Genomic DNA, 70,277 nt, shown 5'->3' with positions numbered 1-70,277 from the left:
TCTTCGTCCTGTCTCCTCCTGTTTATGTACCTGTAGAACTCCTTTTTATCTTTAACATCCCTCACCAAGTTCACCTCCATCTGCACCTTGGCTTTCCTTAGCCTAATCTCTACAAGCACAGAGAAGCAGCCCCGTATTCCTCCCAGGATGCACAGCCTTGCTGCCACTTTCTGTACATTTCATTTTTTCCTCAGTTTAAGGTGCAGGTCCTTGCTCAGTCATGCTTGTCTCCTGTTTCCCTTGCTCAGTTTCTTCTGCTGGGAGATGGGGAGCCGTTGCGCTCTCAGAAGGATGTCCTTAAAGAGTTGCCAGCTTTGTTCTGTGCCCATGCCCTTAAGGACAGTGTCCCAGGGGATCTCACTGAGCAGTTCCTTGAGCAGCTGGAAGTTTGCTCTCCTACAGGGTCCAGCTTGGGGCTATCTTCCTTGGGGATGCAGTCAGTAGCAGGGAGAACATGACAGCACTGGGGCAGGTATTGTCTCTAAGTTAGAACCGAGGGTGAATTCACAAACAGATACAGGCAGTGAATTGAAAGGCCCACCTGGAGACAGCAGATTTGCCATCAAAGACTCATTCCCATGGCAAGTTGTATGGTCTGGGCATCCAAGTAGATATAAACTGAAAAATACTTTGCTGTGTATTACAAGAGTGAACACATCCTGAAAGTAAGCAAAAATAGTGCTGGGAGAAAGGATTTCACAGCAGTACAGCAGGCTGGAGGGAGAGGAGCTGCAAAGGAAGAGGCTGAATTGGTCCTGTCCCAACCAGAGAAACAGCCAGGGCCGTGCAAAGAGGCAGAAGAGCACCGTGGTGCCCAACCCAACAGAAAGGGCTGAGAGAAGAGCCAGCATCACCCCACATTGCACAGAAGGGGAGAGGTGTGCAGCAATCAGCTGCATGGAAGCAGCTGACGCAACTCTCCACTCACACCCAACCCCAATGCACTGCGTATGTAAGAGGAATATTTCCACTGCTTTCAAGGGGCGACATTCTGGGGGAGGTGAGGCACACCACGTATGTGTGTGCTGTGTGCATTAGCAGGGCTCTGGTAGGTGGGCTTGGAGAAACAGGAGTGACCTCACACACAATGAGCTCTCCTGTAGGATGCAATGACCTCACTGCCATTTGGGTGGCAGGCAGCACCAGGGGTGAATAGTGAAATTTACAGTGGGGCTTGGGGCATTTCATTTTATACGGGTGATGTTTGGAGGTGGAAAGTAGCAGAAGAGCACGTTTCCGTGGGTCTGAGCCAGAACTACTGGGCTAAGGCTCTGTTAAATAGTGGAATAAGTAACCTACAATGGAAATAAGTGAGAGGTTATTACAAGATACAAAGGAGGAAATGGGATACAGAGAACCTTGGAGTGTGAGTGGTGCTGGGAGTTGCATTCCCATCCCAGTGGCTTGGATCACAGCTGTGCAACAGGCATGGGCTTCAGACAGACTGCCCCAAAGTGAGTAAACACATCTCATTCCTCAGGAGGTACGGGCATGAAACTGCAAAGGAGTGCAGACTGAAGAGAGAAGACCTCACTGCCGCAGTGCTGAGCAGCAGGAGCACACTGTGGGGCAGGAGACCCACGAGCAGAGGTCCCACCCGACAAGCAGGGACCCTACAACCTCCATGTGCAAGGAGCAGAAGAGCAACCTTTGGGAAGAATTCCCCTGCCAGCTCCACATTCAGGCTTTGGTTGTGAAACTCCTGACTTAAAGCAGGAATGACGGCGACATGGAGATGTCCAAGCACTTCCAGATTCCCCACAGGCCACTAATCCCAGCACGCTGATACCTATCGTGGTTGAACCGAGAGAGCCGTGCGCTGCTGGAGCACCAGAGAAGGAAAAACTGGCACAAATATTTCCCACCTTTATTTACAGGAAGCCGATATTAATTAATTAAACATTAATGAAACCTGCCCTGACAAACTGCCCCCACAAGACGGCAGAAATATCTTTTCCATCTGCAAATGGGCTGTCAACAGGAGAAGGTTGAATGGTTTCCAGTGCACCTCAAGAGCATCTGACAAAAATCTGTAGGAGAAAAGTCCAGAGCTTGAACTAATACTTCTCTGTGGGATCAAAAAGCCTTGTCTGGGCTCCAGCAGGACGTGGACTGTGTGCCAGAGCTGCTGCTGGATGTGGACAGCAGGGAGCCATGGCCGTATGGCCCTCGTGTTGAGCAGGGGCTCTTTGTACCCAGCAGGGTGTTGTTTAAAGGTTTGTGATTCATAAGACAAAAATAAATTTAAAGGATGTATGGTATCGTTTCCAGGCTGGAAAAGAGAAGATAAAGGGCTGAAACATTTTAAAATGGGCTCCATAGATAGGGGAAGATATGAAGGCTTCTTGCTTGTGCCAAAAATAGTGTGCATGAAGGAAAAGAGCCATTATCTCCGGGAGCAAAGTAGCACAGATTTATTTATGCTGCCTAGAAAAACAAACCAAAAAGATGACCTTGTCGTGGGTCTTTGTTCTCAGGTGTCTCATACAGACTCATACAGATCCACTGCAGCTGCTGAGGATGCAAATGGAAAGCATTGTGGAGGATGTGGCTCACCTGCCCTTCCAGGGGCACAGCCATGCTAATACATTTAAGCAAGGACAATGGCATCGACCTGGACGGGGCTGTAGGAGGCAGCCTGCCTTCCTGTGGGGGAATGAGGCAGAAAACTACTGAAAAATTCTGCACATCAGAAGAGAAGAGGCCACCAGGGGGATTTAAATCAGGAGAGTCTTTGGAAATGACTGGCAAAAGGCGCATATGTTTGGGTGGGATGGACAGAGAGCTGTTGGGCATGGCAGGATGAAGCAGAGTGAATGGATGGTTGGATTTATGGATGGATGGACAGGCATCTGCTGGTCTACAGGTGGCCCAGAGGTGGTAAGCAGGTCCCCGTGACAGGGCTGCCCTTGGGCATTGTGCAGTCGTCCAGAGTTGCTACAGCTGTGGATCTGCGACATGAGCACTGTTCACAAAGTGGGACATGGGGAACGTCAACTTCCACTGGCCAAGATGTGCCTCTTTTCATCACTCCAAATCTCAGCATGTGAACAGATGAGGAAGGAGCACCCAGGCACCAACCCAAGGGATGCTGCGATTCACCACTGCAACACCCACCCAGGCGGTGCTGGCTGCTGGTACCCAACGCCCTGAGCAGGATGGGCTCAGCAAAGTGAGGGATGTGCAAGAGCTGGATGGGCAGCGTGGGACTGGGGAGAGCATGGCTGGAGTTCACCTGAGACACTGCAGAATGACAGACATCAAAATTCCTTTCTTTCCATTACTCTAGCCCAGCAAGATGGCCCAGTGAATAAACTCCCCAGCTCTGCACCTGTGGATGGGCAAAGGTTTGGGCTGCTTGACAGAACCTGGGGACTTGGCCATGGGGACAGTAGGAGATGAGATGCCTGTGGGCTCCAGGATCTGCAGCACCCATCCCATCTTCTCCTCCTCTGGGCTGGGACGATGCTCAACCTGCTGCAACCAGGACACCACAAAAGCCCTGATGAGTGCAGTATCATGAGGATTATGCAAATATTTTGATTAGCTTCTCCTTGAATCTAGATGAAGGGGAGATTTTTATCACATTTAATGACAAAACAGTTCTTTTTTTTTGTTTGTTTGTTTTCCAGGAGGGAAGAGGAGGCTGCCTAATTGCTGAAGGAGGATTCCTGGAGTGATCTAATAGCAGATGAAAGCAGCCAGATAGGAGCTGCTGCTCCCCGTGAAAGAATGGACTCACTGCTGGGGCTGCAAATGTAGTGAGGTCTCAGGGACATTGTGTGCTACTGGGATGAGAGTAATGGCAGGACAAGTTAAAGAAAAAGGAAAAAAAAACAGCTCTGGGCATCTGGTTTCTCCACTGCAGTGTGGGTTTGCCCCAGTACAAACTGTCCCTACCTGCTGTGGGACCAAGGCACTACTGACAGCATCCTCTGCGTGCCAGATGTTGGGTTGGTACCAGCCCTCCAACCACCCCTGCTGGATGCTACGGGCTGAGGGTTTCTGCTGGGTCTCTGCAGACCTGGATCAGTTTCAGACTGTGACACCCTGTTCAAACACCATCCCTGCGGGTCCCTCCCAACTCCGGGTATTCTGTGATTTTAATCAACCACTGGTGAAGATCCTGGTCCTTGTCTTTATGGCTGCCCACGAAGCTGCTGCAGTGATGCTCCGAGATGGAGCCCACCCAGCTGTGTGACCAAGAAGTGTCAGCTCCAGTGGCCCATGATGACACCTGTCCCCCAGCCCTCTGCGTCCCACAGGTCTGGGAATGCGTGCGGAGCTGCCGCCCACCGCCCACAGGCAGCATGCAGAGCCCTGTCTCAGCCTCCCGATCTGAAGTCCTGATTTATGACACCAGCCCTGCCTGTCAACAGATTGGTTCTGATAGTGGGCAGCTAACAAGCTTCTCTGCACGCTGATTAGGCACGCTTGTCAGCCAGTGCCTGCGCAACGGCCATCATGACTACGCCGCGGTTGGGATCACACCTCTTGCTCCACAGCCCTCCCCACAAAACCAAGGAAATGCAGAGCTGTGGCACCAAAGCGCATCTCTTGGTGCCAGAGCAATCTGCAAAGCTATTGTTCACATCACAGTGACCCACGGCAGCCCCCACAAATGGGAACAACCCCAGCAGACAGTGCTCCTCCCACCACCTCCCGTGGCTGCCCCGGCCCCGCTCCCCCCCGCCAAGACAAGAATGCAGCTTTGCAAAACCAACGAGAGAACAAAGCAGAAAAGAGCAGTTTTGTATTATTTTTCTTTTTCCTGGGCCATTTTGAATTAATTAAGGAATGCGATCTAAACTATAAATACCCTCCTTCACATATGATTTATGGCCTGTTTGTTCTGGATTGGTATGTGCTTAATCTCTAATTGTAAGCCCACCATCTGTTTTTATTGATCTGCTTGCCAGGAGAGTTATTACTCTCCTTGGCCTTATATGGGAAAATTAGGTATGTGGTGAGCAAGCCAGCTCTGGGGCTGCTCTTACGTCAGCCTTGGAGCTGCTCGGGATCGCACTGCTGCATCTCCCCCTTTACCGTGTGAAACTGGAACTTCTGGGTCCACCCAAGCCCTGTTATTTTGCTTGTTATATATCTCCCTCTTTGCCAACCCCCCAAAATGGTTTTCCCTCGTAGAATTAAAAAAAAAAAAGCCAACACAAGGGAAGAAGCAGCGTCTGGCGTGGCCTTGGTGTTTTTGGCTGTAAATCAGGCTGCCGCCAACTCACTTTGGGTACTTTCAATGGTGGGAGTGTCTCTCTGAGAAAACATCCTGGATTTATTCATTAAACCTCAGGGATTTGGTTGCATTATGAACTGGCAAGATGATAGTGCCCGAGCCCAGCCCGTGCGCTCTGCACAATGGCAGGGAGGGCTGTAAATACATTCTCACTTTGTGGATCAGAGCAGGGAGGGAAGGAGAAAAACTTCCAGTGACATTTGCAGGCTTAAAGGAAGGCTGTGGGTAAGAAAAAAGAAATGTCATTTATTTGCAAAGTAGTAAAGGGGTGGAAGGCAGCAAAGGCATCCAAAGGGAAGGGATCCCATTCCTATCCACCAGCTGATCCCAGCAGCTCAAACCCAACTGGTCTGAGACTGGGAGCCCTGAGGAAGGGTGGGATAGGTTACCCCCATCTGGGAGTATTTTGGATTTAGGGATGGATGAAAAGGAAAGAGGAGGATGGAGAGAGCAATTGAGGATGAATGGCTGCTGGGTAAAGAAGGTCTTGTGCTTGGAGGTGGCTTGCTGGAAAATAAATGGGGCTTAGGCTGGGGGAAGCTATGGCATGGGGATGCAGGTCTGGGGAGAAGCTGGATTTCCCATTTTTACCACAGAGCTGGTCTCCCTTCCCCTTCCCCTTCCCCTTCCCCTTCCCCTTCCCCTTCCCCTTCCCCTTCCCCTTCCCCTTCCCCTTCCCCTTCCCCTTCCCCTTCCCCTTCCCCTTCCCCTTCCCCTTCTCCTTCTCCTTCTCCTTCTTCCCCTTCCCCTTCCCCTTCCCCTTCCCCTTCCCCTTCCCCTTCCATTACAGCCTGTGCTATTTGAAGTTCCAAAGATGAAATGGTAGAGAAAACCCTTGAAATGCTCTTCCCATCCCCATAGGTCTTTCACTGGCTATACTGTCTGGCCACAAAGGTCTCCGTGTGGCTTGGCAGCCATCACACTGCCCATCCATCTGGCCAGGTTGCCATATTGCAGAGGCTGTTCCTTGTTCTGTGGGCTAAACTGAGCATGGGATGCTCTGCGCCCAGTGAACATCTGTGCAGGGAGGTGGGATGTAGGGGACCACGTTGACCCCAGTACCCTCTAGGAGTGACGGGTTGTCTGTGTTTGTGTCTTGAACCCTGTTCTGCAGGGGTGTGCCCAGGGATGTGCAACCAAGGGCATCCCTGGGGAGGTTCCCACTTTGCTACTGGTGTCCAAAGTGGCATGGGGATAAAGTGCCCCCTAAATGTACTCACATTTTGGAAGGAACTCATAATATACTCACTCCCCTACCTCCCCCCATGGTTATTACTGTAAGCTGTTCCCCCAGTTTCAAGCCCAGGTCTGGAGATCCCCATTCCCAGACTGACTGATGTCCGCGATGACAGAATTTCTGCTGTTGAGCAAATTGACTTCCCATGAGATTGCAGCCTCATATATAAATATAAAACTGACACATTTTTACTCAGCTGAAAATAAAATAGCTCCAGCTCCAGTTTGCATGAGATAACGTTTCCAGAAGATAAGGCAGCAGCTGGAGCAGAAGTTGTGCTGCAGCTCCTATTTTTCCCACAGATCCCCAGCATTTTTTGCTGGCCAGGCTGTGTAACATCAGCTTTTGATTAGCACCAGTAGGCATCAGAGCTTGTTTGTGCTCTGCTTCACCTCACCCCACACCTGCTTCTCTTGTATGAGCTGAGGCACAGTAGGATGCAAGCAGGGCTGGCAGGGTGGCTTGTGCCTGCAGGGTCTGGGCTGTATTTGGAAGCTGATCTCAGGGCTCTGGAGCCCTAGAGCCCTTAACACATGCAGCAGAAATGAATGCATTTTGATCCAGAGATCCTGACCTCAGACCTTATAAATAACCCAACCAGGGCCATGCAGAGTGCCTAAAAGTACTTGGCTCCTCTGCTCCCAGAGAAGTCTTCTCCTCTCCTCTCCTCTCCTCTCCTCTCCTCTCCTCTCCTCTCCTCTCCTCTCCTCTCCTCTCCTCTCCTCTCCTCTCCTCTCCTCTCCTCTCCTCTCCTCTCCTCTCCTCTCCTCTCCTCTCCTCTCCTCTCCTCTCCTCTCCTCTCCTCTCCTCTCCTCTCCTCTCCTCTCCTCTCCTCTCCTCTCCTCTCCTCTCCTCTCCTCTCCTCTCCTCTCCTCTCCTCTCCTCTCCTCTCCTCTCCTCTCCTCTCCTCTCCTCTCCTCTCCTCTCCTCTCCTCTCTCCTCTCCTCTCCTCTCCCACAGCCAGAGCCCCTTGCTGATCTTACCACTTTGCTCCTGTGTCATCCACCCCACCCCATCCCACCCCATCCCATCCCACCCCATCCCATCCCATCCCACCCCATCCCACTCCCCACATCTCTGCTCTCTGTAGTGATACAAGCAGAGTAGAAACACACTCTGGAAAGTGGAACCTGGACTGGACAGACCAAGATGAGATCCTTGTGTCTTTGCACACTTGTACACATACTGGAGGATGTTCCCAGGTGAGGGCTACTCTAACCAGAACGTAGGTGGGAGAGCCTGGGGTGAAGCAAGAGGAATCTGCTTAGGAGGGAGCCACTCTGGAGGGCTGGAGCCAGCAGGTCTCCGGCTCAGTACAAACATGCTGAGGTGGGAGGAATTCACCTTTTGTCCTCTTGGTTGTACCGGTGGAGGTGTTGCAAGGCCCTCCATCCTGCTGCCAACAGACGCCCACCCTGTAGGGCTGCACCCACCCCAGCAGGATGCTCCTCATACCTCTGGCTGGGCTGGCCCCGATGAGAGCACACAGTGCCTTGCTAATGTGGAGCCCACAGAGGAGGCTTCGGTGCATGGCCTGTCCCCAGGCTGTGGGGCAGAGCTGAAGCCCTGGCAGATGCCCCAGGATGTAGGGTTTGGGGCCACAGCCACTCAGTGCCAGCTGGAGGAGGGGCAGATGCTCCATCCCAAAGGAGTAGTGGACCTAAACCAAAGGGGTTTCTTGGCTTTTCCTGATCCTAAACTCCCTGACTAGGAAAAACACTCCACCTCCAGGAGTTCATGAGCTAAATCCCCACTGCCATTCATGTCTGCTCTTTACTCATCACTGTACCAGGCTTTGCAGAATACTTTAAGGTCCTTCCAGCCTAAGCCATTCTATGACTGTATGAAAACAGAACAGCTATTTCCCTCAAGGGCTTGGAGGTAGAGGGGACCCCAGGAATGTGGGGGCTGCACAAATCTGCTGCAGGCAATCACACACCAACACCATCACAGATCCTTTGGGGTGCATGCAGGGCTGCAAACCTGGCCTTGAAAGCAGAGCCCACCTTTATTCTGCTTCCTGTATGACTTTTCTCACCACAGATACATCTCACTTCCATTTGGGTTTCATTATTCTGGTTTTGACAATGTGAGCAATTTCTAAATACTTCCTCCCCCAAATCACACAGGAAAGGCTGTTTCTGTCAACTTGCTGTTAATCATGTTTTCAGAGGAGGTGAGCTAAATTGGAAAAAATTCTGGATTTTTTAACATAGAAATTTTAAAAAAATAAATAGAAACAAGCCCAAAAGACTGTTATTTCCCTGCAATAAAACATATAATTCAGAAAAAGAACTTGAGCAAGAGAGAAATGCCTTGGGAATACTTGTAAAATCTCTTATCAAGAGGCTGAAGATAAGCCGTCCTGCTGCCTCTTTGCCTGCCTGTTTTCTGTCCTATCAGCTGGAATATCCTGTCCACTTCCTACTGGTCTTAACAGAGACATTAAAACATCAAAAATGTTTTATTCTTGCAAGAAAACCTGGGAAAGGAGAGAGCCCCACGCTTGGGCTGCCACCAGGAGAAAACCTGGCAGCCATGAAGCTGAGAAGGATGGGTCTGTGAGCAGCGATGGAGCTGGAGGTGTCCCTGCTCAGTGCATGAAATGGGACCAGGTGGCCTTCAGGGGTCCCTTCCAACTCCATCCATTCTACGAAGGCCTGGAGATCTGTGGGACTGCAGGAATGGTGGTGGTCCATGTGGGGATGGGACATGGGGTCCCAGGACGTGCTCAGCGGGTCTGAACAAACAGTGCCAAACTTGGAAGGATCTGCCCTTGTTCAGAGCACTCTGCTGCAAAGCACACGCATACTTAGACAGAACGTGGGGTGCACTGCAACATCCTCTGCGTTTGGAGTGAGTCCTGCACGCTCTCTGATGACACTGTCCAAGAAATGAGAAAGCTTTTGCAAAACCAGCACCTTGGATCCTGGCTTGCTGGACCTCGGGTTGTTGCACGGATTTGTTTCCTGCAGCACTGCTGAATCACAGCAAAACCCCACAACGTTCCAGCTCTTCTCACCTCTCCAATACTTCTGCCACTGCAGCAGATGCCAAGGCTCAGTAATACCCAGCTTTGCCCCACGCTGCATTTGATGCCACTGCTTCAGGTTTATGAAGTGACAGCCTGCTGGCTTTAGAAAGGAGCTGCTCCCAAAACTTGGTCCTTTTGCCCATGGGCTGCTGCCTGCTTCTTCTGCAGTGATTTCCGTGACGTAAAGCTTTCTTCTGCAGACAAACTCACACACTTCCCTTCTGCTTCTGAAGTCCTGGTAGGCAGAGATATCTGCTGCAAGGCTTTGGGGTGGGTTGCAGCTCTTTTTGTATCCACTGTCCTAAGTGCAAGCACTGAGCATAGGCTTCAGTGCACTGAGCAGGAAAAAGAAAATACTGGTGTTCTTCCAGCGGTCAGCGAGTAAATATTTATCTGCTGTGAATTTTTGGACAGAAGGTATTTTATGGGGTTAGAACTTTTGAAACAGAGAATTAGGAGGCTTAGTGCTAAATGGAGGGCAGGCACTGGGTGAGGTTACACTTAAAAGAGATTCGTATCAGATTTATTAGGATTTGTTTTACACCACATTCAAAGGAATCCCTGGAGATTGTTTCATTCTCACAGCTGTATCTGACAAAGTGCCATTCTGCTCTGTCCTTCCAGCACCTGCCTTTCCCATTCTCCCACAAAGCACCGGCACTCCAGCAACGCCCTCATCTCAGCGCTTGGGGTTGGAAAGCCGTGTGCAGTGCTGAGATGCAGGAATTCCTGGTGGGGAGGCAGGAGGGGCTGCCAGTTTCTATCAGCCACCCATCAGCAGGATGCGTGCAGCTGACGCTGATTTCCTCCAGGACCGCCGCGCATCAACCTGGGTGAAGCAGCTCATTAAAAGCAGCTAATTGCTGCAGTCAGCTGTGACATGAATTTTTCAAGGTTAATTCAGCGGCCTCACAAATCCTCCATTTGTGTCCAAAGGTGGTGAATTGCACACTCTGGGCAGTCACTCCTCTGCTGCATCTCCCCCGGGCTGTGGGGGCATCCGGAGCATCGTCAGGGAGCACTGAGAGGGATTTGCCATGGAGAAACCCAGCCCAGAGGATGCCAGGTGGTGGGACCAAAGCATTGCGCTTAATGCGTGCGGTGGCTTTGCTCTGCCCCCTCTGGAAGATGATTTCTGAGATCCCAAATGCTGGGCCTGAGTGTTGGGGCACTGGGGGCACCCTGAGCCCCAGCACTGCCAGACCTGAGCCCTGACCAAGGAGGAGGTGTGCAGTGCTGGAGGGGAGCTGGTGCTGGGGCTCATCGCACCTGAGCAAAGGCTGCCAGCACCCACCACAGGCAGGGAAGGGAAATGGGCTGTTTAATGAAGGGATCCTGTGTTTATGGAGAACCCGCCAGCCATGACAATCCAGATGTTTCCTGTCTCCCCGCATCTGCAAACAGCCATTTGCTGGTTAAAAGTGGTTCCCACCACGAAGCTGTGCATCTAGGCTTTGGTTCTGCAGCCCGAGGCAGTAGCGGACCTCCAGCATGTGGGACATGTGTGGGTCTTCATGGGCCCAGCCCTGTGGGGTTGGTGTCCATCTGCAGCCAGGTCCAGGGGCAAAACTGAGCCCAGTGCTGAGATGGGGCTGTGCAGGACGTGCTGCTCTGCAGGGAGGCAGGGAGAGCCCAGGTGTGGGAGCAGAATGGGAGGATGCAGATCTGCTCACTACCCACCCCTGTTGAGTCTCTGATTTTTCCTTCCTGCTGGACCCCTGGAGTCTGGTGTTGATGTCTCTTTTGGTTCGAAACTGGTTAGGAAGCAGACAGCAGCAAGGTTTGGCTCCTCTGCTGTCTGAGGACAACCTGCAAGCACAGCTGGGTGATAACTTCTTCTCTTTGTCTGAGCAAGCCCGGGTGCAGCAGACACCAGAGGACTGTACAGGCACAAAGCAATGCTATTGGGAAACTGAGGACAGGCCTGCATCACAGAGATTGTGCTAAATGGGGCTCCTGAGAGCTGCTCCTTTCCTCTGGGATGAGTCACATGAACAGACTCAACCAGTTCTCCAGCCTCAGGACAAGAACAATGACCTCCTCTCTTGCTGCTCTCCAGTCTTCCTCAGCAACATGTGGAGCCTTGTGGGGACCACGGGAGTGCAGGGCATAGGGATGGGACCATGGCACAGACCACTCAGAAGCCATCTCCTCTGAGGAAGGGTGCTGGGAGAGGTTTGCTTTTAAACAGTGCAATATCACCAATTTCCTCTGAGGGGAAATATTTGAGAAGTTTTGCAGCAAAAATATCCTATTTTCATCCCAGTTTGCAATGCCAAATGAGCAGGACTCCAAGTGGAGTGGAAACACTGACTCTGCTCTGCTTTGCTTTGCAGTTTAATAGCAAAAATCCAGAGTTCTCCCTTTGCCTGTTCCTTTCCCATCCTGCCAGCTTTCCAGGAGTATGAAGCAGTTTTGGAGCCTGTGATGGATTTTCCCCTCTCTGCTAAAGGTTCTCACCATCTCCTCCACCCAACTCACCACGTGGGCCCCTCACGTGTCTTCTTCCCAAGGCCTCTCATTTTCTTGGGCTGTTGCCACTTGGGCTCTATGCAAATTGCAGAGCTGCAGCAAAGCAGAGCCCTTTTGGGATGGCATGGGATAGGATGGCATGGGATGGGATGGGTTGGGATGAGGGGGGATGGGATGGGATCAAGTGGGATGGAAGGGGAGGGATTGTGATTGAATGCAGATGGAATGGGAAGGGATAGGTTGGGATGTATTGGGATGGGATGGGATGGCTATGGTTCCTCTCCCACTAATGAAGCCCTGCAGCAGGCAGTGTCTGGGCATGACCTCATGGCGCTGACCTGTGCATTTTCTACAACTCACTGTGCCAGGAGCAAATATTTCCCCTGGTGGCTCATGCACTGCAATGCTGGGGCAAGTTCTGGGTATGGAACCCAGGGAGGATTTCTACCCGAGCTTTTTCATGATGAACTCCCATCCTGCCAACACGGAAACGTGGAGGTAAATTCACTCCCTGCAGACTGAACAACTGAGTTGGCATCCTCTGAATGCCATCTTACCCTGTGCAGCACTGTTAGTCTCAGCTAACCACCCTGGTTTGTCCCTGATGGACATGGCTACCACACTGCTCCATGCCTGGACCCAGGAGGGTACAGGGATAGGTACTGAAAGCAGGGAAACCCTTCAGCAGTGCCACAGATGTGTTGGGTGTTTAGTGTTTCAAGCCATGGTTGAGCTCAGAGAATCTTGCCCTTCATTCTGTGCTCCAAATCCCAGTTCCTCTCTCTCTGCAGGGCACCCGGGGCCTGGGCAGAGATGCAGGTCTGTCCCTGTCCCTTCCTGTCCCAGGTGAAATCCCCACTATGGGCTCCTTCCCTCTGGGGTGACGCTACTGAATCTAGGACTGCTGTGGGGCTGTGATGGGCACCCAGAGCTGCAAACCCTGATCAGGTGCTCCCTTGCCTTCAGGACTGCACCTCAAGTCACTTCTACCACCCAAGATGTGGGACAGCCTCTACGATCCCCACCCCTCCCTGCTGTTTGTCTTTCCATCCATCTGTCCTTGCGGCAGGAGGAGGCCACGCTGGACACAGAGGATGCCCCAAATGCCTTAAATCCAAGGGAGGTGAAAAATTCAAGGGGACGGAAGCCAAAACTGGACAATTTAGCCACTGTTGCTGGAGCCTGCTCAGAGCCAGCTCTCCATGCCGGTGGGCACGGATTTGGCTCCCGCCTTCGTTTCCCTCCTGGGGCCGTGCAAACAAACACGCCACGATGGGTCAGAGCTCTGCCAGTGCACCCCTAACACAAAGGGGGGTCAACTCCAGAGTGAAGACAAAGTGAGCAGGAGGGAGGGGGTCGGGAGGGAGAAACAAAGGCACAAGCTGAGGTCTGGCAGCGAGAGTTCTGAGCTGGGAAAATCCTCTGATTTATTGCAAGAGATTTGGCAGCTCGAGGCAGGCGGGGGCACAGCCCTGAGCTGCATTTGAGGAAGTGGCCGCTCTGAGAGCTCCTTCCCCAGGCACATTTCTGTGGGGTGGGAGTGAGGGGATGGGTGGTGTGGGAACCTCAGGGCTGCCCTGCTCCATCCAGCTGTCCCACGAGGCACCAGTGATGGGCACGGGGTGCAATGCACGTGCCCATGGTTGCTCCAGCATGGGTATGGTTGGTAGGGGTTGCACTGATGCTGTTCCATCCCATGACAGCCAAGGGACATCTGCTGGAAGAAAGTCACCAAGCAGAGCACATCGTGTTCATGGTTGAGATGAGTGCTTTGAACAATTCTCTTCCTAAACAGAGGCTTCACAGCTCTTTGGGCTTCTGCTCTGAGGGTGACCCAAAGCAGACAGGGCTGCAGGATACAGGCACAGCTGTCTTTCCCCCCAGGACTCACAGCGACCCTTGCACTGGCTCTGGTCCTCCTGCCAGTCTGGGCCTCTTCCAAAAAAATCAGAGCACTTATTCATGCTTATAGACACATCCCCACTTAGAAACATACAATCCTTCTGGCTCCTTATGCTCTTACTGGCCCTCGGAGCAAGCTCCCTGCCCCAGCAGTGATGGCTCTATGGGTGTTTGGGCTCAGCAGCTTCTGAAGTGCAGGCAGTGAGCTCTGTGTCTCCACATGGCCTCCCAACATCGGTGCGAGTTTGCTGAAGGTGTGATCTGAGGAGCATGTGCTCCTGAGTGGCGCCTTGGGTAGGAATGGGTTCTGCTCCAGCTGGGGAAGCTGCTGCCCAGTTTGTGGGGTGCTGCTGGGACCTGCTGGGACCTCACACCCCGCAGCGTTGGGATCCAACCTGTCCCTGGAGCAACTTACTGCCCAGTTTGGAGAGATGAGCAGAAGGAGCATGGAGCTGCCTGTCCAAGAGAGACAAGTATTTTTCCCCTGCCTCCATCCATGGGTCACTCCCAGCTCTCACAACAGGCTCAGCACTTTGGAATCAGTTTTAAGCCACAGCCTAGAACATATTACCAAAAAAGCAAACAGCAAACACATTCTTCTCTTGAATTCTTGCCCTTCTTCTGCCCCTGACCTCCTGGACAGGCCCTGGCAGCATGGGCTGGAGTGCTCTCCTTCAGCCTCTCTGCTTGCACAGGTCCCACCCCCTGGTGTGTGCACAGCCTCCCAGGGTGGCCAAGGGTTGTTCTGCAGCATCAGGCAGGTCTTGCTTCTCCATTTAATGGCAGGGTGAAACACGAAATGTGCTCATCTGCACTTTGTTCCCAGGCAAGTTCCTTCCTGACCAGCTTTGCAGCTTGCTTTAAGGATTCAGAGGGCTTGGGGGATTGCCCACTGGGTTGCTGAGCCTTGGTACTCTGCTCCTCGGCTTGAAAACAGTGGTCTGCTAATTTCTTTGTGTCACCTCTTTCTCCTCCTGAGATCCTTTGCCAAGATCAGACTGTGCCAGGGATAAGTCCCCTATAGCCCCTCCGGCAACCCCATGGACTGGAAGGAAAAATGTCTCCTGGACAGTATCAGCCCAGGGCTCCACATCTGCCCTGCTGCTGGCAAAAGCTGGAAGGGAAATGCTGGCTGCACTTCTGTGTCTGGCTCCTCCAGAGCTCTGCAGAGCAGGGTCAGGCCCCTGCTCTTCCCTTGGCCTCAGCCCATCCCAGAGCGGTGCTGAGGAGCACACAGAGCTCCTCGTGCCTCATCTTGGCCAGACTTTTACGACTGGCTGGAGACTTGGGCTTGTTCTGAACTCTTCTACCCCGTGCATAGTTTGCATTTCCTTACTGTGAATCAGGATGTGCCGCACTCTGCAGGACAGCTCCTCTTTTCGCTCCCTGAGACTTTTCCAGGCAGCACAGAACCTCCAGTGCTGGTGCCCTTAGTGCTGCTCACAGCGATGGGCTGTGAGGATGTGCCTGTGGGATGGGGTGCTGGGCACGGGCTGGGTACCGGTGTGCTGAGCAGGATGGGTTCTCCCAGCCTTGCCCTTTCTATCAGGCTGAGGATCGGCGCTCAGCACTGGCTGTGTCATCTCTTCTGGCTCCCTAGCATGGGAAATGCTTTGTTTTCGGGCAGGATTTCAAGCGCTCGCACCTCCCAGGCACGTCCATCCCAGCAGAGCACGGCTGAGGAGGGCAGGAGCCGGGAGCTGTGGGGAGCCCCTGGCTGGAGGCCTGGCCATGGCTTCCAGCATGGCCCTTGATTTATTTATCGAGTGCAGCAATCTGAAACATAGAGGCAGCAGCCAGAGAGGGCTCCACATCCTCACAGCCCTGTGGAACCCCAGCCCTGAGGCTGCTGGAGCTCAGCAGAGGACAAAGCAATGAGCCTGGGGCAGCTCTGCAACATCAGCTCGTGCCCTGGAGCAATGGACGGGGCTACATGCCCACAACTTGCAGTTTCCCTCTCTGCCCCAGGGACAGGCATCCAAGGACCAGCGCTGCTGATGGAAGATTGGGATGCCAACCAAACCTCCACCCCAGGAGCTGGTGGTGTCCTCAGAGCTGCTGTGTGTAACAGGCAGTCCAGGAAGGCTGCTGTGCTGCCTCAGGCAAGAAATCCCACCAGGGCTGTGAGTGAACTGTTGCAAGGGAAGAGGTTCCCATTCCTCCCCAGAGGTGCTCTTCCCACAGATCTCACACTGTGCTCCAGCTCAAGGAGATCCTCCTGACCCCCCCGCATTGGGCTGCCCCCTCCCCCCCCCATCAGTTCATTTTCATGGAGCTGTGGCATTTGAGGGCAATCTTTTGGGGAAGGATGGGGTGATAAAGGAGAAGAAGGGGTGGAGAATTAATCTGCCATTGCAGCGTGTGGAACCAAGATAGAGGAGGGGAGAGAAGAGACACTGTACCTGGGGAGTACAGCCCTGTTTTAGGGGTTGGTCCCAGCCCCGTCATAGCATCCCCCAGATCCCAGGGGCAGCCCAGGTCCCTCTTTGCCAAGGTTCCTGGGGGGTGACAGTGAGCTCTGGGGACTTCAGGAGAAGAGGAGGAGGGGAAGGGACCAGAAGGCCAGAGGAGCTGCAGCCATATGTCACATCTGTGCCCTGCTTCACACCAGAGATCTTGCCCTCCCTTTGCACTTTGTCCCTGCAGGCCAGCACAGCTCTGCCTGCGCTCCCTGCAGCAGGGTGTGTGAGAGATGCTGGGGTTGGGGTGGAGGAGGCAGTCATGCAGCTGGCCCTCAGTGCCTCTATCCTCCCCTGTCCCTGGGTTTGCCCTCAGCTGCCCACCTCCCTGCTTCTCCAATGCTCTGCTATTTTTCCCAGAGCCTGGGGATGGCATCGCCTCCTCATTTTTCTGGCTCTGTGGTGAGCAGCTGGATGCACTCAGCTTTCCTGTGTCCTCTGCACAGCATGGAGAGGGAGGCAGGTTGGATGGATGGGGCTGGTCTGGGCAGAGAACAAAAAGGTGCCACGCTTCAGTCAGAGCTTTTCACTCATTGTTTTCAGCTTCAAGCAAAGGCTGAGAAAGGAAAAGTTAAAGGGTGAATTTCAGCTGAAATGTGAGGGCAGGAGGGCTGCATGAGCACTCAGAAGAATTGCACACGAGCAAATCTGACCCTGGAGGGATGGCACGAGGGAGTGGGATGGGAGTGGAAGAGCAGAGGCTGCTGCTTGCAGAGTCAGTGCAGGCAGAAGGAAGAACACCTGCAGGGAGGAAGATGAAGTAGAGCTTAAACTCATTCCTCAGTGGGGAAGAGGAACTACTAGGGGAGGATGCAGGGAATACAGAACAGTTTGGTGGTTCCTTTTTTTAGCTTAAGCTTCATAGACATCCAGACGTGACCAGATAGCTAATGAGAGGGGAGGAGAGAAAATAGACCAGAGGAGTAGTGGCTGGGTTAAAAAAGACACAGATGTGTGGGGAGTGTTCATCTGTGAGGTCTGGGGGTGTTTCAGGGGAGAGGACAAGGTGGAGAGCAGCAAACCTGGCCAGAAATAAAGAAAGGGGCTATGAACCCATCATTACAATAATGTCAGACCAAATCAAGGTGAATTATTAAATGGTTTCTACATGCTAATATGATCCATTCACACCAGATGAGCCTCACGTCCTCATTTTGCAGGACTTGTGGCGAGGAAGAAGGGAAACTGTGATGCTGTGCATCAGTGCACTGAGCTGCTATACTTGTCCAAAGCGCTTAAGGGGATCCCAGCATCAGCCCTGCTTGGGGAGATCTCCATGCTGGAGGCATCAGCATGGCCACCAATATGTGAGCCACCTCCTGCCCCTCTCCAAGCATTGCCCCAGTGCTGGACACAAGCTTCCACCCATGCATGTGCTAACAGGCTCCTGAGCTGCTCTGTCCTTCCTGCCACGATGTTTTCCAGGCAGATGGTTCCAGGTCAGGGCTACCCAACACTTCTGTCAGCGTGGGGGTGTGAAGGGCTGGGAATGAGCAGCTGAGGGCGAGGGGCCTTGCTGCATCACGGACGGATTATGGCAGCTTAACACATCCATCAGAACCCAGCCGGCCTGGCTGCAAGGACAGCTCAGGGAGGCTGCTGGGGATCAGCAAAATTGCACAGCCCTGCACGGCCTGATGGTGGGCACCAAACCCCCAGCATCCATTTCCCAGAGGGATTCCAGGCTGCAAGGAGCTCCCACATCACCCTTGCATCCCCTGGGTCTGTGTCTGGCGTGCTGGGATGGCATCAGACCATTGCTCTACAACCAAGGGTGAGGCAACACGATGGAAATGGCTTTGCTGACTGATCGTGTTGCTTGCTTTGTCAGCACTCAGAAAAATGCAGCACACAAAAATGTGCCCTCCTCAGCACTGGGAGCAGCGACGGAGGCTCGTGGTTCACAGAAATACCCTGCCCTACACATCCGTGTTTAGGTGGTGTGATTCAGCAGCCCTGCATGTCACCCATCCCATCAACCTCATTGCTCTGAGCATCCCCAGGGGCGCGTCACACAGCTCAGGTCTGCTCCTCTGCAGCAGTCGTGACCACAGCAGAGATACATGCATCCTTCCATGGCTGTTCCTGGGCTCTGCCTGCACTGGGATCCTCCTCCTCTGCCTTCTGGAAGGTGTTCAGTGATCCCTCCACAGCCCCATTTCTGCCCAGATCTTTTCTGATGAGCTCGGTGACACATCAACCGCTTGCCACCAGATAGACTTTCAACACCAATGGAAAGAACTGAGCCAGCACAGAGCTCTTGGGAAAGGGCTTTGGGTTTCTCTTGGTTACCAGAAAGCTGCAAGCTGCCCAAGAAACCCCAGAAGCTCCAGCTTTGCAGTGACTCTGCTGTGTGTTTCAGCTCCTGTGGAGCTGTGATCAAACCTTTGATGGGGAACGAAAGGAAGGAAGGGAAGGAAAGGAAGGAAGGGAAGGAAGGGAAGGAAGACCTTTCCAGCAGCTGTGACAGAAGTGACAGCTTTGTCTGATGCAAGGGAATGGGGAGTTTGTTATCCCTGAAACAACCTGACATGCTGGAAAACTGCTAAATGTGGGAGGAGGACCTTTGGGATCGGGTCAGTGTCAGCGGCCCTGTGCTGAACACCTCGAGGGTCTGTGCAGCCTGTGCTGCAGGCATGTCCAAGCACTGAGTCATGGTTTGCTCCTTGTGACGAGTCATCCTCATATTTTTGATTCACAAACCTCTCTGTGCACAAAAGAGCAAACTGTCCTTGCCTGCTATAAAGCAGACGAGGTCTTAAAATGGAAGCCTCCCCAGACATCTGCGTTGAATTGGACTTCTGCAATAGGAAAGCACATTCCCTTTTTGCCTTCTTCACCCGAACACCTGGGCTGCTGCTCTTTGGCAGCAAATCCTCCCCATCTCCAGGCGTCACTGCCATTTGCAGACACCCTTCTGCTGAACAGCAGGATGGGAAGGAGCAGCAGGGGCAGCAGGCACAGCAGGGAGGTGCGGGGCATCCCTCTCCAGTGAAGCCTACACACCCAGATGCAATTTCATTCCGGGGCAATTTTGGCAAGCCAGCTCAATGAGGATAGAGATAACACTGCAAGAGAGAGGCTGGGTAAGTCACCATAACCTGATGTGTGCAGAAACCCAACGTGGCAGCGCAGGGGTGTGACATGCAGGGAAGCCAAAAGCCCAGATGGACGGAGGTGGGTAAAGCAGGCAGAAACAACAGATAGAAACACACAGAAAGGTAACAGGGGGACAGGGAACCACCTCTCAGCTCTGCCTGCTCCTTGCAGCAGCCCCCAGGTACCTCCAGGTCGGGGTGCAGTAGAGGACTTGGGACAAACCAGTGCTGGGGAACCTTGGAGATGGAGAACCGCCCTGCAGAGTGGAAGAGGCACTGATGGGCACCTCCTATAGCCTCAGCTGCTGGGGTTAATGCAGTGCTGGGCAATGCAGAGCAGGCAGCAGAGAAGCACAGTGTGGAGTGGTGACTTGGGGTCCCCTCACCCCCTCCCCTCACGGATCAGCAGATTCCTCCCACATCTGCTGCATGCACAGGAACGCTTCGTGGAGTTCTGCTAAGGCGACGGTAAGGCAGGACGGGCTGCGCAGCGACTGCACACTTGTTTCCTAAGTGCTCCCTCTCCTGGGCTGTGGCCACACCATCCCAGGGAAAATCCAGTTTTTTTAGGCAAATCGGGGGTACTTCGGGCAGAGCAGCCTACAGAGCAGCGCTGGGACCTCCCCAGGGCTCCAGGCAAACCCAGATCTGCAGGAGACTCACCAGCAGTGTTTTATACCTGGTTATTCTGCAGGCCAGAAGGGAAAGGCTGCGTCAGCGTTCCGTCCGCCTTCAGCTCCAGGGACCTTGGGAGTACAGGGGATTTAAAAGGAAAAGAAGTAGCTTCCTTCAAAGAGTGGAAAGGTGGGGGATGAACCTGAGGGATGAGCAGAAAAGCTCTCTGCTGGGCTGCTGTGACTCAGATATGGCATTTTCTACATTCTAATAAGAGATGTCAAGTCATAGGTAATTTATTCATGGCAGGCTGATGCAGTTGCTATGGAGAGCACGATAGGAAGAAACTCTTTTAATGCATAGTCTATTGAGGAGGAAAGCATTTGTCAAAGATAAAACCTTGGTGAGAGGATAAAAGCAGCAAACAGTGATTAGGGACATTAAAAAAGAAAAAAAGGCATCTGAGGGCACTTCCACCACAGCTGTGATACTGTTCCAGGTTTGAGAGGACCTACCAGGACAGGGCACGGCGTTGGCCATCACAGCTCTTGGACCACAGGCATGGACCAGCATCTTCTGAATGGGATCTGCGTGCTTCCTCTGAAACAACAGTGCGTGGTGAGCAAAAACCCCATGGACTGCCCAATGGATGGGCGTTGCAGCCCCAAGGGAGCAATGAAATACTGTAGAGGCCAAGGCAGAGGGGCAGCCCTGGTGGCAGACGTGCCTTGGGAGCAGGAAGGCAGCTGATGGCACCGCCTGCTCCCCACAGCCTGCCTATCATTTGTATGGCCATGTCGTGTAGCGGGGAATTCTCAGCGAGACTGGGAAGCCAGCCAGTGTTTCCCCTTGGAAACGCCTGCCTCCAATTATTCATAGAGGTAAAGAACTTTAACTGCCTGAGCTGCTGATCCCAGCGCCCAGCAGCCACCTCAGGCTGCTCTGCTCTCCTCTAAAATGATTGCATTCCCCCAGAAGCCCAGCTGGAGTCTGCCTGACCTGTTGATATGGGAATAGCTCAGTGCTGTCCACAGGGAAGACACCTGTGGCTGATTTTAACCTCCATAATAAAAACCAAATGCATCCCTGGCTTTGCCTTGGTCATTTGTTTCTAAATGAAGCATCTCTCGCATAACTAATGGTCCCCACCTGCACCATATATCTTCCTGCTGCTTAAAGCAGACAGAGCTGGCAGCCTTTCCCCGGCTTGCTGGTTCATAATGAGCACAGGGTGATGTTTGCCTGAAAGTAGTTTCCCTGATACAGTTCAGGGTTGTAACCAAAATGAAGACTTCTCCCTGCAGAGAGTCTCACCACCAGGGCAGGGGCATTTCACATGCAGTAGCCTGCAGATGGATCTTGCACATTAGGGCTGAGGAAGGCAGAGGTTGCCCTTGGCAAACATAGAGGGTGAAATGTTTTGTGGAAGGAGCAGACATGGAGGTCAGTGCTATCCGTGAGTGGGGACCTCTGGGAGCAGTGTGTCATCACAAGGCACCGTCCCAAGCCCATGGGGCAGCAGAGCCCTTCTGGCAGCCCAGCACTGCAGGGAGCTGGGCACAGCACAGACTGCAGAGGGGGCAGGGCCCACATGCACTCTGCAGTCCCTTCCATGAGGATGTGGGGTATCACACTGCTTTGGTCTCTAGACAACTGCCTGAGCATCTTCTAACTGCCTTGGAACCTGTTCCATGCCAACCAACCAACAACAGCAGCAGTAGGCACAACCAGGGCATAGAATGCCCTAAGAAAGTAGAAGCAGGAGGCTCCCAGGACTACAGCCCTTCCTGAGCATTTCTCCTCTGCACTGCTGAGCCGTGGGCTGGAAGGGCAGCTCCTGGGGTGACGGGGCAGCAGCTGCACCAGGAAGACCTGTACCCTCTGGGCCACGCAATGGCTGAAGCAATGGCCACTGTGGACAGTGAGGACCTCTCAGGCTATTTCAGCATGCAATACAAGCAGAATCTGCTGCTCTTGCTCAAGTAGGGAGCTCCTCCACTCCCTCCATCCTCTTGTTTCCTCCACCCCTGCAAGCTCCCGTCCCTTATCTCCCCCACTCATCTCCTTACCTCCACCACTTCAGCCTCTCCTTGCACCTCCCTTCCCCAGCCCTGCAACCCCTCCTCACTGTCTCCATGGGATGCCCTCCGTAGAGCTTTCCACCCTGGTCCTGGGAGACTCGTGCTGTTGGACCAGCTCTGAGACAGGTCCTGGGCGGGGTGATGGGGCAGAGCAAGCCAGCATCCTGCCAAGGTGCTGAGCCCAGCCAGTCACCGCACTGAATGCTTCTGTGGCAGGAAACTCAAACTGACCGAGGAGGACTCTCTGTCTCCATTTATTCGCCTCCAGGAGAAGAAGAAAGAAGCCCAAGAGATGCAAAGGGTTCTGGAGGATAAGGAAGAGGTGAGAAAGGTGGAAGGGCTCTGGTCACAGCTGGGATGGCCCACGGCTTTTTGGAGGGTGGCAGTGAGCATGGACAGCCAAGCCTTGTCCCCTCTGTGCTTCCAGGCCTTCAGGGTGAGGATGGAGGACATCACCTGCAGGTGGAAGGAGCTCCGGGCCAAGGAGGCCGAGCTGAAGGCTCACATGAAGAAATCTGAGAGGACCCTAAAGGTACAGCTGCCCCTCCTCCGTCCATCCGACACAACGCTGAGATGCACGGCCAACTCCTCCCCTCCCCTGGGAAGAAGGACTGCAGAGCGAACTCCTCTCTGCATGGATCTCCCTTAAGCCCTGAGCTGCCTTCACAGCTTTGTACCAGACACAGAAGGCCCTGGGAGGGCCAGTGCAGCACCCAGCTCATCCTGCCCCACTGTGACCCCCAAGGGCTCCAGGCAGCCCCCAGAGGGGCTCATACTGTCCCCAGTGATTGAAAAGCAAAGTGCCATCCTAGAGGCTTGTCTCCAAGAGCAAAGTGCCGGTGCTAATGAGATGGCCTGATTAAGCAGAAAGGAAATGTGATCCAGGGGAAAGATGACTTCTCACAGCACTTCTGCATGACACAGTTCCTTCTTCTCTTGCTTTCCTTTCCCTGTGTGCATATATATGTGTGTGTCTTGATGGGGAAACACTGACAGGAAAATGATAAGATGCGAATCCAAGCTCTAAAGAAAGCTGGCAAAGAAAGGAAGATGAAGATGCAAAAGGAGAGTGAGCTCTTGAGAGCTAAGAAGGAACTGGAAGCCCTGAAAATTAAGCACCAGAAACTCAGTGACAGAGTGCAGAACTACTCTATCTTTGAAACCTATCTGGAGGATGTGGTGAAGGTCTCACAGGTGAGTGTGGAAGGCAGCTCATGGCCTCAGGGAGGGCCTTACTTGGGCATTAAACCTAGAGAAGATAAGGTACGTCCAGGAAAATCATAGCATTTGGTCAAGCCCAGAGGCCTCAGATGGGATGAGAAAAGGTTCCCTGTAACCAGGTGAGACAGGGGAATCAGAGTTAAAGGAAGAAAACCAGAAAAGGAGGGGAAGGCTTGGGAAAACTAAAGGAAAACTATTAAAAAGGGAAAAGGCACAGGGATGAGTGGAATGGGGAGCACTTTGAGTCACTGCTTCGTATCACACTGATGGTGTGAGAGGAGTAAAATGCTGTCTGGAGATGGGAACCCAGGCTGTATCCTTTCAAGGAAGCCTGGGAATTATTCCATGCATCACTCCTCCTGGGATGCCAGTGGCCCCCTCCCAGGTCCAGGTAGATCAGCACAGGCAGTTGCATTTGTGCTTTTATCAGCGCAATGCCTCACTTGCTTATGGCAGCTCTGGGAAGAGCACAAGAAGTTACCAGGGATGAGGCACTGCTCACAGCCCAACTTGGCTGGCAGTCCATAATAGAGGGAAGACATTCCAACTGGGGCAGGTGCTGCACCTCATGAACAGTGCAAGACTTACCATCATGATGGAGGGCTGGGATTACTAACCCCACTGTGCTGCAGTTTGAGGAGATCCAGGCAATCATTTGGCACTACAAGAGGTTAGTGAGGATGCGCAAGGCCCTGCTGCAAGCAGAACGTGGGCTCAGGGAAGCAAAGCAGAAAGCCAAGGAACTCAGCCAGCATGATGAAGATGAGAGCCTGCAGTACAACAGTGACCTGGATCAGCTTCAACTGCGTTCTCATCAGGCTCAAAGGGATGTTCTCACCAGGGTGAGGAAAGATGGGGCAGGCAGGGGAAGACCTCCCAGGCCTGGAATGAGTTGAGTCCCATCAGGCAGAACGGGAGAGTGGGAGGGTGGCAGCAGGATTCCCAGTTCACGGAGGTCACAAATGGGGTGAAACCCACCAGAGTGAGGGCCGCAGGAGCCAGAGGAGAGATGAGAAACTCCTGGGGCAAGGAACAACTATGGTGGTGTCTGGATAAGGTTAAAACACGCCAACCAGCAAGCACGTGATCTTCTCAGAAAACCAGTCAACTGTGGAAATTAATCTCTCCAAATCAGGGTCTCTAGTGCTAAGGCAGCATCTTTGCTGGGTCATGTCCACATGCTGCCTGTCTCCTTTCCTCTCAGGAGTGTCTCTGGGCTGACATGCAGAAAACAGCTGCCAAGAAAAGCCAGGAGCTGGGGACCATCAAGATGGCCATTCTTGGCCTCTTCCAGCACGTGAGCAAGCAGATGAAAAGAAGCCTGAATGTGCCAGTGGATGACAGCTACACACAGCTGAGCGTGGTAGGGCCAAGCCAGACCACTTCTCCCTGCCCAGAAAGAGGAGCAGTAATGACCCTCAGCTGCCCAAAGGGAGGGGAGAGCCCAGGGAAACCAAGATGCCCAGCAGATACCAACGTTTTCACCTGTGTCCTCTCTTGGACAGAAGACATCAGGAAAACCTGGGTGTGGGTCCCTGCTGCAGGGTGACAAGGGGTGGGAGACTGGCAGGTTAGGACAGGATGTGCGGGTCAGCCCATGGCCAAGGTCTGGATTAATTTACCCCTTGTCTTCCTAAAGGGCCAATAAGTTCCCCCCTGCCTCTTGCTCCCATCCCTACCATGAGACATATTCCCTAGCACTCTGAGCTCTACCATCTCTCTTCCCTACCCTAGATTCAACAGTTTATCCAAGACCTCATGGACATCTTAATGGAAGTGAAAAGAAAGGGCATACAGAGCCGTTAGCATGCAGCTATGCCTATGGGGCTGCAAGGAAGATGCCAACTTGACCTGGTCTGCCAGCAAAGGCCCAGCAGCATGGAAAGGGTGAGAAAAGGACAGAGAGCCCCACAGATGTTGTAGACTTTACTATAGGTTACGTCAGTGAAGTTTCATACCTTTCTTGCCCTTCTCTCCTGCACTGTCACTCGCACCTTCTCACACTATTAAAAACAATATGTTTTAAGATGGATCCATTTCTTGGGGTGGTTGGAACCACTGGAACAGCTCCATCCCACAGCTTCATCCAAGCGGTGCCTTCTCTGGCAGATGGGATGCTGGTTGCAGAGTACAGCATCCCAGGATATAGGCTCAGATAGGGGTTCACGTCCACACCTGGACGTACCACTCAGTTTAAGCTGAGGTATTCAACAGGAACATCACAAAGGAGGGAGGACTGTCCTTCCAGAGAGCTTCAGAGATTTTCCTGCATCACCACACCCAGTGCCTATGGGAACGTGGATTTCCCTACGCAGCCACTCACTGTGTACCCAAACCCATCCCTCTGCTGCTGTTAGGAGAAGTGTTGACAGGTAAAGGATGAACCAGCTGAATGAATCGCAGCAAGCATTTGCTTGTTCACTGTGAGTCCTAACATGATGAATACAGAAACAGAGGACTACTTTCACCTGGATTTCAGGTCTCAGCAGCAGAACATCGCCCTGCTCAGCATCTCGGTGCGATGCAAGCGCAGAAGGAAACACAACAGTGAAAAACTCAGTTGCAGAGGCAAGGGCAGTAATTGCTCCTCAGCTACTGTGTGTGAAAAGAGAGCTCATTTCTTTCTGAAACCTTGACGTGTTAATGCTGTGTGGGCCAAGACAGGCCCTGTGTTCTTCTGAATAGATCACCAGAGCAGTGGGAGGTGAGTGGCATTCCGCATTCCAGCTGGCAAGGAAAAGATGTTGCAACTTTATGCAGCCACCGTGTGCCCACACTTTAATGATTTCATTATGTTCCTTCTGTAGAATGGGGATTGTGACTGTCAAGGAGGAGCAGGGGTGGGCTGCTCCTTGAGGCGGCTGCCCCATGGTATGCCACCAAGGAGAGGTTCATGGCTGAGGTTCATGAGTAATGGCCAGGCTATGTGCAGCTCCAAGATCAAGGTAGAAAGTCCAGCTGGCAGGTCAAGATGAGAATCAGTTATAAGGCCATGCACTGGCTTTCCTGCAAGGCAAAGACCAAAACTCCCACGCTGAGTCTCATGCTGGAAACTCCTTGGGCAGCAGCTCTTCATGCCAGTGCAGGATCTGAGAGCCCTTCCCCCATTGCATCTTCCTATCTTGCACTGCCTTGCATCCTGGGCTCTGCTTTCCAGTGAGACCAAACAGCAGCAGCAGAAGGGAGAGAGAATTACAGGAGAGAGCACGTCTTGGTGAGGTCCTCAGGGGTACCAGAGGTTGGTAAATGTCTTGTAGAGGCACTGGTGACGATAGAAAAAGCTGCTGAAAAAGTCATCTCATGACTCATCCCAGCAGAGATGAGGTTGTGTGTTTGTGTCCTTGCGTCTCCTCTCTGCAGAGATGCACCCAAAAGGACCAGGAGCATTTATACCCACCCTGAGAAGTGACTCAGCTGTCGTCTCTTCTTCCACCCATGGCCACCCCCTCACCATCCTCAACATCAGTGGCAGCTGCTTGGGGCTGATGGGAACGGGGTGGTTGTGCCCAGGGAAATGGGGGCTGCAGCCCTGAGCCTGCTTGGGGTAATTATGGAAAGACCTTGGAGAGTCTCAGGGTCAGGCTGTCCACTGCAAACAGGCTACTGGAGGGAGAAACCAGCAGCTGTGCATCTCCAGAAGGGAAAAGAGTTATTCCCAGAGCCCTGCCGGATGGCTTTGGCATGAGCAGGGTGGGGGGACGGAGCTGAGCCTAATGCCAACCAAACTGTAAGGACAGGGGGGTGACACAGGAGGCGTCCAGGTGGGAAAGTGTGAGAGCAAGGTGTTTCCCTGAGCATCACAATGACTGCAGTGCTGCCTACCGACCCCGTCTGCCTTGTGGTGGTGGGTGAAGCAAAAGCAATGTGACTCACACTGCTGTAGGAAATGGAAGCAAAAACTAAAATTACCTGATCAGATGTCAGGGTTTAAGCTCAGTGATGCTGCATATAGCCAACTGTTTGTGTGTGTGTCTGTTAATAGCCTGTCTTTTCCTTGCAGAATTGCAGGGTTTTGGTTTGTTTGCACTGTGTTGCTTGATTTTGAGTGTTGGGGTGTTTGTTTTTTTGTTTTGTCTTGTGTTGTTTTTTTGGTTTTCTTTTTGTAAGATTTCTTTCTCTTGGCACAGAAATGACTTAAGCATTGACTAAATCCACAGACTGTTGACAGAAAATCCCCGTCACACTGAAATGTTGTCACTGGTTTAATCTGGACTCTGTTAACATTTCCTCTGGAGCAGCCTGCTGTTCAATCAGTGTGGGAGGAGCTGGAAATGCAGGTCCCCCTGCTCTGACCCCACCAGTGATAGTGGCATTTCCACTGTCCAGAGAAGCCAGGTGTGCCTGGTGCCATTGCACACTCAAGTGATGGGACAGGCTCTGACATAGAGGGTCACCCCATGATGCTGTCACCTGGAGACATGCTTCTCCCATCTTAGGTGCTCTGTGAGGACCTAGGACAACCCATGCTAGCACCAACTGCTGTCCTCCATAGTGACTTTAGAAAACATTGCTGGCTTGTTAACCCCATAATTAGCACTTACCCAGGACTTGGCATGCCAAGCATCACCAGATGCCAGATGGCGGACATGAGAGTCATTAGACCCAAATTAGAGCATTGTTTCTGCATATGCAGTTTCTATTCAAGAGAGAATGTGGGTGCCAGAGCTGCCTGGTCCCCCCTCAGCAGTCACTGGAGTAAAAACACATCGTGTCTGTGAGTGACTGTGAGCTCCTTGGTCCTACACATCTGCACAAAGCCTGTCCTGCTTCTCTGCCCCCAAACTGCCTCTCTCCCCTCCTCGTTATGGCCACCATGAGGTGTTTATGAACCAGAAAGGGAGTCTCCTGCCTTCCCAAAGATTTTTCAGCCTGATCCAGAAATGAAATGTTAGGTCACCAGCCAGAAAGAGAAGGGTCAGGCTTCTCAACCCTTTTGTTTCTACTCCTGCAACACTAGGGGATCCCAAATGCAGCCTGGCTTTAGGGGACTTGGTTCACGTTCTGCTCCAACCACCCTGCTGTGACACCACCTGATACACCTCTGCAAAGGTTCCAAGCAGGAAAAGACATTTACAAACGAAGCTTCCAACAGACATTTATTAGTTTGGGTTGAAATCAATGCACATGAAGGAGTGTCGCTCCCGTGTGCTGCACACCTTTGCCATCAGTTCAGTACAGGCCAACTGGGATCATACGGCCAGGACTGCAGCCTTTCTCCATGACCAGCCTTACAAACACAGCCATCAACAGAGCAAAGTGAGTCAGGATCCTTCCCACCTCCTTCCTGGCCATCCTCCCTGCCCTACCAGCACTGGGTCCTGGGGCCTCATAGGATGGAAGCAGGGATTAATTTGGGGGTCAAACTAAATCAAGAGCTCTTCCTTGCCTTTGGCTCCCTGTCAGCCCAAGCAAGCAATGTGGCTCTGCTATTCCCCCTTCCAAAGAAGGCCTGGGGAAGGCCAGCACAGGGAGGGCCTTTCTAGTTCTTCAGGTCTGTTGTCCACAGTCAATGCCCACATTGCACCATGTGTGTGGCTGCAGAGTGATGAAGCCAACCACCCACAGGGCGGGGAATGAAAGAGCAAGGAGTAAGAGAAGCCTCATCTGCCCCACCAGCTCCAGGCTGGATGCTATTGAAGATGGTCCGTCTTCTTGAGCAACAGGCACAGCACCTTATTGCAGTGTGGAGGCACCTCGTGCTGCTCCACAGGGCTGGCAGAGCAGAGGGAAGCACTCTGACCTGCAGTGCTTCCTCCAGGGTTCCACATCCCCAAAGCAAAGGGTACAGGGAACAGCAGTCAGGTACTGTGGGATGCAGGAGGTCACCAACAACAGCACAACACATAAGGAGGCTTCACACTGAGACCTCAGAAGATACCAAAAGCAGGGTCCCACCTGCACTGAGTATTATCGGGATGAATGTGCCATTAGGTGCAAGGAAAAGAGACTGATGGTTGTGATCTCACTGACCTGGGCATGCAGGACAGTGACCCAGGCAGGAACACCATCTCAGGACTGCAGCAAACAGCAGCAGCGCCTTCAGCAGCTTGGCTACAGGGCAACCAGAGCTCTTGGGCAGCCACCAAATGGCCCCCACATACCACCTAGTGGAGCCATCCCATCCTACAGGGCAGGCAGGTTTTGGAGATGTGAGAGCTCTTCACATCCTATAAAGAAGAACCCTTGTGCTGTCATGACAGCCATTAGCAGCTCCAGTTGTGCCATCTAAACATGGATCAAAATGTTGACGTGCTCAGAGGGGACACCAGCATCTGAGGCACTGGGAGACCTCGTGGTGCTGTGATCTTTCACGCAGGGATTACGTGCTGGTCATGGTGCCAAGCCTGGAGGCACTGGTGGGCACTGGTGGTCAGGGCTGAATGCCCTCCTGGCAGTGCAGGTGTCCCTCACCTGCTCTCTCCAACCATCCCTGCCATATTTCTCATCTCCTGTTTGGTTTCCATTTCCCATTGCATTTTCCCCTGATCTTCTGATTTTTTTCTCCTTTCCTGTTTTGCTCTGGTTTCCTTTTCCTTTGGAGCTGAAACTGAACCCAGTAACAGTGAGCTGGGAAGGGCAGCTCATCTGCCTGTAATTCAACACACTACATCTGTGCTCAGGTGACAACTTCACAAAAATCAGCCCTTCGTTCAGTTGCCTTTAGGGATGGCCCTTCCCTCCCCACAGCCCTACCCAGAGCCATAAAACCAATGCAAGCACAACAAAACCCTGACCAGAGACATTCCCCACAAAGAATCCTTTGGAATCAGCCCACAGAGACTCACAAGGTGGTACAAGGCCAAGGATGAGATCTGCAACGACGACATGTCCAGGGATGGTGGATGCTCCCCAAATATCAGCTCCAATGCTTGTTTAGTTGCCCTGTCCAGGTGAAGAATATCTCTGGATATTCTTGTTTGCTGCACACATCTCTTCCAAGCTGAGCTAAGGTGGAATTCAGTGTTTGTTGATGTTATGGAGGTTTGGCCATTGATGTGGCACCAAGGAAACATGCCATCATTCAAGCTTGCACCAGCCTGCATGGAAAGTCTCGTCGGTAGCAGTGCTGCAGTGGGAAGCGTGAATAATGACGGGAGGTTGGAACTCTCAGAGGAGAGCAGGTTGTGGACTCTGGCTGGAGACCTGGGCAGGAAAGGAAAGAAACAGGAGACCATGGGTCGCAAGTGTGTGATCCCCTTGGTGCTTCCTTCCATGTCCTCAGCATCCTCCCAGCAATGACCACTGCTCCCCTTCCAAACCCTCTCTCAGGACTCAGTGGGGCTCTGACACTTTTCTTCAGTGACCAACACACAGAGCAGGGCTGCAGCCTGGTGGTCCCTCACACCCTGCTTCTTTTGTGTGTCCCACACACCATGGCAACCAACCCTCCCCGCACTTGGCAGCTTCAGCACCCCCAGAAGTCCTTGTCACAAAGCCCAGCACACTACCGTGGTCACGTCCCATGCAGAGGAGCTGGGAGCCGGCTACATGATGGAGCAGGTGAAGCCACAGCACTCCTTGAGCAGGGTGAGGCCCGTTTTGGTCATGTACGGTGCGGAGGTTTGCTGCCCCCTGGAAGTCATTTTCTTCTCTCTGACAGGAGCTACAGAAAGAGGCACCGTAAGCTTCAGGTGTGTTCTTGGAGACAAGGACATAAGCCCGCTGCTTCTTCTGAAAGGTCCTCTCAGCACAGCACTGCTGCCCCAGAGGAAGGCTGAGTGGATGGCACGACTTGTCGCTTTAGTCAGTGCATGACGAAATGGAAGGAGCTGATTAGAAAGGGCCTGATGAAGTACACGAACCACAGGGTGACACCTGCTCATCCCAGATCTCCTAGGACATGCTGGCTGAGAAACGTATGGAAGCATTGCATCTCTACTGACTGGTGATGTTTCCAGCACCAGCACCTCCCCACACTGAGCTAGTTCTACACAGAGGGATGAAATCTTGGCACCAGACTGCTTAGGGAAGGGAAGAAACTGCCAGGGAGGTTCAGTGCAAGGAATACAACTCATTGACCACCTACTTGCTTTCTGGAGGTAGCTTTTGGAGAGCTTACTTTGCAGGAATTCTGCCATTTCTTTGTCTTCTTCTCTCTCCCTGCAACAAAGAGATTGTTTAGCACATGGAAAAGGAGCAACGAGGCATCCAGAAACATCTGTCAAAGCGTAATAGAGATCTGAGGAAAGCTTGCACTGTCCTCACTGCAAGGAATAACTTGTTCCCAGCTACCTGAGCCTCTCAAACTCCACATCGTCCACCAGGAAATCCCGTGTTTCCACCAGCTTGTGGATCTGCTGCACCAGTTCCTCCTCTTTCTGCTTCTCCTCATTGGACTTCTCAGTCTCTGCAGCACAAGAAGTGTATTTAGCTCCTCTGCATCCCTCCCATGCAAAGTTGAGCCAAGCCAAGCTTGCTGTGCTCTGCTCCACCTGGGAGTGGCTATGAGAGTGGGGGTAAAACCCAACCCAAAGTAGGCTCCAGGATCCAGATACAGGCTGCTAAATAAGCAAAAATCTCACCTCAACCCACCCAGGTCTGGTGTCATCAAACTCAGATTTTTGAGTTTTGCCCCTGAAATTTCCATGGGGATGAGCACTGTGAGAAGTAACTGTGAGCTTCACAAGGCAGAGGGGTCCCTAAGCAAGGTGAGATCCCACCAGTGAGGCTACCTTGCTTAGAGATCCCTCCTCTGCTTCCCTAGGGGTCTCTACCCTGCACTGGGCACCTGACCCCCAGGTGCTCAGAAAAGTCAGATTCAGGTGTCATCCTCCTGCCAAGATGTGCTGAACCCACGTTTCCCACACCAGCACACCCAGCCGCAGTGCCAGCATGGTGCTGACCCATGGAGAGCCCCAGAAACCCCACCTGGCTGCCTCTGAGCACCATGGGACCCATTTGTGTCACACATAGAGGAACCTTCAAAGCCCATCTGGTCCTACTCCCCTGCACTGAACAGGGACACCCACAGCTCCATCAGTGCTCAGAGCCCCGTCCCCTGACCCTGGGTGTCTGCAGGGATGGGGCACCACCACCTCCTTGTGCAGAGAGTTAGTGAAGCCCTGGGAAACTCTCACATCATGCAAACTCATGTTCTATACAAACTGGTATATAGCAGCAAGCAGAATGCATAAAAATCCTTGGGGATTGGACTAGAGGATCTTCACAGGTTCTCTCTTGCTCAAAGCACTCTGTGATTCTATAAGATGACAGAGCTAGCGCTGGGGAGTGTTAAATATGGACAGCTAGCTTGGGTGGAAATGGTAAATGCCTGTGTAGCACTATTTAATAACAATTTCTGAATTCAGCAGCCAGCTCCAAAATCAATCCAGCTCAGGATGGATCAATCTCCTGTCTTCCTTCAGCTAAATAAAAATGCAGCAGAATTCACAGCATGGAGCCAGCCTGCAGGCAGGGTCTCAGCAGCTCCCTAAGCTGTGTATTGATCTGCAGCTTCAAGTCTGCTTTGTATTGATGGGAGGTGCTGCTGCAGGGGTCTGGGTAGAAGGAACTTCTCATAACCTTTGTGTTGTCGGAAAGATCCCCAGAAAATAATTTGCTGTGATATTTTGGTGCAAATAGGGCACTTCATTCTGATGCCACCAGAAACATCAGGCTGGGCACAAACATACCAGCTACATGGGGATAGTTAATGGTCTGCACTCTTGGGTTAGAGCACATCAGAGTTAACATACCCTCCATACAAACACTGCTTTTTTCCAAATTGCTGATGTCACAGTCCATCAGGACCACCCCTTTGAACTACTAAAGGCACTTTAAGCTCAAGCTTCTCATTGCTGCCTTCAGCAGCAGCATCTCCGGGAGCATCCCAGTGTGGGAGCTGGCCAAGAGCTTCCTGGGCTTCATGGAGATCTTTCTGCTGAGCGCATGGCAGGGTGCAGCTCTACAGAGCCTTACCAGGAAGGGCAAGGAGCTTTTGAAGCTCCTTTTTCAGCCGGCTGATTTCTTTGCAGAGCTGAATGTCATCCATCCTGCAGAGACACAAATGGAATCAGGGCGGTTAGCAAAGCAGAAATCTCATCAATGACAACAACACCTCAGTAAAACCTGGCACACGCGCCAGGCGATAGCATGGATAGCATGGAAATGGGGTGTGGGCTGCTGGCTCATTGAAATCAAGGAACTGTGATCTGTTCTTCATCCCGACAGACTTCATTGGTCCTCCCAAGCTCTACCAAGAACCCAACATGAAGCATGACCTTCCCAAGGCCTCCAGTGCAGCAATGCACCGACACTGCAGGCACATGGCAGAGCAGCCAACCTGGCACCACACAGTTGAGATTTCTCACAAGCTCCACGTCTGTGAGCAGTGCAAAAGCCCTAATTCATGCTCCGTGTCTGCAGATAACACACGATTGGATCCACGAGCTGCTGCCACAGATGTGCCCCTGGCTCCCTGTGCGGTGTGCATTGCTAAGAGCCCTGTCTGCTTCTCCAGTAATCCCGCAGCCCTTCGCTGAGTCACCCCGTCAGGATGAGTCACACTGGAGCTGGGGGCACCAGAAATATTAATTAGAGAGAGGGAAACCAACAGAGCGACAAAGAGGAACCCTGTGTGATACTGCTGTAGGAGGAGAACATCCCAAGTGGAGGAAGCCTTTCCTCTTGGCAGAAGTAATGAATTGGCAATAATAAAAGTTGTCATTTCAGTACAATCTGGGAGATAGCAAAGGCAAGCAGCCGGGTCGTTGCTGCTGGAGCTGGGGTTGTCTCTGCCACCTGAGACATCTCGTTGCAGCAGGTTTCATTATCTTCCAAGCACGGACATCTCAGCAATGTTGGAATGTGTTGGTTTGACATTTTCAACAAGAAAACACTGATTGCTATCGACTGACCAGGCGACTCACGTCACTGTATGGTGGCACACGATGGAGGTGTACGTCTCCCTGAGTCCTACAGTCCACCTGACCCTAAATATGACTTTTATTTCCCCCACTGTGTCAAAAGCCCCACTCCAACCCCCAAGCCCTATCCCTTGTAGCCCTGGTGTGCGGAAGGTTCCTGTGCCCCCAGCAGGGCAGCCCCAGCTCCTCCTGCCCAGCAAAGCTGATGCTCCCATAGTTTCACACCACAGGTCTGATGCTCAAGCTCTGATGTGCAGCCCTGCTGTTCCCCAGAACACCCAAGCAATGAATGCTGCAGCTGTACCCACCCCAGGATGTGTTTTCTGTAGGTGATTCCCAAGTGCAAGCCAAGGAAGAAAACAAACAACGAGGTAAGAAGAACCACGAGCTGTGAGTTTTGACAGCACCTGTGAGATTTAGGTGCCAGTTGCCATGGAAAACATTCAAGCAATTCAGCTTTTGTGACTCCCAGAAATCCTCTGCAATCCCAACAACAACGCCTCAACTCCAGGTCTGTGGTGTGCGCTCCCTGTGCCAGCCCAGCACTTCTGGGGTCAGCCCAGGGCAGTGCTGGCAGCCCTGTCTCCATGGTTCTGGCTCAGAACCCAGTGCTGAGAGTATTGTTTATCCCATGCTGCAAATGAGCCTTGCTTTTTCCTTTGCTTTTTCTCAGCTCCCTCCCTGTCTGCTAAGCCAGTGTTAGGACTGTGTTCACCAATCGGCTCCAAAGGAGCCGTGCAGCTCTGTCACATTGGCTTTTCTCTTGTCACCATCCCTCTGTGTTACAGTGGCTTTATTTCTGCCTCTTTGGCAGGGCCACATTAATTCTGGCACTCTGTGGACACAAATCCTCCATGCTGATGCTCCAAAAGGGGAGGAAGGGCTGGGAGGCCATAAGGTCTCCTCCAACCCACCCATGATGTGATACGATTCGACGATAAACTCAGGTTCTGTGGCTGCCCATGTCAGGGAGCAGCAGTGAGCTCCCAAACCTCGAGTACCTTCCCATGCCCAGCCCAAGAGCATCAACCTGCAGAGAAGACATAGTGCTCAGAGAGGACCATGGGCACGTTTTAGCTCGGTCAAACACATGCCCCCAATCCGCACAGGTTGGCTCCCAGCACTCACATGTATCGCAGCTCTGACTCCCTCCTCACCAGGATCTCCCTGATCCTCTCGATTTTGAAGAGCTCCCCTTCGATGTCATCAATAGTGGTGGAGGAGTCAGCCATGGAAATGATCTCATCCTCTGCAAAGGAAGCAGGAGCCCCGTCAGCCAGCAGCAGATGTTAACCAGGTGCTGAGGACAACAGGGCTGTACAGCAGACACCACGCAGCATCACAAGGCTACACATGCAGCTTCAACTTCTTTTCCAGGCTACCCACCAGGCGCTGCAAGAGGAGACAGCCCGACATGGAAAGTCACCACCACATACAGGGGCACTGAGCTACTGGCAGATGTGTTTTGCCTTTATTTGTGCTCCACACAAAGCTGAGCACCAGAGCAGCTCTGCTCAGTGCTGCAGCTGCATCAGACCCCTTGGCTGAGCAACCTCAGAGACACAAGCCTGTGTCTGCCTCCTCCTCCAGGACATGCCAGGGCCAAACCTGGGCCCATATAACACAAAACCCCCAAGGAGTCATGGAGGTGAAGGTCCCACTGCAGCTCCTGTTCCATTGCAGGGTGGGTGAACCCCTCCAAGGTACCTGGCAGGGCAGTTCAGCTTCCTTATCTCCTGAAGTGCTGAGCATCATCTCTGCAACCCACCTGGGGAAACTGAGTCAGGAAAAAGGGATGCCATTTGCTCCAGACCAGAGGCAAAACCATCCCAGCAAACCACAGGAAAAAGAGGCTGTTGTTTTTTAGTGGCAAGTTCAGGGATAGGCAGGATGAGAGCCCAGAAGCAGAGCTCTGCTCTCACCACCAGCTTTGTCTCTGCCAAAGTCTGATGTCCACACCTCCCAGCCTGCTCTATGGGATGACAGCTGAGGTTCTGCTCCCAGGCCAGCTACCACCTTCCTGCCAGCCCAGCTCCCAGCATCACATCACCCAGCTTGTTATCACTGATGTGCAGCAGTGCATTCATCACACAGTGGCTAATCTAATCCAGCTCTCCTGTGATGTACAGGCAGCACACGGTGGGGAGTGGGGGGCTCAGCAGCTACAGCAAAGCCAGGCTATGAGAAACACTAACAATCACACATATCAGGGGAAAACTGAGCTTCCTTTGGATCCCCACAAGGCACATCTCTGCTTGGAGAGTTTCTGCAGCCCTGTAGAGCAGGGAGGGGTTGCTGTGAAGGCACAAGGCAGAACACCCCACACAGTGGTTCTCTACCCATCGCATAGAACTGCTGGAGAAATTGTCCCCAGTGAGGCATGTTTCTGAAGCTGCTGGTGGAGAAAGTTGAATAGCAGAAATATATGTAGTTTAGGTTGGTGTGACTGGTTTGGGGAATAGCTTTCCACTCTTTCTGGCTTAGAAACTCATAAGGATTAATTGTAGCACATCTCCCTCTCCTCCAGCCATGCAGGTACTTTCTACCAACACCTTTACATGGAATCCTTCAACATTCCCCACCCTAAGCTGTTGGGATGCTCTCAGGAGCCCCACCCTGATGGACCACTGGATATGTGAGCTGAGCACAGAGTGGGGTGGGATGGGCTGCCTTCTGGCAGCTCTTGTCCCTGCTGCAAACAGGTGCTGGAAACCCTGCCCTTAGCCTGCTTTCTACTGGCCTGAATGGGGTTGCTAGGGGACTGGACTGTGGTTGCTATGGGACCAAGGATGCAGTTTCTGCAGGACCGGACTGCTGTTGCTAAGGGACCGGACGATGGTTGCTAGGGGAGAGGGATGCTGAGCTCCCTTGTCCCAAGCATCCACCTGCTCAGCCACCCCAGGATGCCCGTGGCCCAGGGGATTTCGTGCACCTGAAGACAGGCAGGTGGCCCTGGTCACATCTCCCTGCAGCTGACGGGGACAAGCAGGTAACAACGCACGCGAGGTTGCAGATGGAACAGCCGCCGTGTGCCTGTAGGCTCCCTGGGGCTCGGCTGTAGTTCAGTGTGGCTGTAGATCTGTCAGAAAAAGCTGCATTGCTCAGCGTCACTTCTGCAACCAGGCTGAAATGACAAGGCTGATTATTTTATACATTCTCCAGTAAACAAAGAAACAAGCTCACTGCAGCTCTCATTAGCCAGGAACAAATCTTGGAGCACAGGGGTGGGTCTGGGGGAGGGAGGCTGTCACTGCTGGTCTGGGTGGGTGAGGGAATAGCCCAGAACATCTTTGATCATCGGTGGCAGAAGTACTTGGCTCAGGTCATCAGCCAGCTGCTTCCCAGTGGGTGAGCACAATGGCTTGGAACAGGTGTCAGCATCACTCCTTCTCCCTTTTCATCCCAGAACCTCATTAGCAGCAGCCAGCCTGTCTGGGACAGGCAAATCCTCACCTGTGTACCAAAGGGAGGAGGAGGCTGGATGATTTCTGCCCACGGTCACTTCCAGCAGCAGAGGCTGCAGGTTAGGAGTATACTGTGAACCAAGGGCAGGTGGGCATCACACAGCACAGCCATGGCTGCAGGAACTGAGCTGGAGGCTCCCATTGGTGATGGGTGGCACTCTGTGTCCCGAAGGTGAGACTTATCCTCAGACACACCAGGGAAGGTGTCAACAGAGCTCTAATCAAAGAGCTGCTTAAAACAGGAGAAGGGGCAGCTCCAAGGGAGAGCTCGTGCAAAAGGAAGCCTGTGGACCTCTGGGGGAGTGCACTCTTCCCACTGATTCCTTAAAATTTGCCCCAAGCACCTTCTCACCTTCTAAATTCAATGAGGAATGGGAAAAATCCTCGGGAGGGATCATAAATGCCAAGCTGCTGCTGTGCTTTTGGGTAAGGGTGAGGCCAGCATCAGCCAATCCTTCATGCTGTATTTGACACCAAGATTGCCCAAGGGCTCTGGAAGCAGGGCCAGAGACACCAGAGGCTGTGTGAACACCCAGGGAAAGGGACAAACTGCTACACTTCTGCATGAAACCCATCCACCAAACCTCACGAGAAACCAGCGAATCTGTGCAAGAGACCAAAAGGCAGGAACCCTTCAGGAAACTGGAATGGCTACCAGAGAAGTCCAGGGATCTGCATCGTTGGTCCAAGACACCTTCTGGACAAGGCTGTGAGCAACTCCATCTACCTACTAAGCCTGCTTTCAGCAGGGAGTTGGACTTGAAATCTGCAGAGCTCCCTCCTGATCCAAGTTACTCTGCAAAAACCAATTGAGTTTTGCATGGCTCTTCCCTACTAGACCAGGAGATGCCTCCTCCAGACAGATGTGGGGTGACATCAAGTTCCTGAAGCCCCAGCTACAGACATGGGCTAAAGCACAGCTTCCCTTTGCAGCCTGGGGTCCCCAGGGCTCCGTGCATCCACTGCAGGTGTGGGAAGTGTGAACACTCAGAGCTCAGGAGGGACTAAACCTGGGCACATGGCACAGCAGGCAGCAGGGCAAAGACTTCCCTGGAGGTGGTTTTACTGAACGGGTCTGTAACACCCAACTCTCAGTGCCTCCTTACATCTGGGCCCATGCTTGTGGTGCTGAGCATCCGTTCAGGGATGCAGGATGACCCACGTGTGTGCAGCTCCCACACATGCACACGCCAATGGAACCAGGCACAGGCATCAGCTCCACACTGCCCACAGAGCTCTCCAAAAGCCACTGCTTCAACCTGGCAAACTGAAGAACAGGAGAAGGCTTTGATTTCAACTTGGGACTGTTCTGATCGTCACACACAGCCCAGGGGAAGAGAGTATCGTTAATGAGGAGTATAATAGCTGGAGACTCTCACTCCATATGGCTTTGATGCAAACATTTAGACAGCCAGCAACAAGCCCAGGATGAGTCACAGCAGCAGCCAGTGCAGGGTTGAGTTGCAAGTGATTTCTTTCATGATTAAAGATGGGCAGTAGATTGGCAGTGCTCTGGAGAGGGAGGGCAGAGGTCTTCACCTGGGCTCCGTCCCAAGAGGCTTTTAATTCAGCTGCGGGTTTTCTCTGCCAGGAAAAGCAGTGTGAGCAGGGGGCATCCAGCTCATCAAAACCAACCCTTGTTGATTAGTGCATATGTGATAATGAGAGCAATCGCAGCTCGCTGCCCAGCTCTGGGCAGTGTTTGCAGAGGTGCGCACACCCCTGGTGCCTGCAGCATCTTCAGCACACAGCCAGGCACTCCAGACCTGGAGGACAAGGTTAGATCCCTGCAGGCCCCCCACCCAGATACCTGCCATGCAGAGGCAGGATGGAGGGATAAGTGCTGCTGTGCTGGAAGATACAGAGGAAGATAAAAACTTCAGGATGCTCCCCATGGAGCCGAGCAGCACCCGCACACTCGCATCCAGCTGGATGCTGAAGTTTGCTCTGTGCCTCCCCTTTTTGCCTTTCTGGCTGCTCGCCGCTGCCCTGCTGCACGCAGAGGTCTGGTGGGGAGCAAAACGAGATGGGAGCAGAAGGGGACGGGGGAGATGTCGGAGTGATGTCCTGGCAGGAGGTCCCCCCAGGCTGCGATGCTGCCTCCCAGCCCTGGGGCTCGACTGCGGATGACACCCGGCTCAGACCCCGTTTCCTACAGGAGGAACTGCTCAGAGTGGGGAAAGGCAGCAAAGGGCCGTGCGGGCACCCCAGGCTGCCCATCACAGCCATGCCCACAGCACGGTGCCTCCACATCTCTCCGGGCTGCACCAGCCGTGCGGAGGGCTCCATCCCCCCTCCACCACTTCATTTCCCCCAGCCATCCCTCCTTCCGCTTCTTTCCGTCTTTTCTCTCCCCCCATCCAGCCCTCCCACCCAGCGGGGGGCTCAGCGGCTCCCCCATCCTCTCTCCCCTCGCTTCCGAGACGCACCGCGAGACTCCACGACCCGACGTAGGTTGGGGGGTTTGGGAAGGGGGCAACACCGGAGCCACCCGGGGGAAAGTTTGGAGCTCACCTGGCGCCGTGCTGGCGGGCGGCCACCGGGTGGATTCCAGCGAGCCGTACCGGGGGGGGGTCCGCTTCCCCTCCATCCTGCAGAGCGCTGCGGCCGCCTCGCTTCTCCCCCGTCCGCACCGCTCGGAGCGGAGCGGCTCGGGGCTCCCGAGGCTCCCCGCCCCTCCGCCCGGCTCCCCCCGCTCCGCTCCCGCCGCGCCCTCTGCCGTTCTCCGCCGCCCCGCTCCGCTCCCCGCCCTTCGCCCGCACCGCGGCCGCTTTCTGTCTTTCTCTCTCGGGGCGGTTCGTAGCTCGGCTTGGCGTCCTCTGCCGCCGCGCACCCCCAGCCCTGCCACAGCCCCTGCCTCTCCAGTTCCGTGCCACAGACTTGAGCAGCTTCAGCACGAACACGGTCCCGTTTAGCCCAATGCATCCTTTGTGTCTCTCAGCGGGGCACGGCTCGCTGCAGACAAATAAACCGTGCGACAAAAGCGGGACAAAGAAAAGATGGTTAGCAGCACTTTGGGAGCACAGGGGCTGGGTATGGGTCTAAAACCTTGCAGGGATCTTAGTGATCATAGAATCACAGCAGCATCTCAGTTGGAAAAAATCATCGAGTCCAACCATCAGCCTGACCTGCCACATCTCACCCAAGGCCACATCCATCAGTGCCGCCTCTGTAACACCTCCAGGGATGGGGACTCTGCTGTAGCCCGGGGCAGCCCTGGAGGTGTCCAAGGCCACGCTGGATGGGGCCCTGGGCAGCCTGGTCTGGCATCAAATGTGGAGGTTGGTGGCTCTGCGTGTGGCAGGGGTTGGAGATTCATGATCCTTGAGGTCCCTTCCAACCCTGGCCATTCTGTGATCCTGTGAATCATTAAGATTGGAAAAGACCACTAAGATCATCTATTCCAACCACCAAGACACAATCACCATGCTCACCAAGCCATATCCCTACGTGCCACATCTGCCTTTTCCCTGAAAACCTCCAGGGATGGTGATTCCACCACCCCAATGCTTGTTCACCATGGCCACAAGGAATGAGTGCCTGGATCAGCTGTGCTCTGCAACTGGCATTTAAAGCACTCCAGAAGTTTGCTTTGCTCTCCCCAAAAACACAGGATCACCTTTAGCAGCGCAGAGTCACACTCAGAACTGTTTGCACACCCATTGCACACACTGCTTGCTCTGCTCTGCCCAATGCTATCGTTGTGTACAAACCTCTCTTGCAGAAGATGCTCTACATCCTCGAATCCACTGTAAAGAAGTTTTAATGGATCCACTCAGACACTGGAAAGGTACTGGGAAGCACAAAGAGCACTGAACTGCCTATTCCTGCAGAAGGGCATGTATGTCTGGCCAGAATAACAAGATGGGAGTTATTAAATAATTCCATGAGCTTCTTTTCCTTGGGATTTGTCAAAAATTCAAGCTCACATCTCTCAATCCACTATTAACACAACTCCAGCGTGTGATTGTGTTTCCTGGCTCAGAATTCCTTTTCCCATCAGCACAGGCCTGCTGTTCTCACTGCTATCATCCCCTCTGCAATCCCAACCTGATTACAGCTGGAAATGCTTTCAAAGGTCCAAAACCACAGCCCTACTGCCAACAACGTCCTTCTCTGCTCCGATAAGGTTGGCATGAGATCACTTCTTCTGTTGCTCGATTTCTCCAGGCAGGGTTTCTTAATACGAAAGGTGAAACAGAGCTTAATTTTACAGTTAGCTCCTACTCAGCTCTGTGTCTGCGTGCACAGTGTTATGGTGTCAACACATCTGATTTCAAGGGAAAAAAAAATTGCCTTTGGCCAAAAAAGTAATTCCTATCACAGCAAAAGCAGTGGAGAAGTGATGCACAAAGAAATGTATCTGTGCCCAGAGAAATGTACAACTGAAGTCAGCAGATAGAAGAGGAAGAAGGGAAGGGAAGGGAAGGGAAGGGAAGGGAAGGGAAGGGAAGGGAAGGGAAGGGAAGGGAAGGGAAGGGAAGGGAAGGGAAGGGGAAGGGGAAGGGGAAGGGGAAGGGGAAGGGGAAGGGGAAGGGGAAGGGGAAGGGGAAGGGGAAGGGGAAGGGGAAGGGGAAGGGGAAGGGGAAGGGGAAGGGGAAGGGGAAGGGGAAGGGGAAGGGGAAGGGGAAGGGGAAGGGGAAGGGAAAGGGGAAAGGGAAAGGGGAAAGGGGAAAGGGAAGGGGAAGGGGAAGGGGAAAGGGAAAGGGAAGGGGAAGGGGAAGGGGAAGGGAAGGAGCCAGGTGTTTTAGCTGTTTCCTTGCAGTGTAGGAATGAAAATAAAAGGTGAGATAAAGTATTGGGTTCAATGAGCTGTGTGGATTCCAGTCCAGTTCCATTGGCCATACAATGACTTACGTGCAGGGTCTGGGCACTGTTTCACTAAAAGCAAAGAGACATTCAGCATTTGTTGGTGAATGCTGCCTCATCTGCTGGAACTGATTCAGTGGGAACCACTGAACCATGTCACAGAGAACATGTACATCAATCCATGTGACATCCAAACAGCACCAGCCACAGAGGACATCCTCAGCACCACCAGTTAAACCAACAAGGATTCGCGTGGCTCTCAGGTGTGCTGCTTGCACAGGACTGCTGTCATGCACCCCGTTAACGAGCAATTAGAGTTCCTGAGGTATGATATGGTAACAAGGCTGGAATAGATTCTTGACACTAAAACTGCTCTCTACTTGAGTTTGAGTTCCAGGGAGAAGGCAGTTCTCAGTACAAAGTTCCAGTTATTCTTGGCTCGAGGACAAGCCTATCTATAGTTCTTGCAGCAGGTTGTGGCATGGCATAGTGGGTTTGTGCCAGAAAATAGGGAGCTAATTATGCTGAAAGCATCTGACATGCAGATAAACTGTAATCAATACACACAGAGATCATCTGCAATAGCATCACTTTTCCTTGTCTCTCCTATGAGCACAGCGGGGAGCAGGGCAGGAGATCACCATGGCACTCGTATGCTACATAATAAACGTGCATTTAGAGAAGTACTCTGGGTTTTGCAGCTGGCTTGTAAAACTTCAGGGAGACGCTATTAAAGTTAACTCTTCTGCAAAGGAATGAGGTCTTCCCATGTACCTGGTCAAGTGACAGCAGCTTCTGATGAGAGCTGAAAGCTTTTCAAAGCAGAGCTTAGTCATTAACACAAGTTCATGAATTGTTTTCCACTTATGGGGCTGCAGGTCCTTCTGTTCCCACAATTCATACCCCACTCACACCAGCCACAAGCAAGTAAATTTATAAAAAGATCCATTTCTGCTGCTTTTTTTTTCCCTCTTTACATTTTTATATATATATATATATATATAGGCATTAAGAGTCGCACCTTCTGATATGAATCCTCTATGTCACCTGTACAAATAACTTATAACCCATCTACACCATTTACAGCTGTACAAATTCAGCCCTGGACACCACAGACCACTCTGTGAGCTGCTGTGAGCTGCTGGCTGGTGTGCCAAGGGCCACGTGCCCCAGCAAAGAGCCCAGCGAGGCAGAGGTGTGCTCAAATTCACCACTTTGAGCCCAGTGTTACCATATGCAGCAGTTCAGAAAGGAAGGATGTTGGGACAAGCAGGTTGCTTGACTTATTTCTGAGCCTCCTTTCCAAATTCAGCTCCTTCCAAGGCCAAAGAGCTCGGTGCTGTCCTGGCATTGGTCGTCATTTTGGAGGAGAGATGAAAAACTGCACTGAAGAATTGAAGATGGTTGCTGAGACCTTCCAGGCCGTTGAGGTGCTGTGATGCTGTTGCCCCTCAGCTATAGGTGCTGGTTTGGGGTTAAAGGCTTTTTGGGACCTGGAGGCTCTTTATGCTGCTGAATAACCCATCACACACCAACAGCTCCAGAGTTGCTTTGCCCCCTGTAATGTATTCCAGTGCTAGTTTGGGGCTGTGTGGTGCATTCAAAGTGAGAGTGCATAAACCCTGAATTTGGAATAGGAATCAAAGCTGTCTTCTGTGCCAAGGCAACAATGAGGGGCAGCAGCAGGAGGGTTTCACAGGGCCCAACCAGCCAGGGCAACCTGCAGGCTTGGAAGGAAGCATCTCCAGACTTGCGTATCTGTGCTCCAGGGATGCCCTGTGGTGACAGTGGAAGAGCTGCTGTGTGCACTGACAAGGCTGAAGGATTCCTCCTTGGGGCAGGGGATACAAGCCAGCACCCCTGAGCTGCTGAGAGCTGAGAGAATCAAAGCTGATAGTGTCGTAGGAGGGTGCCAAGGATCCCACATCCACTCCAATGTGATTTACAGAAGACTCCCTGGAGACAACCCAGATATCACAGACCGTATTCGGAGAGCCAACCAATGTTGCACACCGTGTTTCTTCCATTACTTCAGCAAAGATGGGCCTTGGACACACTGCTCCATAGAGCTGCATGGGTTTGAGCCCACCTGCAAACCAGGGGAGGGCTCCCACACCCTGACAGCAGCAGGGGGAAGGAACAGAGTAGTCTGCCAGGGGTTTTGCAGGCTTCTCAAAACAAAGCCAGGCTGTGCTGCCTGGACAACCTGAGTACATCACTGACAAATATTGCACTGGATTTCTCGTGTCTCTGCTTCACACCACCCATCGTTCTTGCATAGCCCCTCTGAAACAACTGGCTGTCCCACTGACTGCACGCATTGGACACACAGCCACACCAGGCCAGGAGATGCCAACCCAATAAATATTAGTGCTAGCAACTGCTCTCTGATCCACAAGCACAGCAAGCACCATCACCTCGGCTCTATTTTCTCCAGTCCTTTCCCTGAAATGAAAAGCTTGGAGGTTTTTCACCACTTGTGCAAAAGGTCAAATCTCTCAGTCCTTCAGGAGAGCTCTGCCCTGGCAGGGAACGCAGGCTGTGGCCACCACAGCTTGGTGCACAGCTGTCCTTCCCAAGCCCTGCCCACCTCTGCCTTTGCAGCTTTAGAAGGCTTTAGAAACACCTGGTTGCAAATCCACTGTTGGCAGCTTCTTAGTGTGCTTTCTTTTTTCCACGTCTTCTATCACGACCCAGGTGCTGCATCTTGCACATCGGCTTTTTCTCCTTTTCTTCATTGGATGACACCTGCAAATGTGTTGATGGGCAGCAGCAGAGACTTGGGCATGTATTTCACAAGTCCCACATCCTCTGCTTCGTGCGGGCTGAATTTCATTGTCCTTGACTTTTGCAGGCAGTAGCTGGGCTCTAGGCAAGGAGACACTTCCAGGCTGCAGGAGGAACAAGAACGTGATTACTACTCGTGCAAAGCTGCCCTTGAGGGCCAGAGTCTGATCTCAGACTACATCCCAACTCTTTGCTCTGACTGCAGAGCAGGGGCTGCCACACAGAGCCGTGCAATTGCTTTTATGCTTTCAGAGTGGATTTGGCTGGGAGCTGATGTGTACCAGCATTTAAACACTAAAGCAGTGGCGTCAGCCTTGCTTGCTTCAGTTCTCAGAAATTCCCACTTTACCTGTGCTCCACATGAACCTCAAACTCTGTCTATTCCCTTCCAACACTTCATATGTCACTATCACCACTGCAGCCACATTAATCCCTAACTTTTCACAGGGCTGATTCTTCTGCCCAGACCTTCATGTGCTTGAGATACCCCAGGAACCTTTAGACCTAAGATTTTGGACGTACTTGCCCTTCTACTGCCTAATGACAGCACATTACTTAAAACAGAAGAACCCATTTTTTTCACGTCATCACCCCAAGGTGCAAATCTAGGAGAGCACAACCCACCTCCTGTCCCTGCAGACACCCAAGGTCAGGCTGCATGGGACTCTGAGCACCTGATTGACTTGAGGGAAGTTGGACCAGATGGCCTTTAAGGGTCCCTTCTGACTCAGACACTTCTCTGATTCCACAGTTCTTTGACTCTGCCCTGCTTTCCCAGGAAAGCACCCTCACCTGATCACACTCCTGTAGGTCCTTCTGCTGTCCTTGTCCAGACACAGTGTGAAGGGCCTCTGCTCCGTGCTCCTGATTTTGATGTTGCACGTCTTCAGCTTGTTTGCCACGGTCTGGGTTGGGAGAAAAAATGACAACATTCTCACTCAGTTTAAACTTCAGAAGTGATGCAAGGTGGCTGCTCTAAAGATGGAAGGGTCTCTCTTTCCATGATCGCAGCCTAAGGTTGCAAGGGCAGATTTTGTCAGTTGGCCAAGTTTGCACAGGCTGGAAGGTTTGGGACGTCTGATGTGGGGCATGGCCTTCTCTCCTGGTGGACTTCGGTGGGCAGCATGGGCTGCAGTACCTTGGTGTTTCCGAAAGCCAGAATAACCAAAAGAGTACTGGCTATCTGAAAACACCAGCAGAGAGACTGAAGGCTCCATGGCAACACAAAATGACCAAGGCACGATAATGCTTATGGACACTCAAACTGTGGAGATATATCCCTGCAGGTCAGAACATCCCCTGCCTGGCCTCTCATGCGAAACCGAAGGAGCCCTAGAGAAAATCCATCTCTCTGAGGTGCTGATCAGATTCACTGAAGTTCCTGTTTCCTGTTTATGCTTTGTTAAAGCATTGCTATATCAGCCCCTACTCTGGTGGGCCATACATGGATTGACACAAGTGGTCTGGAGAGAACTGCAGCTGGAGGTGTGGAGCTAATGGGGTCGATCCCAAACATACAAATCCTCTTCCACACACACCCTGACAACTAAAGGACTAAGCTTTATTTCTCTTAAGCCTTATTCACTCTGCCCCTTGATCACACAATCACCAGTACTTCAGAGTGTCCTGAGAATGTGTGTGATGCAGTGTTGAGCAGCAGGGACAGCATTTGGGGTTGGACTTGAGAAAATGGACTTTTCCAGGGAACACCCAGCCTTGGAAACTCCCAGAGCCTTCCCTTTCCATGGAGAGTTCCCCTTCACTGTGGCTGTAAGGGCTTTCCATTCACTGGCCAACCCTCCCAGGGTCAGGATCACCCACAGCCACGTACTGAGAAGGATTGTCCTGACAAGTTGTTGATCCTAACGACTTCAGTGATGTCCACATTTAGACACGCCAGATCTGCAACGGAAGCAGTATGTTAGACTCAGGCAGCCCAGGCACAAACGGCACTGAGTACTATGGTCAGATTCACCCTATGGAGCACCAGGAATCTCAGCAAAGCTTGCTCCCAAGCAGAGAAACCTACCTTCAGCCGCGTTGGCAGGGATGGCCTTCATGGAGAGACCTGTGGAGCGCAGGGACAGTGACACCTCCTTTGCCCGGTCACTCACCACGACCTGTAGGGAAGGAAGGCTCTGTTCATTCAGCCAAGCCATGGGATGGCTCTGGGGAGCTTTGGGGCAGTTTTTCACAAGTACAGGGATAGCTGGCAGTCTATCAGAACCTCTCTGTCCTCTCATGGAGTGCAACTCCAGGGAAAGAAGGAGAGCAGATCACTGTTTTTGGAAGGTCCATGCTATGCCTGCGGACATGGGCACGTTGGGTGCCCAGAGCCCCACTCACCTTCCTGTATGTTACAGTCAGATCTACGCCAGGGCCATCCAGGGTCATCTTCTTCTTGGTTGGGTTTAGCTCTGCAAGGGGAGGACCAAGAAGGATGGAGGTGTCACTCATCCCACCCACCTCAGGGCAGAGGACAGCAGTCAAGGGACAAGGCACTCTAGGCACACTGGAGGCTCTGTGCCACCAAAAAAAGGTTTGGTGAGACGGACTCGCCATAGGGTCTGTGCTCAGCCCCAATGGCAAGCATCCACTGGATCAGGCACTGGGTACAGACCAGCCCTCGGGCATCACCTGTCTGAGACCAGGACCCAGTGACACCCTCTTGCCTATCATCACATGCCAAGGAGGGAGACGGAGGAATTCAGGGCGGCTCCTGGTCCTGGGTGTGAGGGCTGTGCTCATTGCAGAGCCGTGGCTGGTGTAGCCCCAGCTGTGGGGTTTCACGGGGAGCAAACGCACCTCTGGGGGGGATGCTGTCCTGCAGCTGGGCACACAGCTCTGTGAGGAACACATCCTCAGCTGGCTCCTGAGCTGAGCTGCTGAAGAAAACCTGAAAGAGAGGGAAAACTTTGAGAACAGTCGTCTGTACCATCACAGAGGGACTGCGGCAGCAAAAGGTTCTCTGAGTGCCCCAGTGGGACATCGTCAAAGGAAATCTGTCACCTCACTGTGGGGGACAGATGGGATGGGAAGAGCTGATTTTGCTTTGCGAAGCACAGGAGCACGGCACGCCTCGCAGTGCACAGCCATGGGCCCTCGCCGCTGGGTGTCACTGCGTGCTCACAGACGGCTGCTCCCTGCAGATGCCCAGTGCTGGGGGAGCAGCTTCCAGCTGCCTTTACTCAAGGCTGGTCATTTCTCCCTGATACCCTGAATCAGCCGCTCACATCAGATCTATGCAGTGCTCTGAGCAAAATATGAAGACAAGCTCCTGGAGAGCTTGCCCTCCACCCAGCTCTTGTGGGGCTCAGTCCTCATTTCTAAGAAAGCACTCTGCAGCCAAAGAGGAACAGTGTGATCTTAACCAAAACAGCAAAGCAGGCTCTGTGCTTCCACATCGTGCTCTGTATGACAGCAGGGCAGTTCCGAGTGCTTCTATATGAAAACCACATCTGGAGGCAGTTCCTCTTCCCCCATTTGAGTCACCACTCTTTCACTCGCTCCTAACTTCTGTCTTGGAGGAGGAACGAGTCCAAGAAAAATTCAGAGGGAAAACAAAATCCTCAGCAACTCACATTGCAGATCAGGTGCTTGCAAGCTACACGTTATTAATTCAAGTCTTGATGATGCTCCACCAATAATTAACAAAGCTCTTCCATCTCTTTGCAAGCCATGTGCCTGTTTGCTCATGCAGTGGCTGCTCCTCTGCTGCGATAGATCACCACGTAGGCTGCAGGCAGCTTCAAGGGAGATATGTGCACTGATACCACCCTGAGTTTTGAAGGGGAAGACTGCCAGAGGAGCAGATGGAGGGCTGATACTTCAGGACCAAATACAGAAGTGGCAATATCAAATACCAGGTCTCACCCTGCTACCATTTCAGAGAAAAGCTGGCAGGAAACAAAAAAAATTAGCATTTCAGGAAACCCTGCAAATCCTCTGCAAGGTTTTGTTGAAGCCACTCAGTGAACCCCTGCTTGAAGGGGTGGCCTAAAGCAGCAGGAGGTGCCAGAGTTGCTGAGCAAACCTGTGCCCAGCACAGCAGGGAGGAAGGGGTAATGTCTGCATTTGCTTTGCTGACTTTCAAGATCCCAAAATAGTCTTCCCAGGATCACTGACCTATCCGTACCCAGAACCTTACCCCTACCCCTAACTGCTGATCTGGGAGTCTGGTGAGGAGGGGGAGGGCTGGGGGACAGGAACCAGCTCAGAGCTGCCCAAATCCAGCTGACCCCATGGGCTTTGCAGAGCACTGCCAGCAACAGGGAGCAAGCACTGGCAGTGCCACGGGGCAGCACAGCATCCACAGAACCCACCTTCACTGCGTACACCTGGAAGCAGACGGGCTGGGCGCCCATACGGACGTAGTAGGCAATCACATCAGTGATGAAGAGATCGGTCACCAGATGCTTGCTTGGAGAGGAAGGCTGAGGAGGAAATCGCAACGAGGATCAGCCTGTCATTGCCTTCCTACAGGGAGCACAGCTGCTCTGCCATGACCGGCCAAAGCCAATGGGAGAGGTGCAGGTTTGCCCCCACCTCCCCACATTTCTTGCAGGCTGTCAGTGCTGGCTCAAACTGCCAGGAAATGAGAGCTGGGGTATTACAGCAAATGCCTCGTTTATATTTGTGTTCTTGAAATGTGCCATTTCCTGTCCCTTGGCCAAAAAAAAACAAACCACCATCGTAGAAAATGGGTCTCGTGGGCTCAGCACCAACCCTGGCTGCCTGTAGGGCATGAGCCACCATCTGGGGCACAGAAGGGCTTTGCAGGCACAAGCTCACCCCTGAGGGTTTTTGGACAAGGGATCAGTGCTGGGGGTGGGGATGGTTCCTCGTACCATGGTGGCCAGCTTGGGGATCACGTGGCACAGCGTGTTGATGTTGCTCTCATACCAGGGATCGGCTCTGCCCAGGTAGGCGGCCACCTCGCAGAGCTCCTCAGGGCTGGTGGCAGAGGGGTTCTGGTGGAGAAACACAGCTCAGGGCACGGCCACAGCTCACACCTCACAGGAGGCAGAGGGAGGCACTCAATAAATGGGGGTCAGTCCCTGGGATCCCCCTGTCCCTCCTCCTCCAGCAGTGACCAGACTCACCGCAGCTGCCAGCGTGCCCGGTTGTCCGGTCACCGGCACGTAGTAGAACTGCAGGTTTAGCCTTGGGGTCAGGAAGACACGGCGTGTTTCTCGCTTCCTTGAAAGGGAAGAAAATAAATATAGCCATGCCTGAAAGGTGAAGAGGCAGGAAAACAGTGCCAGGAGATTACAGCGGCTCTGCAACAGAAGCAAACACCCTCCCCGCTCGCCTCCTGTACCCAGTGCAACACAGCAGCAAAGCAATGCCCCTAGATTCCCAAATCCAGATTCCCAAAATCGATGGGATGTCCCACAGGTGGGCTCATTAGGTTCCTTCCCCTGTGCACTGGAAAAATTCTTGCCTGGTTTGATTGTTATTTTTTTAAATCTGTCTTATGCACAGAATGGAGAAATTCCACATGTGCACCATTTGGGCCACACAGCTGGGGAAGATGGCAATTGTTCAACGTAAGCGTGGTGAAGCACTGACACAGATTGTCCAGAGAGAAGATGTGGATGTCCCTCGTGGTTTTCAGCAGTGAGTTGGATGGGGTTTTTGGCAATGTGGTCTAGTGAAAGATTTCCTTGCCTACAACACGAGGGTGAGACTGGACGGTGTTTGAGGGCCCCTTCCAACCCAAACCATTCCAGCATTCATTCCAAGATTCAGGTGCAGAACATCCAGCTCCAATCCCGTCCCAGGTAACCCCGAATCCCAACCCATCCCCAACCACAACGGCTGCTGCGACCAAGAAAAGCCCCCACTCCACCCCCCTCCCCCTGGCAGCTGCTCACCGCAGGGAGTGGTAGGCTTGGGCCAGGCGCCCCAGGATGCGGTCGTCCCCCAGCAGCACAATGCGGGCAGTGTGCAGCCTCAACAAGGGGGCCATGGGCTCAGTGGGGATCCCCACTCTCCTCTGCACTTTGGCTGCAGGTTTCACCCCGGGGCCGTTGCAGCCGGTCTGCAGGAAGGCCACACTCTCCAGCGGCGAGGGCTTTTTTTTAATGCCACCTTTCCTATGGAGCCGGGATTGCTCTGTGTCAGCACTGCACGGGGCTAAGGGCTCCTCGGAAGTCGGTGGCAGATCCCTCTCGATGCCGCTGTCAGTGGAGAGCACGGAGAAGCGGGTCTGCTCACAGCACTCGCAGTCTGAAATGATGTCCTGGATCTCAAAGTTGTCCAGGTCCTGGCTCAGGTGATCGGGCTCGCAGCTCTGTGACAGCGGGCGGATGAACAGCACCAGCTCCTTCCCTGCAGGCAGGAGGAGCTCAGGGAGGGAGATGCAGCCAGACTCAGGCCAAGCCTTCGTCCTGCCCCAGCTGCCAACCAGAGGGCCACCAACAGCTCCAGATTGCCCTTCCAGCCCCATTTCCCAGCTCAGCACCGCTCTCATCGGGTGCTTCGTGTGCACCTCACAGGTGTGCCCTGCTTGTCTTTCCCTCCCCGTCCATCCCTGGTGCCTCACTCACAGAGCTGATCATCTTCTGTCCAGAGGTGGAAGCTGATGTTAGGGTTGGGCAGTGGGGTGCCCTGCAGCCCTTCCAGAGGAGCATCACCTGCGGGAACAAGGGTGCTCGTAGCATGTGGAGCAGGCAGTGCACAAAACCCACTGGTGCCCTACTTCAGCAGTTAGAATAGTCCTGAGCCCTGGGGGTTCTCCCACCCCATCACTTCTGACCAAATACAAGGCTGTAATCACAGTCCCCTGCCCTCACAAACTGCACAAATGAAGGTCCGTACACGACCTGGGAAAGGGAGAGGTGACATGGGGCAACTGAGGCGCAGGCAAGTGAAGGACCTTGCTTAGCTGCAGATAGCAGAGAGCTTGCAGAACAAATAACATTCATGGATGGGCTGCAGGAGGGTAATAGTGAGGATGGGCAGCACGGCGGGGGCTCACCTGGTGGTGAGGAGCTGAGGATGGCACTGTAGATGCTCTGCAGCCTTTCCATGTGCTGCCCACGGTCTGCAGCCACTTTGCTCCCTGTGCACTCGACGGCCATCACCACCTCCTGGAACCAGTGCTCGACCTCGCTGCTGGGCATGCCCTGCCACAGAGGTGCTGTCAGTGCCCCCAGGTGTAAGAGCAGATGCTCCATGGGCAGAGCGTTATATGACGGCAAATGGGCCCTGTGCAAATGGGCTCACGGATGAGCCTGTATTGCAGTCCCACTGCCCAGTGGGACTATTAGGAAACCATATTGGGGCCATATGAGTGCTGCTGGTTACCTGGAGCCGCATCCTCAAGGCGCTGAGGTCACAGCCCTCGCCCAGGGCTGCCTGCATAGCGTGGGTAATCACACAGCACATACACGCCTGTGGGCTCTGGGAGACACGAGCTGCCTCCGTGTCGCTGAGCAGAGCCTTGCAGATGGCTTCAGAGAGCAGCTCCGGGTCGGCGAAGATGAAAATCCTGTGTAGGTGTAGTTGTTGGGGACATCAACATGTAATTAACAAATTGCATCCCCCCAGCCCACACCCTGCCATGGAGTTTGCCTCCAAGTTGTCTGTGCACCCAACATCAATTCAGGGTGCAGGAAAGGGACAGCTTCACTAGAAAATTCAAAGGGTGTGGAAGAAATAAGAGTGATGATACATTTGAAGAGGTACTACTCACTTTTCCTGGTAGGGGTAGGGGTCGCTTTTAAGACTTTGTTCGGAAATCACCATCCTTTGGTAGAGCATCCCTAACAAAAGTGAGAAAATCAGTGCATAACGGCTGGAGCATGAGGCAAAACAACCTGGCCTGGCTCATGGGAAGGGCTCCAAGTGGATCAGCACTGATGGGAGAGGGGAGGTAAGGGCCAGGAGTTGGCCCTGGGTTAAATATAACCACAGACAAAGATAGGCCACGCTACAGAAAAAGAAAACTCCTTCTATTCATGGATAATTTCCTGTATTTCCCTTCCTTTGTTTAGAAGATTATGAGCTCAGAGGAGAGCTTGGCGCTGGAGGAAAGGCTGACTGCTGGCCACGGCCATGGGGCCACGTCAGGGATGGCGCTGAGTGTGGGGATGTGAAGAGCACCATCCCAAGTGTGGAGGGATGTGCTTCACCCCACCTGGCCCTGGGGTGGGAAAGACATAAGTGTCCCATCCAGCTGCTAATACCCACCCAAAACCAGGAAAGGGAAACTCTTCCATCCAAACATATCCTGAAGACCTAAGGCTGGGCCAGCCTCATGCAGCAACCCCAGGCATAGCTTTAGGCAAAGGCCAGCTCCGTAAGCAAACCCCCCAAACTCAGGGGCAGAGCAAGGGAGCATCGTACCTGGTGCCATCCTTTCCATCTTCAGCCTGGCAGCATAGTCCAAACCAATGGTGCAGAAAGGCCTGGGCAGGGTGAGCAGCTTCGTGCAGAAATCATACACTCTGCTGCAGAGCTCGTCAGAGATGTAGGGAGCCTGGGGTGAGAACAGGGCAGCTAATGAGATGCTGCAGGCAGTGATCCCACATGGACTCTCTCCATGACAGACCCTGGGAGGGGAGGGCAGGATCGGGCACCAGGATGGTGATGGTGCCTCCATCAGTACCCACCAAAGGCTGCGGGATGCATTTTGACCAGCTTTGGAAAGGTGCTTGGACAAATGGACTTCATTAGCAGTGTGACTTCCTGCACCATCAGCACCAAGAAAAGGGGGAAGGACCCAAGTGGGATGAGCTTCCCTCCCAAACATGTCATTATTTCAGACATCACACTGGGAAATGTGTGTCCATCTGTGGCAGGGCAGGGCTTGGCTGGGCTATTTCAGTACAGGAATAGGTGGTCCCTCCCCTGCCTTCTGATTTCCCAGGATCTTGCCCCAGGGAGGTTACCTTGATCAAGGCGTACATCAGCGTGTGCAGCAGGGGGATGATGTAATGCCTGTAGTCACCTCGCTCTGCCTGCGGGACCAAAAGATGCCGTCAGTGCTGGGGCACCCGCCACAGACCTCCATGGGTGCAGGGTGATGCTCATGGGCTCTGTGGGCCACTGGAGTGGGCAGGGTGTCCCTGGGGATGAGGACAGGTCCTGCCTGGTGGGCTGCCCTTGTTGGCTACAGATCATGAGGGGTGAGTGGTGAACCACTAAGGGCACAGTATCTGCAGAGGGAGATGGCAAAAAGTTTCTATCTGAGCTCACTGGGGAGTGCTTTTTTATTGCCCCCTCACCCCCCCCCCCAAAAAAAAAAAACACACCCAAAAACTCAAATAGAAACACAAAACCTCTGGGAACCCTCTGGGAAGGGCCCATGTTGTGTTTGGTGGGTGTGGGAGCAGAGTGGTGAGGGAGGTGGGATGCTCCCCCGTTCCAGGCTGTGGGAAGGCAGCTGGGAGCTCCCACACATCTCCAGCAACAGGAACAGCCCCAGATACACCTGATTTCCACCCCAAAACCTCACGGATCCTCACTGCCAGAGGGAAGGGGCAACATGTTATATAGGTGTACTCAAATGGAAATGGGGCTGCTGCAGTGTGAAGGTGCTGCACGCTGCTGATGCTCCCCCACTCTCGTGTAGCTCAGCAGAGCAGATAAGAATACATCGCAGGGCTGTCAGAGCCTTGCCGTGGTGGTGCTGATGCTCAGGGTCTCCCCCCAGCACCTCTTTTCAGAGATGATGTGCTGCTGCTGGATCCCAGCTAAATGGAACCGATGGCAGCAAAGCTTTAGAAATGATCGATAAAATGAGCAAGGTTGAATTGCTGAAGCCAGCTAATCCCTGGGCAGAGCCATGGAGAAACTCAAGCATGAAATTGCTGAGTTATTATCGGTGGTTGGTGCTGAGTGCTCAGGGCTGCTGCAGTGTCAGGGGACTGAAAAAGCATAATGCTGATTTCCAGGGAGAGCTTCAGGGAGACAAAGGGAATTACAGACCGGGAGGACTGACGGCCCTCTGAGAATAAGAACAGCAGAGGAATAATAGCTCTAATGGGGGGAACGAAGGGGTGGCTGACCTCAGCCCCAAAGGGGGACAGAGGGAGGTGACAGAAAGGGGTCTCTGCAAATGAGGGCACTGGATGAAACGAGGCACGCTCACAAAGGTGACACCGTGCCCAACCACATCACCACTGCTGCAGGTGCTGAGGGTGCTGAAGGTTCACACGAGTTCAGAAAATGAGGAGATGCATCACTGAAACACAAATTCCATCCGTGGGTTTCTGCACAATGCGCCCAGGTCAGGATACAGGGCAAGGTGTGACACCACGCGGAGGAAATGAGTGGCAGGGAGAGAAACTTCTCCAGTACCTGCAACCACAGGGCGGCGTGGGGGCGGTTGGAAAGCCTCTTTGTTTTGCTGCCTGTGGGCTGCAAACATCATCTGCCCCTGGCTATGAGGCTCCAGTTCATACAGTCTCCTTCACTGGGGCATGTCCTGCTTGGGATGGATGAAGCCCCACGGAGATGCGACCCCCCCCACCTGCAGGGCACTGTGAGGCACTCACCCTCTCCAGCTCTTTCACCAGGATCCGGACCAGGATGGGGCTGTTACTGGGATTCTGGTCAATTTTTTTGTGCAGGGTCCATCGTAGCATCCCTGAGAGGTGAGAAGTGGGGGAGGTGAGGCTGCCCTGCAGAGCAGTGAACTGATGGATGGGGAGATGTGGGCGCTGCAACCACCACCCACGGGGATCTCTCCTACAGCTCGGTGCTGCTTCTCCACCCTCTGCTTCACCCAGTGACCCTCAGCAAGGGATGGGGCATGCTAATTGGGTCTAAATAACAGTAAAATCAACGCTCAGGCTGAGCATTATTCCCCACCACAGCGATGGAGGGATTGCAGCTGACTCCCCAGCAAAGAGCTGAGCAATGTGTGGCAAAGCAGCAGGCCCACAGGTACGGTTGGTAAATTCCATGTGGATGGGGCTGTCCCTGGGCTCACCTCGGTCACTCTGGCAGGCAGGGTGGTGGCCATCCAGCTCGCGCAGCAGCGTGCGAACACGGCGCAGGATGTCCGACTCCACCTCTGTGGGGACATGAACATGAACATAACAGCCTGAGCACCCAGGGATGGGAGCAGGGAAACCTTGGGATGGGTACTGAAGGCATCAAATGCGGCTGAGCATCAGTGGCAGACAGTCAGAGCCATAGGGCAACCATACCCCACAGGCATGCTGAGAGCAAAGCTGGGACGTGGTAGAGCAGAGAGGGTCTGCTCTGAGTGAGCTCTGAAGAGCCTCTCTCATTGGAAAAAAACAATCACATATTAAATACAGAAGCTAAAGGACCAAAAGCAATGCTTGGCACAATGAATGAGCAGAAGCACTTCTGCAGTTGGGCACCGTGGCAATTCAACCTCATCCCCATCCACCATAGAATCACAGAATGGTTGGAGTTGGAAGGGATCCCTAAAGGCCACCTGGTCCCACCCCCTGCACTGAGCAGGGACACCCACAGCTCCATCAGTGCTCACAGCCCATCCCCTGACCTTGGCTGTCTGCAGGGTTGGGGCACCACATCCTCTCTGGGCAACCTGTGCCATTGCCTCACTGCCCGTAGTGTGAACACTAAGGGTGTTTTCCTTATATCTAATCTAAGTCTCTCCTTTCTAAGTCCGAAACCATTTCCCCTTGTCCTACCACACAGTCCCTGCTCCAGTCTGCTCTTTCTTACACCCCCCCCCCCATGGCATGGGAGCATCCCAGTGACAAGGGCTCTCTTTCAGGCTCCTCCAACCCACAGCTGCCCACCAAGGGCCCCGAGCCCCCCCAGGCAGATACGGAGCTCTGACTGCCACCCGCTCCCCATTCACGTCAGCAGTGAGCCGCATCCTTCCCGTGGCCAAAAATAAACGTGAAAACCTCAGAGCTGATTTGGGGTATGACTTGTTCCTGTGGTGAGGACTGCTACTCACGAGGGAGCTCGTGTGTCAGCACTGGCACGACGCAGCTGTTGAAGCCATGCGAGGGATCAGATGGGAAGCACCCATTCCCTAACTCTAACCCTGACCCTAACCCTAACCCTAACCCTAACTCTGCCCTTCCGTCCCAGTTTTGCTCCCAATTTTGCCCATCCCCCACACACCCTCTTTAGCCACAGCTCCATCTGCCCAAGCATCAGGGATGGCTCAGGGCAGTGGTGCATTCCTCTCTGCCTACAGGAAATGAGAGCCTGAGTGATGCTATGGAAGCACTTTGCTCAAGGACCACAACTTCCACACCTCCTTGCAAGGCTCTGCAAAGGGATAAAGCTGACAAAGCTGGGGCTGGGTGGTGGAGCAGAGCCTTGGGCTTCCCAAGGAGCAATGACCAGGAGAGGGGAGCCAGGAGCCATGTCCAGGAAGGGACAGAAGGAAACTTCCCATTCTTTTTTATTTGTGTATATTTGTAATGATGACGGGAAGCTTTTCCTGAAGCTGATATAAACACTGTGTTCTCTCTTTCTAAATCAAAGTGCCTGCAGCCATGGTACACTGCCATTTCTTCACAGGGAGCAAAGCATGAGACCACTGCTCCAACACAAACAAGGGGCACTTTGATCTATAAATGCTCACAGCCTACCAGCAACAGCAGGAGTGGCTTACACACAAGATCAAATATTTCAGCATCAATATCCTGTCGATAAAATGTCAGATTGTGCCAGAATGCGTATTTGATCCGCTCTCCACCCACCTGCACTCTCCATGGCTGGGCTGGGGCTGCAGCAGAGCTCGGCTGCAAGGCTGCTGAGTGCACGGCTGCTGCTCACTGCGCACGGGCATGGCCTCGGGTCCGGGGTCTCACCTGCAAAAAGCACAGGGTGCTGTCAACTGTACCTGCAAAGGCAGGGCAGGGAAATGGAGCCCAGGGCACAGGGCACTTGGCACTTAGCCCTGAGGCACCAGATTGGTGTTTGTTGGGGAAAGGCTCAGCTGAATCCAGAGGAGCTCTTGGTACCCACAGCAAGGAGGATCAGCATCACCATACGGGTCATCACTGAGAGCCTTCTCCTCCCCAGGAGTTAAGGAGAAATGTTTGGGTTTAAGCCAAATTGAGTCCAAAATGCAAAGTCCAAGAAGACAAGGAACATATGAAAAAGACAAGTGGAATTGCCATAAGGCCCCTGCCCAGCACCTCTGAGAAACAAAACCCAGTAGAGCTCAGTAGCAAGCCATGCTCCAAAGCCTAGTGTTGGACGGCATAGAATCATAGAATCACCAAGGTTGAAAAGGGCCTCCAGGGTCATCCAGACCAACCATCCACCTACCACCCACTAAATCATGTCCCTCAGTACAACATCTGAGGCACCCCTTTCCATCAAGCATTGCTCTCTCCAACAAAAGAGGAAAAATAAAGCAGGGGGGAAGAAAGGGAGGTTCCCCTGTGACACAGCACCCAATCCCCACCCATGGGACCCAAATCCCTCCAGGCACCATCAGGCCATCAGCCCACGCTCTTCCTCACATCCTTGCTCTATTTAGGATTTGTTCTCCACAGAGATCCTGAATCTGTAATCACCAAACACAGAGCATCCTGCTGGGCAGCTCCTGGCCGCATTGATGCCCACCATGGTGCTCCCACTCCTCCTTGCTACGAGCGCCACGCATCATGATAGAGGTCGGCACCGTGGCTCTCAGCACATTGTTTCCTGCAGGAAAAAGGCCCCCAGAGGGGCCAGGTGCGTGCAGTGCTCCTCAGTGCCCGCTGAAGTGAAACGCGTGTCGGCTGTGAGCGGCGTCGTGGCTTCCCACATCCGCGTCCCACCTGCCCGCGCGTGGGAGGGGACCCAATGTGCAGTGCTCATTTTCCAGATTTAGAATAGGACCTGGGTTGAGGTGAGTGGTTCCGGACCCACGGAAATGTGCTTCTCATTGTCCTGCTCACTGCTCTGCTGCTGTCCTTGCTGCCTGCACAGCCTGGAGGTGGGACAAGGAGCCCCGCATGCTCCAAGGATGCAGCTCCCCAGGAAAATTCTACCAGAAATGCCCCCAAACTGATCCCCAGAGTCCATCAGAACAAGCAGAAGTTATGTGAAAAGAGGCACTAGAGGACACAGAGAGAAGGTGTGGGGTCAGCTTGCTCCTCACCAGCACCAGCAGCTGGTCCCTGTTCATCCCGGCCATAAGCAGCACAAGGACCTGCTGGGCAGAAACCACTCCTTTTTCACAGGGGACATTTTCTTCCTGCTGTGCTCCACAGGAGTACCAAGAGGCAAGGAGGGAAGGGACATGGGGCTGAAGATGGGAAGAGAAGGGTGGCACCAGGCCCCTGCATCACGCCCGCTCCACCAACCCAACCCAAACCCAAACCTGACAAGGAGGGCTTTGAAGAAGCAGGAACACATGCTGCAACCAGGACTCAATTCCCCCTCTGTGTAGAGACCTCACAGACAGCACAGACAGGAGCCCAGGCTTTTTTTTTTTTTTTTTTTTGAACAGCAGCAGGGAGATAACCCAATTTGCCCGCACAAAGCCAACACAACTGATGGAGAAAGATGAAGACACCAACCTCCACAGACCCAGCACACTTGGTCTGCTTCAGATGAGGTTTACAGCTGCAACAGCCACGTCCTTTGTCCCTCACCCATGCAGATGCAGGCTGCTCCCATGCAGCTTTTGAGTGGCATCAATGAAGCCAGGCTGATCTGTGCTAGATGACCACGGTACCATGGTTCACAACCCCAGGAAGGAGGCTGCCAACCCATGTTGGGCTTGGCATCTGAGTAGGAGGGAAACCTTGGCCACCACCAGAAGCCTGCAGGGCCACAGGAAACATCTCAAGCACCAGTGCCAAACTCAGAGCCATTGATTTGGGTGAAAATGCATTTTAGCAGATGTGCGCAACTGCAGACACGGAGACACCAATGCTGGTGTCAGGGCAGTGGCTGATGCTGCACCACAGCACCCATTAATGGGGTCCCCAGTGCCGTGCCAGGCTGGGACAGGATCTGCCCCAAACACCCATGCCACGTCCCCCTGCCTTCCTCAGACACAGCAGCCACAAATGGAGACCCCCACCTGGCAGACAGCCTGTGAGAGAACGCCATGGGCTTTCCTGGTACCTTGCCCTGCAGTCCGGTGGCACCGACCCCATCTCACCCCAAACCCACACCTCCCCACTGTACAGGGGGACCCACAAGGAAGACCCGCAAGGAAGACCCCGTCCCCTATCTTGCTCCGGGCCTCACTCACCTCCCGCTGTATCCTCCCAGCTCCCGGCATCACCGCGGGGCGCAGGATGGGCTCATGGTGAGGAGGAGGAGGGTGCGATGGGCCAGGAGCCAGCAGGCAGCAGCGGTGCCGAGCTCTGCTCTATGTGCACGTGTGAGAGCTTGCAGCTCAGCGGCCACAAGCCTGGCCCAGAAAAGGAAGGGCTGTTGGGCCCCAGGCCGTGGGGAGACGGCTGAGCTGAGGGGAAATGCGACAGCGCGGTGCAAACACTGGCCCTGCAGAAGTGCTCAGTTCCCCGAGTCACACCACTCCTCCTTCTGCCCCCTCCTCCCCACGCATCTCTTCCCTTCTCTGCAGCAGCCATGAGACACATCTCATCCCGTAACTGGTTATTTTGCTGTCTGCCAGCTCAGCAAGACCAGCGGCTTCTCCGCACTCATCCCACTTCTCTGCAGAGCTGCCGAGCCCCGCTTCCTCCCTGCAGTTCTTAAAATACCCATAGCATCAGCTGGATTTTAGTTCGTTTGCAGGGAGAAAAATCAGCAGAAAGGGTGAGAAGGAAAGTCGCATCCCTCCCTTCAGTTTCCAAGAGCTACGAGGCTTTTAGAGATGAAACCTGCACGACTCCAAAGCCACCTCTCCCAGGAGCTGAGGCAGAGATGGGAGCCATCTGGCTGCACTAAGAGAAATGAGGAACTTTGCAGTGAAAGCACGGTTTGCCCCAGAAACAGGCTGATATGATCACGGCTGAAGAGGCTTTGCAGCCTCATCTTCCTCTTCCAAACCTGCAGGGTGTCAGCAGCAATGTGAGCAGAGCGCCAGCAGCCCACCCTACACGCTTCTCAGACAGTCCTGTAGGTCACCAGGCTTTGCTGACAGGCTGGGGGGCCCTGGGGGTATTGATTCCCCCCTTAGCTCCCATCTATGACTCTTCTAAGCTCTGGGGTGAGGTTGGAAGTGCTATGGCAGAAGGATGGAGACATGCCCACCCACATGAGCCATCCCAGCCCCACTGAACTCAGTGGGGTGACTCAGCTGTCCCCAGCAGCGCTTGACTTGGGGATGCATGGGCACCCTGAAAAACCTGTGCTCTTTTTCAAGGGCCACCAGGAGCTGGCAGAAACTTCGGAACACGCTTGAGGGGAGCTGAGATGGCACCCATAGGAGGAGCAAAGCAGAAGTGCCCAGCACCATGGCGGAGAGCCCAGAGCCAGAGGGAAGACCTGGGAAACTCAGTCACTCCATCAGACCTGCTGAGCACAACCAGCCCCTCTGGCAGCTCTGCCATGGACACAGGTGACAGAGCAGGGCAGGTGCAGCCCATGCTGCACACACTTTTGCTCTCCCTGCGTTATATTTAGTCCTGCTCCAAAGGCAGTCTCTCCACGCCTCCTGCAGCCCTGTATTTGGTTACACGGCTCTGCCTGAGGCTTCCTACAGCTCTTTATCAGCTCAGTGACAGATGCTTGCCAGGAAAAACCCATGTACTGCACAGGAACGGGGCAGCGCTGCACAGCGCTCTCAGGCGATGGCAAATAATGGTGTGTGTTTGACCCACTGGATAAACACAGCACTCAAAACAGCAAAAATACACAGCAGGTTTGGTAAAGTTTGAGAACAGATTTCAAGAGTGCCCAAAAAATCATCCCTCAAACCAGGGTTACAAACACAGGGTCCCATGTCCCACTAGTTTTGTATTTTTGTTCCACTTCTTTTTTTTTTTTTTTTTTTTTTAATGTTTTAGGAAAAATATTAAAGACTGAAATGTTTTGTTACCTACATATCAACGATACTGCAGGGTTCTCAATGATATCAACGACATGAGAGCTGCTCCAAAAGTAACGCCTCCTGTTTTGTGATGTTGGCCCACAGTGTCAGAGGCAGATGTTGGTGGGATGGCAGTAGAGCCTGAACCTTCTCACCAATATCCACCAATATCCTACATTTAGTTGCTGTGTGACAGAGGGCAGCAGAGGGGCACTCACAAAGACACCTGACATGGAAGTGCAGGTGAAGCAAAGGGGGAGAACTGAGTTCCTCCATGTGCAAAGGACAGACAGGAGGAGGAATTAATTTTAGAGAAACCTATGATGTAATTCCTCTTCACTCAATGCATGCCAGACAAGGTAGGGAAAGCTACCATCATCCAGCTTCTGCCCATGCCACCACCACCTCACCCCCACAGCAACCAAAGCAGGGAAGGGCTGGCAAGGACTGTGGGCAGCACTGAGTGAGCTGCTCTGCAATGGAGCATCCCAAGGGAGATGGGGTGTGTGTTGGGCTGGGGGGACACAGAGCACATGTCCTCATTGGGGACCAACAGATGTCCCCAGTGCAGAGCAAAGGAGAACTGGCCACCCCCTCACTGCCCCCATAGCTGCCTCCAGCCAGCTTAGTTAGGAAAGCAGCACAGTGATGCTGTGTCAGATGTTACCCACAGCCATGAGTCCTTCCAGCACTGAGAGCCAAGGAGGGTTGTCCCTGCAGGAGCTGAGGGCTGTGACCCCAACCTGACCCAGCTGCCTGGTATCACATGCTGGTACTGCCCAGACAGACCCCAAAATCCCCAAATCCCCAAATGCTGCACTGGGAGCCAGGGTCACAATGCAATGCTACAGCAAGATCCACCAGCACAGCACACCAGAACCTTCTCTTTAGCCATGCAGAGCTGCCAGCGCTGGGCTGCTCTCTTTGGGCCAGATCCCCACCTCCAGCCCTGCCGCACAGCCTGGGTAACACACTGGGACCAAAGCAGCCCCTGCACAGTGCAGCAGTGCAGCTCCAGATTCCACCAGGGACCCAAGCCACAGACAGCGACGCACGCAGAGCTCAGGCTCATCTCCCCTTAGATCAGCCCCTGAGCACAAGTGTCACAATTAAAATGAAAACTATGCCAAACTCACATGAAAATCACCTGAAGACCTTGTGTGAGAGCCTCACTCCTGTCCCCATTCCGATCGGTGGGGGGGACAGCCCCAGGATAAGCAGCAGAGCCACGCGCAGTCCCTTCTGGCCCCATCTGCAGCCTCAGCTCGTGGCAGGTTGGTGGCTTCAGGCGGCCCCGTAGGAAAGCAGCTGCTCTCCCCAAGACTCTCCCTGCCAAGGAAACGCGTCCCCAGCTCAGACTGTGCTTCCCAGCAGCACTTTGCTGGGCTGCTCCAGCACGGCACGTCCCTGCCAGCAGACCCACAGCACGGGGTGGGCAGGAAGGACCTGGTTCAGCAACCGAACCCCCTCAGAGCCCACATCCATCTGTTCATCAGCACCGAACGGCCCCGATCCCGTCCCTAAGGCTGCCCTGGAAATGGAGCTCTTCCTGGACACCAACGGCTCGTTGGAGATTTCCTCACCAACGTCACATTGCATTTTTTCTAAGGGAAGAAACGAGTTTTCCGGACACATCGGCTTTTTCAATTTAGTGTCTCTCTTTCCATTCCCGGAGTGAGCTTTGGATAAACAATCGGAGGGAAAAAAGCTCTGCCAGGATTGCTCACACAGAGTGCTCAGGGGAAATGGTGCGCAGGGCAGCCCTGCAAGCCACGGGCAGTGCATGGGGAAAGCAGCCTCGTGTTGGCTGCACATCCCTTATCCCTTGCTAAGAAATGTGGGGCTCAAGTGGGAACTCGGGGCATGTTCACCTCTCACAGTGTGCAGCAAACCCCCCCCAGGCAGCACCGGCAGGGTCTGAAGAACTGCAGTGGGGCCCCACGTGCAGCACCCAGCGCAGCGCAGCTCTCCCAGCAGCTCCTGCCCAAACCGTGGTTGATGGACGGCGCTGCCTTCAAGGCATGTCACACCTCAGAATAGAACAACGTGACTCAGCCAACTCGGCAGCTGCCTTCTGCACAGCCATTGGCACCGGCAAAGCTCACAAAAACAAGAAAGCAACGGGGAGGAAAGTACTCAGGGAAACAAACCCCAGGAGATCTCACGTCTGGGTAGGGGGACACAGCCATGCCAAGGGGCTCCTTGGATCAGCTCCTTCATAAGGACTTGGAGGTGAGGAGCTGTATTTCTTGAAAAAACCTGAGCTTCTTGCTCTGGGCACATTGGGCTGCAGGGGAGGAGCTCTGCCATCGCATCCCAACCATGAGCTCACGCAGCAATGACTGATGCTGCTGCTGCTGCACCCACCCCATGTCCCAGAGAGCAATGGGAGCTCAGAGCGCCCCGGAGCTGGGGCACGAGTGTTGCCTTGAAGTGGGACAGCATCAGACACGAGGAGCACGTTGCAGGACTCTGTGTGGGAAACCACTCCAACAGAAATGTTGAAATTGGAGCTTCCCCAGCAGAGAGATGGGCAGGCTGGTGTCTGGTGGTGGGCCGGGTACTTCCCTGCAGCTCTTACGTGCAAAAGTAAAATAAAATAAAATAAAATAAAAAAGAACAAGAAAAAAAAAGATAAATATATACGTATATATATAGCAAAAAATATAGTTATTTTGTGTAATGCAACAGCATGAACAGAGCTTCCCATAAAGCCCAGGAAAACAACGGTTTGATGCCCTATGCCACCGTGGGCAGCACAACAGCAGTAGCCCCTATTTGCTCCCACTGCAAGCTCAGCTGTGAGGGCTGAATGCTGTCCTTGGATTTGGATCATCCATAGAGGAACTGCTGGAGAAAGCCGGGAGAGCCACGCACCCACTGTGCAACGCAAGGACCGAGTACACACACACACACAAAAGGAATTGTAATGCGCAGAGGTGATCCATCAGCCCTGGAAGCCCAGAGGAGATTGTTTCCTTGCTCAGACTTGGCAAAGAGGCAGAGGGGGAGGCGGTGCTGTGCAGATGAAGGAAGGGCTGCACCGTGTCCCACGAGCAGCGCACCCGGCGGCTCTTGTTGAAACGCAAACCGCCAGCGCTCCACTTTTCAGTTTCCTTTCCGGACGGGGCTGCTGTCTGCTCCGTGCTGTCACCACAGCCATCGCAATTTACTGCCATGACCCAAGGGGCGGCTGCAGGTTGATGAGGGAGCACGCAATCGCTTGGGCGGGCAGGCTGGGTGCGAGCCCAACAGCAGCAGCAGTGGAGCACTGGGTGCCCAGCAGCACCGGGCACCAGGGAGGCCATCCCCACGTCCCTCTGCCCCAGCACCTCCAGTGCCCTCTCCCCTCGCTCCCCCCGGTAAAAAAACCGTACCGACTCCGTTCAGCCCTTCCCAAGGATCTTACCCGCGGGGATGCACCGCGTATTCCCGCAATTCCACCCTCTGTGCGCGATGCCCATCGCGGCCCGTACCTGCGTGCCCCGCGGGCTCATCCGGCGCAGCGCGGCGAGACACGGAGCTGCCACTGAGGTCCGCAGTGCCGGCGATGGGGCCGCACGCAGCGGGGCGAGGGCAGCTGTTTTCGAGACAACTTCCTCTTTCAAGCTGAAGCCCCGAATGGAAAGCTGCCGTGCCGCGCTCAGCCGCCGCTCTCCGCCCCGTCCCTGCCCCGCAGAGCCGCTCCGGCACCGCACCGCACCGCCCGGGCTGCCCCGCGCCGGGAGCAGCCGGTGTTGCTACGAGAGACAAGGAGGAGTCTGTCCGAGCTCCAGAGCGAAGTTTTGTGCGCTGCCAGCGCTGGCATCCCGCCGTGCGCATCTGCTCCGCGCATCTACAAAGCGCGTCTGCTCTCCGCCGCCGTGGGACGGTGCCCCCCGCAGCCCCCCGCTGCCAGCTGTGGGGACACCCGACCCCCCTGCTCCCTCAGGGATGGGGGTCACGGGAAATTCGTCACCGCGCTGACACGGGCCTGGTGCAGAGCTTTGCTGCTGCTCAGCGGTGTCACGTTGTCCCCCACCCGTGAATCGGCGGCGGGGCTGAGCCGAGATGCTGCCGCGCTGGGGGAGGCTGCAGGTGAGGCTGCACGGAGCTGAGCCCGTTTGTACAGCTGCATTAGCACGGCTGGGGCCGGCTCAGCACCCAGCAGCAGAACGCTTCAGGCTCCAAGCAGCTTTGGGGCACACTGCTGACACAGGGCATGGGGATGGCAGCCAGTGCTGCATCCCATCCCACCTTCTTTTTTGCAAGCAAAAAAAAAAAAACACCTGGGCGCCAGTTGTAAAAATAACCCACTTCCTTCCTGCCCAGAAGAGAAAGGCCGGAGGCGGCTGCTCAGCTGCCTGCTGCTGCTCACAGCCCCCTGCCACGCTGGTGCCAAAGGGGGGCTCAGCTCTGCACGCCCCACACACACAGAGCAATAATACCCACGTTTCTCCTCAACTGGGTTCGTTCACACTCCCATTCATGAAGGACCTGGCCGTGGTGTGGATGCGTGGACAGGGCAGCAGAGACACATGCACGTGGGTTACTGTTTGCAGTAGGTTTTTCCCCACCAGCGTCACAATTCGCTTCTGCAGCGTGCCGTGGCTCAGGTTTGGGCAGAGCCATTTGACAGCTTACATCCACACATCCTGCTGCCATGCTGCATCCATCCTGCAGCAGGCACCCCGTGTGCAGGAACTGCTGCAGGCAGAGGCTGTTTCTCACACAGCTGCCAAAGCCGCAGAGGGGATGAGCCCCTCAGTGCCACCACCTCTGGGGTTCTGACCCCAATTTCACTTCACTCAAGGATTTTTCTGGAAACCTTCCATGCCTGTGAGCTTTGTCCCTGGTTTCATATGGGGCCAGCAGCAGGATTTCATATGGGGTCATATTTGCTCATGGCAACCCTAGTAATGGGGAGGAAGCAGTTGGTTCCCTGTGTTTTCCATAACAATCTCTGTCCAAGCAACACAACAAAGCACTCACCTGAAGCACCACTTCAGGAGGGGTTTTCCAACTCAGAAGGAATGCTCTGCCCAGCCTGGGGCTTTCCTGCTGAGGAGTGGCACACTGCTCTGTATGCTTTGAAAACACACCAGCAATGGTGAGCATGGACTTGTACACCCAATGGCCCACAGCACAGTGCTGGGACCAGCTCCCTCCCAGCCGTTGCTCTTCAGTGCTCACCACTGCACCATCATCCTGCGCCCAGCTCCAAAGCACAAAGCTCTTCTTCAGTCAAAGAGGAGCTCTGGAGAACCTCTCTTCCTGCTCTGGTTTCTGTTCACAGATAACTTCATTCTTCCATGCTTTAATTTTCTGTCATTGCGTGGCTGCTGTCACAGCAGACCCAGCAAGCTGGCCGAGTTTCTGAGGGAAGGAGAGGTATTTGCAGGAAGAAAAGGACGCAGTCTGAGCGCTGCTCCTGCCAAACCACCCAGCCTGCAGGGAAGGCTCTGCTGGCCCTCATCTGAACCACCATGGCTAAAGCCAAAGGATGGTTTTCCTCCCATTTGCAAGTGAGCAAGTCACAGACTGAGCAATATTTTATGTCACATCTCAACCCGGTCAGACTCTGGTTTATTCTATCTTTAACAGAGAGGATGGAGATATAGGGGGAGAAAGAGAACCCAAGGGAACAGCTGGTTTTGTGGCCTTAGTTTGCCTTTTTGGTTTGTCCAAACCAAGCTACCTTCAAGACTTTGTGAAAAGCCCACAACAAGAAGCAAGATAATAAGGCATGGGCTTTGCAAGTCTGAGCAGCATCAGCGTGTCTTGCAAGGGTGGATAAAGGCTTGTGCTAAAGTACATGTGCTAACAGCAGGAGGGATGACTGCTCACCTCTAGGATAATACGGGCTAGAAAATCATAGCAAACAGCTTGAGCAGACAGCTGATAAGAAACCGCTGCGCCTGGAATCACACCAACAGGCAGCAATGCAGCAGCCAAGGCAGCATCCAAGGAGGTGGATGTGGGTGCTGCAGCCACTGTGTGCTGCTGGCACCAAGATCAGCTGCTGGACACCACCTCCAGATCTGGCTTTTTGTGCAGACCTGAAGTGCTGCATGCACGTAAGCCAAGGGCTTGCATTTCTGCTCCCAGAAACGATGTGGGTGCCAGGGCAGCAGGGCTGCTCCCACAGTGGATTTTCAGGCTGCACGAGCTCCGGTTTCCATCCCATGGGGTGGGGCAGAGCAGGGGCAGGTTGTTGCTTAACCCCACGCTTGCTCACGTGGGCAGGGATGGGCCCAGAACCCATCCAGCACAAGTACACAACTGGGCATGGCAAGCATCCCTGCCCTGTGCACAGCCACAGAAGCTCAGAGCCAGGCTGCATCCCAGCATCCCCACGTCCTCATCACCCTCAGCCCCATGTGTTGGCCCCCACTGCACTGCAGTCTATGGATAAATAAGGATACTACCTTTAAATTGTGATTTTCCTACCCAGTCACTTTCCTCCTCTGCTCAGCCTCACCTATGAAAACAATTCAGGTGTCATCTGCTCCATCACCCACCTCATTCATGAAAACATGGGGAGCACCACAGTTACATAGCAGCCTTTCTCCCCCTCCCTAAACAACATGGGTATAATGTGCTTTGCTCCCCAGAGATCCCTCATTTCCCCATTGTTTTCAGGTCCTTGCAATGGGTTGGTTTGCACCCTCCTGGCAGTGGGATCAAAGTGAAGGCACTGCCATTCCCTTACTCATCATAAGTGCTGCTCCATCCCTCGTCCTTTTTAAAGCCAGGGGTGAAGAACTGGGGAAGGAAGGAAGATGGGAGAAAGCCACAGAGGAGGAATAAAGCCCCTACAGTATGGGAAACTCTGAAATCAGCAACCACCCAGAGCAGTGAGAACCTGAGGAGCATGGGGTGAGCACAGCCCTGGAAGGACATTGGGTATATGTTGGAGTGAAACCCCCATTCAGAGCTGCACGTGTGTGCAGGGCCCGGCTGCGGGGGTTGCTTTTGTTTTTCATGTGTCTGCTGGAATAGAAACTTGACACAAAGAGCATGCAGCTACCTGCTGGGTTCGGCCATGTGTTGACAAGCAGACTGTGTCCGTGTTGCACTGCTGTGCTCAGCGATACACTTGGGCACGTCTGTTTGAGTAACAGAGGCTGGTGCTGCACACAGACCCACCCACTCTTTTACCCTAAAACGCAGGGAGCTGTTCCCAAACCCGCAGCAGGGAGCTCAGTGCAACCTTTCTGCCCACATCAGCGCTTATAACACAGCAAGCACATCTGTGTGCAGACGTGTCTTGGCGGCACGCGGGCTTCAGCCATGATATAGCACAGATGGCTCTAAGAGGGGCAGAAGTTGGCTCCAAAGTGAAGATTGGCACGTATTTCCTCCTGTGATGGCTGTGAAGTTAAGCAGAGGAAGAATCCCTGCTGTATGCAGACTGCTCGTGCCAGGCCCCAGCACATCACATCTTGGAGGGGCCACACGCCCATGGGTCACTCTGCTGTAGGGGCAGGGGCTCACAATGGGCTGCAGGTGTGCACATAGAGGTGCTGCCCCTTCCTTCGTCCCTTGCATCACCTCCTGGAGACCTTGTGCTAGAGAAGGGGTGCAGCTGGAGCTACCCCACTGCTTCTTGTTGGTAACAGTGCCCTGTGCCCCATTAAAACTGCCCCGAAAACAGCAGCAAAACTGCTTTGGGATCACATTTCAGCTGGGTTCCTGGGCAGGGAGGCTCCCAATGGGCTGAGCTTTGTGCAGTTTCTTCGAGGAACCTCTCACAAGAGCGTCCTGTTCTCAGGTGGCTTAGGGCCATGGTTGGTTATAAGTCGACACAGAAACCAACTATGGGAAAGAAAGGCACTGTTGTACAGGAAAAGGCTCTTTCAGAGTGAGGCAGTGCCCAAGCCCTGGCTCTGCAGACAGATCTGTCCTCACATTTCTGGCTACAGGGGCAGTGCCTCAGCCTGCGGTTCAGACAGCCCTTCTGGAAAGACCCTGCACTCAGTGCACAGGCACAGCATATTGAGCACATCTCAAGCAAGGAAAACAGCCGTGTCCTCTGCCAGGTTGCTGCCAGGCCAGGTCTGACCCCTTCTGAGAGCCACCAAATTCCTA

At 53.5% G+C, this 70,277-nt stretch overlaps 3 protein-coding genes across 3 annotated transcripts; 1 reads left to right on the top strand and 2 right to left on the bottom strand.

Annotated features, from left to right (window-relative positions):
- Nucleotides 1-21,958: 21,958 nt before the first annotated feature.
- CCDC42 (coiled-coil domain containing 42) lies at nt 21,959-25,173 on the top strand (the record flags this gene model as incomplete). Its single annotated transcript, XM_079544292.1, has 7 exons — nt 21,959-22,047; nt 22,363-22,468; nt 22,574-22,678; nt 23,143-23,340; nt 24,000-24,209; nt 24,572-24,730; nt 25,102-25,173. 7 exons carry the CDS (start codon nt 21,959-21,961, stop codon nt 25,171-25,173), a joined length of 939 nt encoding a protein of 312 aa, XP_079400418.1.
- Nucleotides 25,174-30,851: 5,678 nt separating this feature from the next.
- Nucleotides 30,852-40,286, bottom strand: LOC306953467 (bMERB domain-containing protein 1-like; the record flags this gene model as incomplete). The annotated part of the gene is made up of 6 exons (XM_079544374.1): nt 30,852-30,970; nt 31,394-31,467; nt 31,600-31,714; nt 33,286-33,359; nt 35,361-35,481; nt 40,211-40,286. The coding sequence occupies 6 exons, from the start codon at nt 40,284-40,286 to the stop codon at nt 30,852-30,854; spliced, it is 579 nt and encodes a 192-aa protein (XP_079400500.1).
- A 4,953-nt stretch (nt 40,287-45,239) lies between these two features.
- Nucleotides 45,240-57,994, bottom strand: PIK3R6 (phosphoinositide-3-kinase regulatory subunit 6; the record flags this gene model as incomplete). Its single annotated transcript, XM_079544442.1, has 19 exons — nt 57,964-57,994; nt 56,235-56,318; nt 55,798-55,889; nt 54,190-54,258; nt 53,645-53,777; nt 52,992-53,061; nt 52,604-52,787; nt 52,275-52,422; nt 51,844-51,930; nt 51,169-51,625; nt 50,386-50,491; nt 50,140-50,262; nt 49,615-49,725; nt 48,098-48,188; nt 47,639-47,709; nt 47,322-47,412; nt 47,124-47,194; nt 46,085-46,197; nt 45,240-45,396 (listed from the first exon to the last, which is right to left on the bottom strand). The coding sequence occupies exons 1-19, from the start codon at nt 57,974-57,976 to the stop codon at nt 45,240-45,242; spliced, it is 2,271 nt and encodes a 756-aa protein (XP_079400568.1). The 5' UTR covers nt 57,977-57,994.
- Between the last annotated feature and the right edge of the window lie 12,283 nt (nt 57,995-70,277).

Source organism: Tetrao urogallus (assembly GCF_951394365.1).
Source record: "Tetrao urogallus genome assembly, chromosome: 18".
NCBI classification, from domain to species: Eukaryota; Metazoa; Chordata; class Aves; order Galliformes; family Phasianidae; genus Tetrao; species Tetrao urogallus.
The sequence above is the reverse complement of the archived record's forward strand: the minus strand, read 5'-3'. Positions and strand labels throughout refer to the sequence as shown.